Source organism: Salvia hispanica, chromosome 3 (assembly GCF_029641045.1).
Source record: "Salvia hispanica isolate PSC_SH4W2 chromosome 3, Shi_PSC_v1, whole genome shotgun sequence".
NCBI lineage: Eukaryota > Viridiplantae > Streptophyta > Magnoliopsida > Lamiales > Lamiaceae > Salvia > Salvia hispanica.
In genome coordinates this window covers 34,625,564-34,697,652 of record NC_142694.1, presented here as the reverse complement: position 1 = coordinate 34,697,652, position 72,089 = coordinate 34,625,564, and the positions used below count along the sequence as shown (strand labels likewise).

The window sequence follows — 72,089 nt, the reverse complement described above, 5'->3', positions numbered from 1 at the left end:
CTCTATGCTCCTTCTGGGCACTTTGCATCCCTTGCATTGTTTCATTACTGGACTGCAAGTTGCTTTTAATGCTCTGCTGCGAAGCAAGCATCTCTCCCATCATGTCCTCCATGGACCTTCTCAACCTGTTCGGGTGATGGAATTGGTTTGAGCCCTGGTGCTGGTAATGCTGGGGTGGTGGGTTTGACTGATAGCCCGAGAAATTTTGCTGGTTTTGGTTTTGTGGGTACTGGTTATACTGGGCAGGAGGGTTGTACTGGTCATGGTTGTGCTGGTACTGATTTTGGCTTTGGTTATGGCTGTTATGTTGGGGCCCTGGGTTAAATTGGTTCTGGTTTTGGTTCTGGTTTTGGTTCTTGTTGTTTCGCTGATGGGGTGGCACATAGGCAGGGTTCGGGTTCTGGTTTTGGGGGTTTTGGTTCTGAGGATGCTGGTTTCTTCCTACCCAGTTAGACTGGTAGTCAGGGTTCGTTGGGCCACGGTTGGAATTTTGGTTCGGGTGGGGGTTGGGTTGATTTTGAGCCTGATTTTGGTTCTGATTCTGATTTTCATCTCCCCATCGAATGTTTTGGTGGTCCCTTCACGGTGCATCCCCCTGCCTTCCCGGAATCCAATTGCCATTAGAATTGTAGTATCCTGCGGCATTTGCTTGCTCCACATCTGGCGAGTTGTCCGGTTGATCACTCCTTTCCTCCAGTCGGAGAAGGTGGTGGAGTGTTTTGCTTGATTGCAGTCAGTAATTCCTTCTTTATTTCCTCCATCTTCAAATCCATCATTTCCTCCTGGTCAGTAGCAGAAGCACTTGCTACCCTATCTCTGCTGTACCCATCCCTTGCATTGTCATACGTCTTCTTCGCATTCAACTGTTTGCGTAACACCTTCTTGGCTTCACTGACTCTCAACTGTGAGAAATCGCCTCTGGATGATGAATTCGCCAGATCCTTTGTTTCCTTGTTCATCCCCTCATAGAAGGTGTGGTACACCTCTATCTCCTTCATGCGATGGTTGGGGCATGACTCCAGAAGACTCATGTACTTCTCCCAGTACTCACTCAGGGTCTCATCGTATTCTTTCCTTATACACGATATTTTCCTCTTCAATGCACTTGTCTTTGAAGATGGGAAGAACTCAGCTAGGAAAACTGACTTGAAATCCGCCCATGTATTGATAGAGTCGGCTGGCAGGCGCATGAACCAGGTGTTGGCCTCTCCCTTTAGGACAAAAGGCAGGTCTGTAATCATCCTCGCTTGCTCCTGCTGGCCGCCTCTGCGCCTTACAGATTTTGCAGAACTCATTTAAGAATTCGTAGGGTCCCTCATAACTCTTCCCACAGTACGTCGGTAGGATTGCAATAACGTGGGATTTCACATCACAGGCGGTCTGGCCTGGGGTGACCACTATGGCTTGTGGGGGGATCTCCGTCAGCATGTGCAGTAAGTGTTGCGAGCTCGGGATCATCCTCACCTTGGTCAGCCATTCTCACTAGTGTTCTTACTGGTTGGAGTGGAAGCTCCGGGATTTGGTACTCTAGATCTTCTTTCTCCTCGTCGCTGCTCGTGCCTAGGTCGGACAGTGTTGTCGACAGGCCAGAACGAGTGGTAACGAGTATCGTTCCTCGGGGAAGTATCCTTGGTCTCCACTGGCCAGGAGCCGAGCCACTTCTCATAAACTGAAAATAAAAAGAAAAAAGAAAATTATAAACAGTATGTACACCAAAAAGATCACACACAATAATAGGTATGAACACCATCCATCCCAGGCAGCGGTGCCATTTTGAAAGGGTCAGGTTTTTCTCTCGGTCAGCGTATATTTTGAAAGTGTATCCAACTGATCAGGATGAGATTCCTGAACTAGCTGAGTCGTTGGCACGACAACCGGAACCTGATTTCAAACAAGTTTCCTCAACCCACTTCTACTGATTAGTATAGTGGAGGTAGGGGTCGAATCCCACAAGGATGGACACGTTCGGATAACTGTGGTGACTTTCCTGGGTGTTTTTGGTTAGCTACCACGCTCGGGTTGAGACTTTACCTAGGCCGGAAATAAAGATGGTACTCTACTGACTAGTAGGCATGAAAATAACAGGCATGTGGTTGTGTTCGTGAAAATAGGGGACAAGGTATCTCAGAGGTATATGAAAAGTAGACAGTTACTAAAAGGGGAAATTTAGACAACAAGGTATATCTGATGGCTAGTTGGATTTCTGACAGGTTTGGAAGGTACAACTGAAAAGTGGGGGACAAAAGCATAAGTAACTCAAAAAGTAAAAGTGGTCCAAGGCTAAAGTTTATTTTGACGTTTTCTTCTTCACCAAACACTAACAGAAATCATATGAACACAAACTCCATGGCTAAACTCTGATTCATAACTTCAAACTCAAGATCCATCGATTAAAATGTTTAACTAAAGATGAACAACTGAGATTTTAAACTGCCTCTACTGACTAACATGCAAGGTGGTGATCACAGCACAGAACAAGGACTTCATGCACGAAGATTAGAACTGAGACGTAACTACAATTTTCGATCAACAACGATAGATCTAGCCTACTCGAAGGAAAATACATGCACGCACTTAAAAGTTAAAGGCGATAACTAAATCTAACTTTCCTAGGCAGAATGAAGCAAACTCAAACCAAAGAGACATTCGGAATAGAAATTTCACACTTAAACGTTTGGATCTTCACCAAGTACTTCAAAAGGCAACAAAGATAAATGTTTGCAACAGATCCAACGAAGTAAAAAGGTAAAAATTAAACTAGAAAGGTAATAACGATTGTTTTGCCACTCCGGGCGGTGATACTGCTATACTACTATGGCAACTGGTTGGAACGGTAGATTGATGACTTCTTCGGCAGACTCTTGGACGTCAAGTGACCATAGTTGTGGCGAGGAACGAGAGTTTGGACAATGCTGAAGGATTGATCTTCTAGAGAGAATTCTACTAAGTGTGTATGAGAACCGAGCTTGCAAACTTCCCAAGAACTTTCTTTCTCTCTCCAAGTGGCTTCTTTTATAGGAAGGCTTGCCCTTGCTTTTAGGGTTGACTTCCTTCACGATTTGACTTTTCTGCCCTTGTTAATGATCATCCCAGCTATCCTTCTTCTCCATCTCGAGCCTTTTCTCTGGCATGCATCCTAGTCAGTATTGCACCCTTTTAGCGCTCTTTTCACTTGAGTCACCTGAATCGTCTCCTACTGACTTGGATCCCTTAATCCTGCACACTTGAGCAACTGTTTTGCAGATAATACATGCATTTCACGACATACTGACCAGTAACCAAGGCTTAGAATACGACTTATCAGGGTCACTTCGTCAAAATTTGGTTTCGAACACAACCAATGATAAAGCACTTCTTGCCACTTATTAAAGAAAACATCCATTAAGTTGATCGAGACTCTGATTGGCTGGATTCATTCGGAATTCATGCATGACAATGTGTTGAACCTCCAGCACTATCTTGTTGCACATCAACATTTTCATCGGAAATGATCCCATCTAGATCAAGTGACTCCACCTCAATTCTTGTAGAGTCTGTATTAGCAAGATTTCCAGTATTCTTAAATGGCATGTTCTTTTCATCAAAGATAACATATCTACTAATGATAATATGTTGCTTGTTTGGCTCAATGCACCATAGCTTGTAGCCCTTTACTCCATCCTTAAACCCCAGCATTATACACTTAAGGGCTCTATGTGAGCATAGGCTAAAGATGATGGACTCATGTTGATCAGACCCGCTGTTGCTGTCACAGCCTCACCCCAGAAGTGCTTAGGCATACCAGCAAATATAAGTATGCATCTCACCCTTTCCATTATGGTTCTATTCATGCGTTATGCCACCCCATTTTGCTGCGGATTATTTGGAACCATTCTATGCATTTTTATATCTTTCTTCCTGCAAAAATCTTGGAAATCATTTGACATTTCACGACTGCCTCCTTCTCCACCTCAATAGACTCGCACCAGATTTCAAACATTTTGAAGGCCCCTGACTTTTCCTTGAGTATAAATACTCATAAATTTTTAGAATAGTCATCAATGATAGACATGAAATGCTTTCCTCCCCAAAGTCACAGTTTGACATGGACCCCATAAGTCACTATGAGCATAGTCTAAAACTGAATTCAAAGTATGCATACCTTTTAAGAATGGTGCCTTTTGCTCTTCCCCAAAATCATTGTTCACAAACATCAGAACTTTCTGCTTCAGAGGGATTGATGAGTTTTTACTTTGCAAGTTCCAGCATTCCTTTTCTGCATATGCGACCCAATCTCTGGTGCCATAGCCCTGATGTCACGGCCCGAACCAAATGAGATTCACCATCAATAGTCTCTCCCATCAGATAATACAGATTTCCTTTTCTCACTGCCTCCATGATTACCTTTGAATCCTTGGTGACAGTCATATGGCCTGCTTTAGACATGAAGCAACATCTTTTCAATTCAAGCAACCCCAAGGAGATGAGGTTCCTTTTTATTTCTGGTATATACCTCACATCTGTAAGAATCTTGATCGAGCCATCATCCATCTTCAATCTGACAGTCCCTTTCCCTCTTATCTTACAGAAATGATAGTTACCAAGGAGAACGGTGCCTTCCCCTGGACCAATGTGCTCAAACCATTCCATGTTTGACCAAATTATAATTTCAACGAGACATTTAATTTTGTGAAATTAAATAATACAGCGTCGATCTACGTTCGGAGTAGATGACTGTGGTATATTCATTTTCTCACATCCGATTCCCGGTGAGTGAGAAATAATGGATTAAAGTTGTGCAAAATTGCAAACTTAATGAGCTATGAGAGAAGCTTAGGGAATAATAGAGATAATTATCCCACATTGGAAGTTACAACCTTATTAAACTAGTATTTAATAAGAAGAATTATTACATGTAATAATTATAGTGGACTAAGATGGGCTGTAAAAGCGCACACGCACGCCGCCCGCCCCGCCGCGAGCCCTTGGACTTGGCAATTGGTCTTTGGGCCTGGCCGTGGGCTTGGTGCTTGGGCTTGGCCCAAGGCTAGTGGGTCTAGTTCTTTTTAGACCACCACCGTTTCCACGCCAACGAGCCAAGCGGGATGACACCTCGTCAGTATGACGCGGTAAGCCAACGGTGCCACGTCATGATAGAATCTAGAAGCTCTAGATTCAGCCTCTCAGCTCTGTAACGCCTCGTAACCGACGACCGTTACGGTCTAGCATTGATGACAGCCATCAAGGCTGTGTTGACCCATGTAGTGGATTGAGCCTATAAATAGTCATTCTGGCATTCTACACACAGAAACTGGTTGATAGCGGTGCTGCTTCATCAAAGATGCAGTCGTTTTATCTTTGGGGACGAAACTAGCATATCTCATCTTGCAGAAAGAGGCCTCCTCGACTCGGCTATTTCCTGTTCTACGGTTTATAGTTTTGATTTCCGTTTGTAATTTTCGTTTCAGTTCATTTCTGTATTCCTTCTTTGGGTTGTATTGCCCGGTTATCTCTTGTAATTCCACAAAACCAACAATCGCAAGACGAGATACGACTTGCTTTTGAAGGGATTTGGACCTAAAACTGAAACTAAAACTTTCGATACTCTAATCACATTTGCTGGAGATGTCGACTGAATCCAATACCGCCACTGGCACCACTCTAGCCACCGCCGCCGCCATCATTTCCTCCACTATGGCATCCACCACGATGATGCCAACTCCCGGGCTCTATCCATCTTCATCAACAACCCCTTGGGTGTATACTAACACTCATGGGCTCATTGGTGGATCCACCTCGAGTGGGTCGGTTGGTTCCACTTTAGAGGTTCCTTCGGATCCTTTAACGGATCGAGTGTTTGGGCCTTCGGGTCTCACACGAATGCTGAGACTTTCGAGTCTCACGCGACTGCTGGGGCCTTCAGGTCTCATGCGAGTGTTGGAACCTTCGGGTTCAGCACGGGAATTGGCTCCTTCGGGACCAGTGCGACCATGACGGGCTCTATGCCCAACATGAATGGTGGGGGCCCTGTGCTCAACCATGTTGTTGGCTCCTTCGAGGGCAACATGAATGGTTCCTTCCAAGGACCAAGTGCGGCACCTTTGGCACCTAGAATGATGCCACCCGCTGAGAAGCCACCTAAGTTTAGAGGATCTGACTTCAAGAGATAGTACCAAAAGATGTTGTTCTATTTGACAACATTGGGGGTCGCCAACTTCCTCACGGAAAACGAGCCGCCCGCGCCAAGTGATCAAGAGACGAGGCTCGATATCTTGGCGGACTATGAAGCATGGCGCAAAGGAGATTATCTTTGTAAAAATTTTATTCTAAGTGCATTAGATGATAGTTTGTACAATGTATACTCCCTTGTAACCACATCCAATGAGATGTGGAAAAGCCTAGAGAAGAAGTACAGTATCGATAATGCTGCAGCAACTGAACATGTTGTAGTATCTAAATTTACGGACTACAAAATGGTCGACTCTAGACCAGTCATGGAACAAGTTCAAGAGTTCCAAATGATCATCCACGGACTCGTGGCTGAAGGGATGATTTTGCCCGATAACTTTGTGCGGTGCATACTCATCGAAAAGCTTCCTCCTAGCTGGAAGGACTTTAAGCACTATCTCAAGCACAAGCGAAAGAAGATGAGTCTTGAAGACTTGATCGTGAAGTTGCGCATTGAAGCGGATGTGCGCAAGATTGATCAAAAGGCTAAGGGCTTTAGCCTACTTGATGTCAAAGCCAACTTGTTGGAGCGGGGCCGTCCCTCCAACAAACGCCCTCGCCCAAATCAGAAGAACAAGGGGAAGGGAAAGCAGCCTGCAAAGAAATTTGAAGGCGAGTGCTACAAGTGTGGAAAAATTGGCCACTTTGCCAAAGACTGCCGCAGCAAGAAGAAGAAGCCGGCAGCCCACATCGTTGAGAAAGATTTCAAGGACTGGAATGAAGATGACCTCGTTGTCGTGGTCACTGAAGAAGTCAACATTGTTGACAATAAGGGCGGCTGGTACATTGACACCGGCGCTATGGCTCATGTCTGCTCAGATAGGAGCAAGTTTGCTTCCTACACTGCTGTTGAAGAGAGGAAGATCAACATGGGGAATCAAGCATCGTCCGAGGACATCCGCAAGAACCTAGTGTCAAGATCAATACTAGTTAATAAGGGGTTTAAACTTGTATTCGAGTCTGATAGGTTTGTTTTGTACAAGTTTGGAAAGTCCCTCGGAAAAGGTTATGTAACCAACGGACTTTTCAAGCTTAGTGTGGCTACGCACCTTGTTCCAAAGCCTTTGGCTAACAATAATAATAATAATGCATCTACTTCCTCTTATTTTACCGAGTCTTCAATTTTGTGACATTGTAGATTGGGACATGTAAATTCAAAAGCCGTGAAAAGATTAGTAAACTTAGATTTACTAAAGGCAATTAAAGTGGATAGCCAAGACAAATGTGAAATATGTCTTGAGGCTAAAATGACTAAGTTACCGTTTCACTCAGTTGAACGAAAAACAAAACCCCTTGAACTAATTCACACGGATGTATGTGATTTAAGGATGGTGCAAACTAGAGGTGGTAAAAAGTACTTTATCACTTTTATAGATGATTGCACAAGATATTGCTACAATTATCTTTTAAGAAGTAAAGATGAAGCAATTGAAGCGTTCAAAAATTATAAAAACGAGGTTGAGAATCAACTTGGTTGTAAAATCAAAGCGATTCGAAGTGATAGAGGAGGCGAGTATGTAGCCCCGTTTGAAGAGTTATGCAACGCAAGTGGTATAATTCATCAAACAACAGCTCCGTATTCACCACAATCTAACGGTGTAGCTGAACGTAAAAATCGAACTCTAAAAGAGATGATGAATGCGTTGCTACTGAGTTCAGGATTACCCCAGAACATGTGGGGGGGAGGCTATTCTGACAGCCAACTATATCCTAAATAAAATCACTCAAAGGAAAAGACATCACTCCTTATGAGTTGTGGAAAGGAAGGAAACCATCCTACAAATACCTCAAAGTGTGGGGGTGTTTGGCGAAGGTGATGATTCCCCCGCCCAAGGAAGTCACAATTGGACCTAAAACGGTTGATTTTATCTTCATTGGATATGCACTTAACAGTAGTGCATATAGATTTGTTGTTCACAAGTCTGAAATATCGACTATTATAGTAGGAACAACAATCGAGTCAAGGAAAACCGTATTTCTCGAAAATACGTTTCCTTGCAAGAACAAAGAAGAAGTCTCAATCAATTCTGAGACAAGAATTGAAGATGATACCACTAGTTCTAAAACAGTGGATGAAGCCACTAGTGAATAAAAGTAGCATTCGATGGCCCAGACGGGTTACATTGGAGAGAAACTGTTCCAAGCGAAATTGACTCAATTTTGCTAAACCACACTTGGGTGTTGGTTGATTTGCCCGAAGGTGCGAAAACTTTAGGGTGCAAATAGGTGCTTAAAAGAAAATTTAAGGCCGATGGAATAGTGGATAAGTATAAAGCCCGATTGGTTGTAAAGGGTTCTAAACAAAAGAAAGGACATGACTTCTTCGACACCTATTCACCTGTAACGAGGATTACATTTATCCGAGTGCTTCTCGCGATTGATGCATTGCACAATCTTGAGATTCATCAAATGGATGTTAAGACTGCGTTTCTAAATAGTGAATTAGAGGATGAAATCTATATGGAACAACCCGAAGGGTTTGTAGTACCTGGACAAGAGAAAAAGGTATGCAAACTCGTAAAGTCCCTATATGGATTGAAGCAAGCGCCGTTACAATGGCACTTGAAATTTGATAATGTAATGTTATCAAATGGGTTTAAAATCAACGAGTGTGACAAATGTGTCTATATTAAAAGCACTGATAACGGGTACGTTATAGTGTGTCTTTACGTTGATGACATGTTAATCATGGGTAGTAACACTTAAGTGATTAACGATACAAAGGTCATGTTAAAGAGAAACTTTGACATGAAAGACATGGGTCTAACCGATGTAATTCTTGGAATGAAAATTCTAAGAACATCCGATGGAATCATCTTAACCCAATCTCATTATGTTGAGAAGATATTGAAGATATTCAATGCCTACGATGGCGCGCCGGTTAAGAATCCAATTGAACTCGATGTTCACTTGAGCAAAAACAAGGTCGAACCCGTTGCACAAGAATAATATGCACGGGTCATTGGGTGCATTATGTACTTGACTAATTTATTGGAACTGGCAGCGGAAGCGGTGCGTTTAAAACAATAAATCAATCACATAATAATCAGATCTATTTAGCAGATTATTTAGACAAAACCTATTCGCGCAAATATCACATGTATCATGCTCATAACTTGAATCAATCATGCTTTAAGAATATTGAAACCTAAAACATGCTTTTCTACGGAGCAGAAAAATACCTAATTAATTCTCCAAAGAATTGAAGATGGCTAGCTTCTTCTCCACGTGATGCTTTGAGTACTAGACCACAAATCTTCTCTCTGGTTCCCGAACTGTATCCCAATATCAGTGTGGGTTGATCTTACTAGAATACTAGGACTTAAATAAAGAAGACAGAAGAAATCCCTTTTGGAATAGGAGAGGAATTCGAAAATTCCTACAGCTTGTGAGAGCTGATATTTTCGAAAATTTTAGCAAAATAAAATTGTGTTATTTCTGTCTCCTTTATTCTCCTATTTATATTAAGTTCCTTTTGGGCCCAGACAAGGATCTATGGAAGGTTTTGGATATGGGCTCATCCAATTTACTTTTTACTAATTAAATTGAACCCACAATTTAATATAAGTTATAATTGGAATATTACAAGCAGCCACTACAGAAGTAATATTGAACTCTCCCCATCCAAATCCGAAATTACAAGCAATCCGGGTTTCCGTTTAACTTACATTTCCCGCGCTTAAGATTAAAATGTCCATTAATTAATTATTGTCTGCTATTGACTTAATTAATTAACTTCTTATTAATTCCAAGAGTGGACTTAGCATGAAACGCTTATTTATTATTCATAGAGTAATCACACTCCAACTAGCTAGGTTCCGAATAATAAAACCTTGTTTCGCGCTCCTCTTGAGGACATTATCAAACGAGACTCAGCTCGCGCACGATTCAATATAATAGCAATCCTAGCACCGCTAGATGTTGATCACCACTATCCAATATATCAGGATAATTGGGTTACGATAAACCCGCACCATTTGATAAGTCAAAGTAGCGCATAATCAATACCGTATGCTCAATGCTAACCTACATTGATTAAGAAATAAATATTTATCAAGACCTCGCCTTTCAGTAGATAGCCTAAGGCAAGTCTTGCTGTTAGATTCGTTCAGTGCTATACCACACCAATGTCATCTTATTTCAGTAAGACTTAGAAATATGTGGACTGACATTGCAACCTTTCTCGATGGATAGTCAAATTCCATCTAGGTTGTGAAATACATCTTTTTCTTTGTTTAGAACTGGCCGTATTACCTTAAAGTGGACGACGCCCACAACCGGTCTACTAAAACAAAGACTTAGACTTTGTTAAGTTAACTTATACATTTAAACATGCATTGACATCCATTAAATGTAAAACATAACAACATTATGACAAAAATAATCTGTTTTATTTATTGGAAAATAAAATAAGAGTTTTACAGTATTCAATCACTCGAAACGTGATTTCTAGTATACAAACTCTAACATAATTGCACTCAACCGGACATTGCTTGTGCCGTGAACAAGTTGAGTCGATACACGAGTAATCCAAGCAAAGAGCATTGGAGAGCTCTTGTGAGGGTTTTGAGATATCTAAAACATACTCAAAATCATGGGCTACATTTTTCGAGAAACCCCCGGTACTTGAAGGGTACTGTGATGCGAATTGGATATTCGACAATAAAGACTCACTTTCAACAAGTGGATACGTCTTTACTATTGGGGGTGGTGCAGTCTCGTGGAAATCCACAAAACAGACATGTATAGCCCGTTCAACCATGGAATCAGAATTCATAGCTTTAGATAAAGCTGAGGAAGAAGCCGAATGGCTTAAGAACTTCCTTGAGGATATTCCAGGTTGGTGTAAGCCAGTGCCTCCAGTGTTGATTCACTGTGATAGCCAAGCCTCTATCGGGATGGCAAATAATGGCTTCTATAACAGTAAGTCTCGACATATTCGTCGACAACATAATACCGTAAGACATTTGATCACAACGGACGTGATTACAATTGACTATGTGAAGTCAATAGATAATCTAGCGGATCCGCTAACCAAAGGGTTAAACCGTGATCAAATGAATAAGTTGCTAGAAGGAATGGGTTTGAAATCCACAAACTATGATGACTGGAGATCCCAAGAACTTGGTTCAATGGGAAAACTAAGCTATGAGAGTTCGTGTGAAACACCCATCTACATCTATTCCCTAAAGAGCATTAGAGTGTTGAAAAACTTGCCTTGTGGTGAGGATAAGTTTATGACTTTTAATGATTCCTAAGGATCTCAAGGAGATTGAGTTCTCAAATAGACCGAGTAGGGCAAGATACTCGAGTAGGAATCACCTATGTAAGTGTGAAGTGTGGCCGCTACAAATTACACATTTATGAATCCGAAGTAGTGTCCGCAAAGGACACAAAACGTGAGAACGGATGAGGTTGAGGTGTTTAAGTGTTAACACCATTGTCTCGATGCACGCCGTGGGGGACTAGTTCAAAGCATCGCGCTACTAGGTCGTCTGTGTATCCGATGGCGTTGACTATGGAAGGTTCAAAGCTAAAGCTACCTAACCTTATGCTTATATACCTCTCAAGGGTTGAGCCTGTGTCTGCATGCATATGCATTTGACTATTTCCACTCATGTGGGGGATTATTGGAATCTATGCCGGTCAATGGACTTTGACCAAATTATAATTTCAACGAGACATTTAATTTTGTGAAATTAAATGATATAGCGTCGATCTACGTTCGGAGTAGATGAGCGTGGTATATTCATTTTCTTAAATCCGATTCCCGGTGAGTGAGAAATAATGGATTAAAGTTGTGCAAAATTGCAAACTTAATGAGCTATGAGAGAAGCTTAGGGAATAATTAAGAGATGTAATTATCCCATATTGGAAGTTACGACCTTATTAAACTAGTATTTAGTAAGAAGGATTATTACATGTAATAATTATAGTGGACTAAGATGGGCTGTAAGAGCCCACACGCGCGCCGCCCGCCCCGCCGCAAGCTGCGAGCCTCGAGCCCGAGCCCGAGCCCGTGCCCTTGGACTTGGCAATTGGTCTTTGGGCCTGGTCGTGGGCTTGGTGGTTGGGCTTGGCCCAAGGCTAGTGGGTCTAGTTCTTTTTAGACCACCACTGTTTCCACATCAGCGAGCCAAGCGGGATGACACCTCGTCAGTATGACGCGGTAAGCCAACGTGGCTGACACGTGACAGTCCACGTCATGATAGTATCTAGAAGCTTAACGCTTCGTAACCGACGACCGTGATGGTCTAGCATTGATGACAACCATAAAGGTTGTGTTGACCCCTGTAGTGGACTGAGCCTATAAATAGGATAGTCATTCTAGCATTCTACACACAGAAACTAGAATCCACACTCTGCATCATACACTCTCTCCTCCCTCTGCATTGTATTTCTGTCGAAGCTCTGCCCTCTCCTCCATCCAGTTCGCCGGAGCTCTGTTGATAGCGGTGCTTCATCAGAGACGCAGCCGTTTTATCTTTGGGGACGAAACGCCAATCTGAAGAGCACTACCGGCGCGTATCTCGTCTTGCTGAGAGAGGCCTCCTCGACTCTGCTATTTCCTGTTCTACGGTTTATAGTTTCGATTTCCGTTTGTAATTTTCGTTTCAGTTCATTTCTGTATTCCTTCTTTGAGTTGTATTATGCCCGATTATCTTTTGTAATTCAACAAAACCAACAAGTCCATGATCCATGCATCGTCAGTCGGTTTCTGGGTGACATTTCAGCATCTTCCACTACAGCAAGATTATTCTGATTCTCGCCATCTTGGGCCTGCTTTCTCTTCCAAGAGAAGCAATTTTTATTTAGATGTCCCGGTTTTTTGTAATAGTGGCAAGTCCTTGTTTCTTTTGCATCTTGATCCTTGGATTTAGAAGTCTGATACTTCCCATTTCCAGCCTTGAATTGCCCCTCTCTGCCGTTAATATCTTCGCATTTAACACCTCATTTGATGGCTCCTGGGAAGTGGTGGAATGGGCTGCAACTCCTTAATCGATGTTCTCATGATGGTCCACCATCTTATTGAATTGGTCCAGCTGCTCTGCCATCAATCGATCTTCTGTGAGTTTGTAGGAGTATAGCCTCTACTTCATGTACAATCGGTTTGCAAGAGATTTGGTCATATAGAGGCTCTTGAGCTTCAGCAAAACAACAGCTGCAGATTTCTCCTTGCACACCACTCTTAATTGTGAATGCTCTAATTGTGCCTCAGTTTCCTGATTCAGAAATCTAATTGTGCCTCAGTTTTTCCTCTGTAGATGTCTGTTCCTTATTGTTAAATTACACACAATGCTGAATTGTTCCAGAGAGTTTGATCACCTTTAATAAATTGAAATGCGACACACATATCGAACGCTAAGGAAGCCAATTCACACTATTACATCTGTCCCTTTTGCAACAAAAAATATTCACATTTCAATAATAAAAATATTTTTTAAAATTTTATTTTTTTCATAAGATTAATTATCCATTATAATTTATAACAACATTGATGATTTTTATCACATGATACTTTATAATAAAAATTTAACAAAAAAAAATAAAAGAAAGCATCCGTCCCATAAAAATAGAGATTCTTTCCATTTTGATTTGTTACGTACTAATAGTTCATCTAATGAGGTGGATTCCATTCTCGACTAACCTACTTCAATAACTTTTTCTTTTTATTTCACTTATACTTTAATAATTAGATATTAAAACTCGTGTAACTTCTTTTTTTCTAATGAGGTGGATTCCATTCTCGACTAACCTACTTCAATAACTTTTTCTTTTTATTTCACTTATACTTTAATAATTAGGTATTAAAACTCGTGTTGTCTCAAATATCTTTATTTTTATAGGACGCAGGGCGTATAATTTATTTTGACACACAATATTGGGAATAATATCCAAATTAAAGGAATTCTGGGATGTACTGAATTTCGGAATTTGGGGAAATCCGGGGGTTAATATCACAAATAATTTCAGGGTGGGGTGTTTCTGGAATTTTTGGAAACTTATGGACTCAATGTGAGATGAAGTCCGAGTTCAGAATATATATTGAAGTTTCTGGATGGTCGAGAAGGTTAGGGGTGTGTTTGACTTGGTGTATATATTTCATTTAGATAGGAGTACAGTCAATTTACAACAATGTTTTTCTTGGTTTAGTTATTGTATTTATGATGTTTGAATTAGTGTTATACTATTATTTATAGTCTTTAATAACATATGTTTAATTTACTGCATAATACTCTCTCCGTCCTGAATAATTCGAGTCACTTTGACCGGGCACGTGTTTTAAGAATTGTAATAAAAAGTGGGTTGAAAAAGGTAGCGGAATGTGGGTCCTACCTTTATATATTAGTTTTATAATAAAATGTGAGTAGGAATGAGTTAGTGGAATATTGGGTCCACTATCAAAAATGGTAAAAGTGAAATGGGACAAATTATGTGGGACGGACCGAAATGAAAGGAGACGAATTATCTGGGACGGGGGAGTAATACGTTATAGTGTGAAATTCCAAAACTACCCTTTCACATGTGTCCTAAGTGATAAAGTATGGTTTGTGCTTCCCCACGCACTTGTCTTTGAACAACACACTTGTCTTTACATAGATTGATGAGTCTTTCAAATAGTGAAATTTTTGCAACAAGGCACAGCCTCACAGGAAGTAAGAAAACAAATTGAAATCATTTCAATTCAATCCACCTTCATTGAATTGTACGAAAAGAAATTACAACAATGTTTGGTAATACTCCAATTTAGAATCAACTTGGTATTACAATGATCATCCCACACTCATGAGCCTATCCCATATCCAACCGAATACACGATTAAGCAACTCTTCAAGGTCCGGCATTAGTCTGCTGCAGTGTATGCACACGTATAAAAAGTGATCAGCAAGATAAACCAATACAAATTGAGCTACAATGTGTGCACAAAAAAACTGGCTAAAGCATAAATACATCTCGAATGAGCAGAAGAGCGATTGAAGCAAATGTAGAAACAGAAATCGCTATTGAAGAAAAATATCTCTAAGAAGCAGAATAGCGGTCAAGCATGAAACTGATTTCGCTATTGAAGAAAGATATATCGAAGGAGCAGAAAAGTGGTCAAGCAACTGCAAATAAGGTCCTCAACAAACAAGCCCACAACAACAGCGACTATATTAATAGAATTAGAGAATAAAATTAGAGGGTAAAATGTAATTAGCTTTTAGATTAGCATTTATTTCTCAGCCTATATAAGGCAATCTATTGTAAATTGTAGTCAACACTTTCCAAAATATAGTCAATAAACAAATTCCCCTTTTCTCTCCTCTCTCACAATGACGCTTTTCATCTTCCTCCTTCCATGGAGATTTCTCCATTTCTATACAATTCTCTATATTTTACATGGTATCAGTGACAAAAGCTTCCGCAATCTCTCTCCGATTTCTCTCATATCTCGATCTTCTCCTATCGTGATGAACAGCAATCGAGCCTTATCTCCCGATCTATTTCCTTTTTTTGTTCATGATGAACAATCGTGGTGATTTGTTGCCGGAGAGTTCTCCGATCGACTGACCGCCGGCGAAAAAGTGTTTGATCTCCTCTCAGTTTTCAGTTTTCTCTCTTCTCTCTCTGTTTTTCATTTCTTTTTTGAATCGGTTGATTTGAATCTCCGATCTGAATTTTTTTTTCTCATTAAAATTTCTCCGATTTCACCGATCTAAATCGATTTTCTCTTTTCTCACAGATTGAAATAGGATTCTATGAATCTGAAATATCAAATCTGTTTCTCAATTTTAATCTCCGATTGAATTTGGTTTTCTCTATTCTCAAAGATTGAAATAGGATTCTATGAATCTGAAATATCAATCTCAATCTCTGTTCTCTCATTGAATCTCTCCTTTTTCTTTCTCATTGGATTTGTATGATCCAGTCTCTGAATGATTCTCTGTTTTTTTTTTCTCTCTCTTATTTTTTGGTGTTATGAGAAACTTTCTATTCTCTGTTCTCAAGTTCAAGTCTATGTTCTCAAGTCTGTCGTGTGGCATTTGTTGGATTGTGCTTCTAAAAATATTCTGATTGGATTGTGTTGTTTGTTGTTGATAAGAAAAATTGGTTGTTTCCATCAGATTGGAAACCGAGCTCTTGTTTGAACTATGTTGGGAGGTGTGTTTTGACTATATGAGAAGCTTTCTCAATTAGTGTTTGGTTGAGCAGCCTATTGGGATGAGGATCAAGATGTTTTTCTCATTAGAGAATAAAATGTAATTAGGTTTTAGATTAGCATTTATTTTAATGCTTCTTTTGTAGTTTGATGTTCTTATCAAGATTCTAGCAATTGTTTGCTTCCATCTTGAGGGAGGCTATTAGAATTAGAGAATAAAATTAGAGAATAAAATGTAATTAATTTTTAGATTAGCATTTATTTCTGAGCCTATATAAGGCAATCTATTGTAAATTGTAGTCAATACTTTCCAAAATGTAGTCAATAAACAAATTCCCCTTTTCTCTCCTCTCTCACAATGACGCTTTTCATCTTCCTCCTTCCACGGAGGTTTCTCCATTCCTATACAATTCTCTATATTTTACATATATTGAAAACGATTTAAATTATGTGCAACACAGACAAGGCCACTTACCAATTCCCAAAAGAGAACCGTTTTATTGTCCTACAGCTACTACAATATGATATACTCATCCAAATTCACAATGCTATTCCAGATTTCCACCCATCCAAAATAAAGGATTCCACCAGAAATTTGAAGGATCATAAGGGAAGAAGAGCAATTGCACCGACCCAGAAATTACAGATCGATGCCAAAAACAAAACAAGAGCAGATAGACATCCCTAACCCGAGACATGCATTATTTTATATATTAGCATATTTTATTATCATTATAGAGATATTAAAAGTGTTATAAAGGATATATTAGTTGCTAAGATGATAGTCGAATATATAGATAGATTTGAATTACAGGCGATTTTAAAATAAATATAATAATGTTTTATGTGTGTAACATATATTCTGCCTTAGTATAATAAAGTTAAATATGCATGTTATTTACACGTGTGTGTGTGCGTGAGAAATTATATGTATGTGCATATTTGTATATAGGCATGTATGGAATTTAAGCAGTGTTTTAAAAACCGGTTTGGATCGGCCGGTAGGACCGGTTCGGCTGCGAATCGGTGACCTTTCCGGTCCGATTCACCATATAAAACCGGCGGAGGGTTGAGCCGTTTTGGACCGGGTGAACCGGCCGATTGGACCGGAAACCGAGAACCGGTTACCAAATTTTTTGATTTTAAAAAATGAATTAAAAATCAATTTAAAAAAAATTTACACTAAACTTTTATTTCATATTAACCCATACTTGTATTGGGCCTATGAATTTATAAAAACTAGCTTAAAAAATCATTTGTGTCTTTCTTTATAGAAGTATTCCACAAGATTGTTCTTTCATTTTTCAATGTGGGATGAAAAGTTTGTTTTATAGTCATCTTGTACAATCTTTTGCCTTTACTTTTTCAATGTGGGATAGTTTGTTTTGTTAATATGTACTACTCCATATTATATCAACTATCAACAATCAACTATATACTACCTGTATATATAATTAAAAGCTATATACATAATTTATATCATAACTAAAATTAATAAATCTTAATTAACTTTCAAATAAAGTTTTAATTACTAATGCTTAGATTGAAAATAAAATAACAAGTATAAATAATGGGAGAAGTGTTCATAACATGAAAATTAATACATAGTATAATAAACATATGATATGTATTTTTACATTATTGGTATTACTCGTTAATAATTGGTATATATATATGCTTTATCTATACTTATATATCTATATATTATTTGAAATTATATTATATATTGCATTAATACTTGTTAATTAACATGTTTTGAAATCAAATATTTTATAATAAATATGTATTTAATTATATACTCGTATATATATAAATGCTACAGTAAAACGGTTCGACCGATGGTTCGACCGGTTGGACCAGTTGAACCGTGAACCAGTAGCCTCGCCGGTTCGCTCGTCGGTCCGGTTTTTAAAACATTGAAATTAAGTGTAGTATATGTATGGGCAGAGCTACGCTGGGGCATGGGGGGCCCAAGGGCCCTCCAGCCATTCTACTTTTAAGTATATTATATGTATTCGGAAGCATTAATGGAATCACTTGGTAGTGCAGTTGGCAAGTCCGTCGGCTTCAGTTCTTAGTTGTGGAAGGTACTGAGTTCGAATCTCAGTTGCGCCTTTCCTTTTGAAATATTTGCCGAATGTGTTAGTAAGCCATTTCTTGTCAAATAAATTGCAATATTTACCTGATCATGAAAGATTATATTTATCTTATGCTATATTCTACTCCCTCCGTTCCATAGTAACAGAGTCATTTTGCTATTTTTGTACGTTCTATAGAAATAGAGTCATTTCCCTTTTTGGTAAAAGTCAACACATTTTTCCACACTTACTTTACTCTCTCTTACTTTTTTTCTCTCTTCATCTCTCTACATTTTTCATTTTCCACTTTAAATACCCTATACTTAACTCACCTAACACAATTTTTCTTAATCTCCATGCCGAAAAGAAATGCCACCATTACTATGGAACGGAGGAAGTATTTTTTTTGTCAAATTATATTTTAGAGATGTGATATATTTATTCAATAACTATTTCTGTCAATTCATTTTTTAAAGACGTGTTTAATTCATGACTTTTAAAGAGTATTTTGAAATGATATTATTTGTTCAATAACTTGTAAATATTGTAATATACATTTTAAAACTACTTTTTTTTTATTAGTATTGTAATATAATTAATAGTTTTATCAAAAAAATTTAATATGTGCACTTAAACAATTGGTTTACTTATGAAAAACTTAATTTTATTAGTAAGTAATTTTTTTAAGGTCATCACAAAATTCTTCTATCAATTATTTTTGATTTATTAAATTTTCTTGATATGCATTTATTTCTTGTGCACTAAATATCTGAAAACATCTCTTTATTTTTAAGATCTTCTAATTCTAAATGATGAAAAAAGGCAAACATAAAAGGGTCTTTCTACGACTAATTTCGATGACAAAATAATCGAGAGATACCTATATTTATTAACAGTATGCGCTAAAAATTTTCTTCTTCTTAGACCCTCACCACAAAATTTCTGGCTCCGCCACTGAGTATACGCGTACGTAACAAAAAAAGTTGATATGTACATATGTGATTTTTCATTCTAATAGATAACTTTTAAATATTATACAATATATGCATAGCCACATGTGTGCATATAGAATTATAAAAACTTCACAAGTGTAATGCTAAGAAATACGTGTCATGTATACAAATATCAATATTTTCGCTCAGTCAGATGTCGGTTTAATCTTAAAATCTCCACCGATATCCTATGACTATACGGGGCTTCTTGGTATAATGAAATGGAATGGTGGAATGGAATGTGATTTCTATTTTCATTCTATTTATTTGTTTGGTGTGATGGAATGAACGAGTGAATTGATGAAAATGCAAAGGAAATCAAAGGAAATTGACATTTCATTCCTATCTTCATTCCTATCTTCATTCCATTCCAACCTCAATTTCATTCCATCCTCATTCCATTCCATCATACTAAGTATGCCCTATCTACTTGTTGAGAAAAAATTCTCTAGTCTAGACATACCAAGGTGGAATGTTGATGTGGTGTGTCCTCTCTATAATATATTGACATATGGAAATTTGTTGGTTTCTGGATTACAAGAGATAAGAAGCCGGGCGTAATACAACCCAAAAGGAATACAAGAGAAATAACTGAAACTGAATTACAAGGAGATCGAAACTATAAACCGTAGGAAAAAAGGAAATAGCCGAGTCGAGGAGGCCTCTTTCCGCAAGATGAGATACGCCCCAGTAGTGCTCTTCGAATAGGCGTTTCGTCCCCAAAGATAAAACGGCTAGCGTCTCTGATGAAGCAGCACTGCAGTCAACAGAGCTCCGGCGAACTAGATGGAGGAGAGGGCAGAGCTTACGACAGAAAAACAATGCAGAGAAAGAAGAGAGTGTATGATGCAGATTCTAGTTTTCAGTGTATAGAATGCTAGAATGGCTAGCCTATTTATAGGCTCAGTCCACTGTAGGGGTCAACGCAGCCTTGCTGGGTGTCATCAATGCCAGACCGTAACGGTCGTCGGTTACGAGCTGTAACGTTCGGGCGTTACGAGCCGTTACAAGTTCAGAGCTAGAGAGGTTGAATCTAGACACTTCTAGATTCGGTCATGACGTGGATTGTCACGTGTCAGCCACGTTGGCTTACCGCGTCATACTGACGAGGTGTCATCCCTCTTGGCTCACTGACGTGGAAACGTTGGTGGTCTAAAAAGAACTAGACCCTAGACCCACTAGCCTTGGGCCAAGACCAAGCACCAAGCCCACGACCAGGCCCAAAGAATAGCCCAAAGACCACCCAAAGACCAATTGCCAAGATCCAAGTCCAAGGACAAGGGCAAGGGCAAGGGCAAGGGCAAGGGCACGGGCTAGGGCTAGGGCACGGGCACGAGAGCGGGCGCGGGCTCGAGGCTCGCGGCTCGCGGCGGGGCGGGCGGCGCGCGCGTGTGGGCTCTTACAGCCCATCTTAGTCCACTATAATTATTACATGTAATAATCCTTCTTATTAAATACTAGTTTAATAAGGTTGTAACTTCCAATGTGGGATAATTTGTTGGGGTTTAGTGCCCCTTGCACAGCGGAAGACTTGTACAAAACAAATAAATCAGACGTAGGATCTATTTGACCGATTATGCGATTAATCAATTCACATGTTAAACAGATAACGTGCTAGAACGCAAATAATTCATGCTCAAAGAGAGTAAATCCTAAAACATGAATTCTACGGTTTAGAGTTACCGATTTGATTCTCCAAAGAATCGTCGATTGCTCGTGCCTTCTCCACGATGATCTTCAATACTAGACCACGGATCTTCTCTCTGGTTCCCGAACTGTATCTCGATATCAGGGTGGGCTGATCTTATCAAAATACTAGGACTTGGATAAAGAAGACAGAAGAAATCCTTCTCCAATTAGGAGAGAAATTCGAACTCCTCTAGGTAGAGGGAGACGAAAAATATGAGTAATAATAATGAATGATTTATGTCTCCTTTATTCTCCTATTTATATTAAATTCCTTTTTGGGTCCAAACAGGGATCTATGGAAGGTTTTGGATATGGGCTCCCCCAATTAGCTTTTTACTAATTAAATTGAACCCACAATTTAATACAAGCTTATATTGGAATATTACGAGCAACCACTACAGAAGTAATATTGAACTCTCCCCATCCAAATCCGAAATTACAAGTAATCCGGGTTTCCACTTGGTTTATTATTTATTTCCCGCGCTTAAGATATAAATGTCCATTAATTAAGTAATTTCTGTTATGGACTTAATTAATTATCATCTTATTAATTCCAAGAGTGGACTTAGCAAGAAACATTTATTTATTATTCATAGAGTAATAAAACTCCAACTGGCCAGTTTTCTGAATAATAAAACCTTGTTCGAGCTCCTCTTGAGGACATTATCAAACGAGACTCACCTCGCGCACGTTTCAACATAATAGCAATCCTAGCACCGCTAGATATTAATCACCACTACCCAATATATTAGGATTATTGGGTTGCGAAAAACTCGCACCATTTGATAAGTCAAAGTAGTGCATAATCAATACCGTATGCTCAATGCTAACATGTGTAGATTAAGAAATAGTATTTTATCAAGACCTAGTCTTTCAGTAGATAGCATAAAGACACGTCTTGCTGTTAGATCCGTTCAATGCTATACCACACCAATGTCATCTTATTTCAGTAAGGCTTAGAAATATGCGGAATGACATTGCAACCTTTCACAATAGGTAGCCAAAGCCTATCTAGGTTGTGAAATTCTTTTTTTTCTTATGCAAAGCATTGCATAGATCTGACCGTGTTACCTTAAAGTGGACTACGCCCACAACTGGTCTACTAAGCAAAAGACTTAGACTTTGTTTACTTCTTATGAATTGAAATGTTTGTAAAACATCTTATAAATGCACAAGTAAACACAATGTAATAATAATAGTGATTCTATTCATGTGAGACTACTCGAGTAATACTGAATCGGGTTAAAAGTGGATTGTAGAGTTTTATATATACAAACAAGATTCTATTCGCGCGAAACTTGCTCGAAACATGCTTTTCAGTATACCAAACCTAACAATCTCCCACTTATACTCAAAACATGCTTTCGAGTATACCCACTGCCAAAAACTCTCCCACTTATACTCAAAGTAGGTCTTTGTACTAGATATGTGGAACTACCATTCATTTCACTAAGTGAAAGAAAAATCTGCTTGGTTGTTCTCTGATAATATCTTTTTTCATCATAATGTCTTTGCTGCGTATTTGATCTTTAATTAATTTCATCTTCATATGTGATTGCTTAGCTTAATAAACTCGTGTGTCCCTTGAGTTAGCCTTCATTAGAGTAATCAAAAAGTAATACTCATAGGCATACTCAAATTTACGATTAAAGCTATTAGGAAGATATTACTAAGGTAAACACATATTCAGAGGATGACTTACTCGATCACTGATTAGTCATAAAACTAAGACAGTGTAACCCCAAGGACATTGCATGAATGACTGGTAAACTAGAATATAGTTACTAGCCTTTCTCAAGTACTAGGGTATATTCTTTACCTCAATCAAAATCCTTTGCCATGGTTAATATGATATATACTTGCTATGCAAAAGCACAACTAATATCAAACTTAGTACACACTATAGCATACATGAGACATCTATCTCCTAAACTAGTCTCGTTATTCTTGATCTCACTAAGTGTCAAACGACACTCGACTAGGGACAAGACAATTCCATCTTGAAAGGTAAAACCTTTGCATGGAAATTCTAATGCCAAAACGTTCCAAGCAATGTATAGATATAGGATTCCTAAGAGAATCTCAACATTCTTTCTAGCAATATTAAAAGGACTTAGACGCTAAGAATGTAATTAGTTTCTCTTAAATCATTTATCTTAAACTGGGTAGACAACCAGTTTCCTACGCCAAATGTCAATCTTAGTTGTTTGCAACTTTTGTAGATTTCATCATCGTAAAGTACCAATAATACCATACGTAATGCACTTTCAACTTCCTTGTGCTTACAACACTGTTAAGGACACAAGTCAAATTCCAAATATTTGACAATTTTGATAAAACACATCTACTTTGATTTAGATGCTTGCCTAAGACCACGAAGGTCTATATAAGCTTCCAATCATGCGTTTCTTGCCCTTAATTACATATCCCATTAGAATGTTCTAGTAGATGATTTCCTCAAGACTTCTATTTATAGAAGACTGTCTTGACAATCATAATACATACATTCTAATTTATGTAAGTTCTAATAGACAATATGATCGAATAAATCTTGGCACAACGATAGCGAGAAGATAATTCTCTTTGGGCATAACCCATTGTCATTGTCTAACCATTTGAGATCCACATTTACACTTGCAAATATACTTGCTCCCACTGACTGACACAGCCTGTAGGTAGTATTGCAAGTCTTGTAAAATATGTTGTCTATCTTAGATTGTAATATGGAATCTATCACCTGTTCAAAGATGATTATCCAAATTAACCAATACTACATTGTAGTTAAAGGGATTATGTTCAAGTTAATCTAAGACTGAGTATTACGACACTCTTAGACCCAAGAACTTGTTACGTTCCAGTGGAACGCTTCCACTACGATATGGTTCTTACAATCTTAGGTACTGAAGTTGATTTTATTAGTGCAAAAGTTTCTAATGGTATGACTTCTTGGTAATGTGGAAAATCCGATATCTCTCTCTTTATTTTGAGAGTTATCACGCTGTTAGGCTTGTAGTTCATCTCTTGATCTTCATACAAGAATTATATCTTTGAAGATTGCAGAACTTATAACCTTACATCATTTGGGACAAACCTTAAAACATGCCTCAGTACTCAACTCCAATTTCTTGAACACTTTTCCAACACGTGTTGGAACAACATTACACCTTGAGATGTGCTAGACTAGAGACGCTCTAGTCCACAACTCGTGTTTTGTAGAAGGTACTGATGTTGGTAGTTTCTTTAATGTTTATCCCACCAATGATAAGATTTTAATGAGTACAACTCATCACATAGTCAAACTTGTTGTAGAAAGACTTTGATTCCTTCTTACATAACTATCACATTCATTAGATGAATGCTTGGATTCGTTAATGGAGATTAGACTCCCACTACTGATCATAACCCTTTGCTCGTCTCCTTATGGTGTAAACCATTTAGACTTGCTAGTCTTTCTAGTTGCACTTCTATAAGTATTCTGAATCTCTTGAAAAATCAAATGATTCTAACTCATAGTGCATCAAATAGACCGTCTCAACTCTCAACCTATTTAACGAAATGTTATAATCCTGATAGTCTAGATCAGTTCGAACAATTTCTAAGTATTTTCTTGGCCTTAAGGCTAAGAGCCATAAATACTTTATCATTCAATGATTAAGAAGTTGATGTATCGTTTAATACTCAACCTTGTCGCACTTATATTATTTTAATACTATGATGCCTTAAGCATCAACCATAAAACAATAGTTGAGCATTAATAGCTCCTACTGCAACAAAAACCTAACTGGATCAAGATCTCTTACTTAGAAGTTGCATTGTCATGTAAGTCATTGACCTTCTATAAAATAGATCAATCCAACTCACAAAGCATCTTTTCTCGCTTTAAACAAACTTTGATGACAATTCAGGCTCTCCCATTTCCACATCTAGTCTTTTGTTCAAATGAACTAGGACTTAAAAAATGCAGCCTTTATGAATTTTTCATTTATCATGTTACTTTGCACTAACGGTAACATAACGACTATTATTCTAGAGATTTTCTACTTTTCAGTTAAACCTTCTTGTAGTCATTTCTTGTTACTTTAGGCAATGACTTGTGTCAGAAACTATTTGAGAAATCAAAAGATCCTCAAAACATTCTGTCACTTTAGGATATTCCAATCGAATCATCTTGACAGATTCTATTGATGTTTGATAAGTCGTATTCTAAGCCTTGGTTACCGGTCAGTATGTCGTGAAATGCATGTATTATCTGCAAAACAGTTGCTCAAGTGTGCAAGATTAAGGGATTCAAGTCAGTAGGAGACGATTCAGGCGACGCAAGTGAAAAGAGCGCTAGAAGGGTGCAATACTGATCAGGATGCATGCCAGAGAAAAGGCTCGAGATGGAGAAGAAGGATAGCTGGGATGATCATTAACAAGGGCAGAAAAGTCAAATCGTGAAGGAAGTCTACCCTAAAAGCAAGGGCAAGCCTCCCTATAAAAGAAGCCACTTGGAGAGAGAAAAAGAGTTCAGTGGGGATTCTCAGTTCTCATACACACTTAGTAGAATTCTCTCTAGAAGATCAGTCCTTCAGCATTGTCCAATCTCTTGTTCCTCGCCACAGCTATGGTCACTTGACGTCCAAGAGTCTGCCGGAGAAGTCATCAATCTACCGTTCCAGCCAGTTTGTCGTAGTAGTATAGCTGTATCACCGCCTGGAGTGGCAAAACAATCGTTATTTGCTTTCTAGTTTAATTTTTACCTGCTTTCTAGTATAGCAGTATCACCAACCCTTACTTTGTTGGATCTGTTGCAAACATTTATCTTTGTTGCCTTTTGAAGTACATAGTGAAGATCCAAACGTTTAAGTTATGAAATTTCTATTCCGAATGTCTCTTTGGTTTGAATTCGCTTCATTCTGCCTAGGAAAGTTAGATTTAGTTATCGCCTTTAATTTCTAACTGCGTGCATGTATTTTCTTTCGAGTAGGCTAGATCTGTAGTTGTTGATCGAAATTTGTAGTTATGTCTCAGTTTGAGTTTTCGTGCATGAGTTTCCTGTTCTGCACTGTGATCACCACCTTACATGTTAGTCAGTAGAGGTAGTCTGTAATTTCAGCTGTTCATCTTAAGTAAAGCATTTTAATCAATGGATCTTGAGTTTGAAATTATGAATCTGAGTTTAGTCATGGAGTTTGTGTTCATATGATTTCTGTTAATGCTTGGTGAAGAAGAAAACGTCAAAATCAACTTTAGCCTTGGACCACTTTTACTTTTTAAGTTACTTTTGCTTTTGTCCCCCACTTTTTCAGTTGTACCTTCCAGACCTGTCAGAAAGCCGACCAGCCACCAGATATACCTTGTTGTCTAAATTTCATCTTTTAGTAACTGTCTACTTTTTGTATACCTCTGAGACACCTTGCCCCCTATTTTCACGAACACAACCACATGCCTGTTATTTTCACGTCTACTAGTCAGTAGAGTACCACCTTTATTTCTCGCCTAGGTAAAATCTCAACCCATGCGTGGTAGCTAACCAAAAACACACAGGAATGTCACCGCAGTATCCGAACGTGTCCATCCTTGTGGGATTCGACCCTTACCTCCATTATACTAATCAGTAAAAGTAGGTTGAGGAATAATTGTTTGATACCAGGTTCCGGTTATCGTGCCAACGACTCAGCTGGGTTGGGAATCTCATCCTGATCAGTTGAATACACTCTTGCAGTTACATACGTTGACCGAGAGAAAACCAGCACTTTCAAAATGGCGCCGTTGCCACGGATGGATGGCGTTCATACCTATTATTGTGTGTGATCTTTTTGGTGTACATACTGTTTATAATTTTCCTTTTCTTTTTATTTTCAGTTTATGAGAAGTAGCTCGGCTCCTGGCCAATGGAGACCAAGGATACTTCCCCGAGGAACAATACTCGTTACCACTTGTTCTGGCCTGTCGACAGTACTGTCTGACCTAGGCACGAGCAGCGACGAGGAAAAAGAAGATCTAGAGTACCAACTCCCGGAGCTTCCACTCCAACCAGTAAGAGCACTAAGGAGAATGGCTGACCAAGGTGAGGACGATCCCGAACTCGCAACACTTACTGCACATGCTGACGGAGATCCCCCACAAGCCATAGTGGTCACCCCAGGCCAGACTGCCTCTGATGTGAAACCCCACGTTATTGCAATCCTACCAACGTACTGTGGGAAGAGTTACGAGGGACCCAACGAATTCTTAAATGAGTTCTGCAAAATCTGTAAGGCGCAGAGGCGGCCAGCAGGAGCAAGCGAGGATGATTACAGACTGAAAGCCCTACCTTTTGTCCTAAAGGGAGAGGCCGACACCTGGTTCATGCGCCTGCCAGCCGACTCCATCAATACATAGGTCGATTTCAAGTCAGTTTTCCTAGCTGTGTTCTTCCCGTCTTCAAAGACAAGTGCGTTGAAGAGAAAAATATCGTGTATAAGGCAAGAAATACGATGAGACCCTGAGTGAGTACTGGGAGAAGTACATGAGCCTTCTGGAGTCATGCCCCAACCATCGCATGAAGGAGATAGAGGTGCACCACACCTTTTATGAGGGGATGAACAAAGAAACAAAGGATCTAGCGAATTCATCATCCGGAGGCGATTTCACACAGTTGAGAGTCAGTGAAGCCAAGATGGTTTTACGCAAGTTGTTGAATGCGAAAAAGATGTACGACAACGCAAGGGATGGGTACAGCAGAGAAAGGGTAGCAAGTGCTTCGGCTACTGACCAGGAGGAAAGGATGGATTTGAAAATGGAGGAACTAAAGAAGGAATTACTGACTGCAATCAAGCAGAACACTCCACCACCTTCTCCGACAGGAGAAAATCAGGCCCCAGAACTACCATATGATAAGCCGGACAACTCGCCAGATGTGGAGCAAGCAAATGCTGCAGGATACTACAATTATAATGGCAATTGGATTCCGGGAAGGCAGAGGGATGCACCATGGAGGGACCACCAAAACTTCCGATGGGGAGATGGAAATCAGAATCAGAACCAAAATCAGGCTCAGAATCAACCCAACCCCCACCCGAACCAAAATTTCAACCGTGGCCCAACGAACCCTGACTACCAGTCTAACTGGGCAGGAAGGAACCAGCAACCTCAGAACCAAAACCCTCACAACCAGAACCCGGACCCTGCCTATGTGTCACCCTATCAGCGAAACAACCAGAACCAAAACCAGAACCAATATAACCAGGGGCCTCAACATAATAGCCACAACCAAAACCAAAATCAGTACCAGCACAACCACGACCAGTACAACCCTCCTGCCCAGTATAACCAGTACCCACAAAACCAAAACCAGCAAAATTTCCCGGGCTATCAGTTAAACCCCCCACCCCAGCATTACCAGCACCAGGGCTCGAACCAATTCCATCACCCAAACAGGTCGAGGAGGTCCATGGAGGACATGATGGGAGAGATGCTTGGTTCACAGCAGAGCATTAAAAGCGACTTGCAGTCCAGTAATAAAACAATGCAAGGAATGCAAAGTGCTCAGAAGGAGCATAGGGCAAATATGGATATGATGAACAGGCAGTTGGCTCAGCTCGCTAACTCGGTGGGCGAAATGAAGGAGAACTCAGGGAAACTCCCATCTACAGTCCATGTACATGAAAAGGCGAATGTGAGTAAGATTACACTGCGGTCCGGAACAGACTATAATGGGCCTCAACTCAAGAGCCCTATTGGGGAATCTAGTAGAGCGAGGGTGTTGAGCGACACCGTCTCAGCGGAAGAGCTCAAGAAGCCTCAGCCTCAGATGGAGGATCCATTTTTCCTGAATGAGAAGCCTACTGACGAAGGAAAGGAGGGAGAAACTGTTGGGGTTTGTATACTAAAAGATGCTTCGAGCGTACATGCCATTGTACATTCAGCTTGTGCATGTATACGAGAAACGCCACGTCCACTTGTTTACCTAATTATGAGAATAAATAATATAATATTATGGTTTATTATTGAAATATAATAAACAAGTCTAAGGCTTTTTACTAAGAAGGTCGAGTAGGGAAATTCGATGAATCTCCTCATGAGTTTTCCAGTAGGGGACTTGGCCAGATCTAGTAAGAAGAAAAACGTATTCACAACCTAGATAGGCTTTGGCTACCTATTGGTACGGTTGCGGTGTTTGTGATAATTCCCTCTTACCTAAGATGAGATTAGTAACACTGGTGTGGTAAAGCACTGAAAGGATCTAATCTGAAATGTATTCTTTATTGCTATCTACTGAAAGAATATATTTTAGAAAGTTTAGTATTTCTAGTCTATGATATTAATATCAATATTGTTTATTCAATCAAACGCCACTTTGACTTATCAATGTGAGAGTTTGTACGTAACTCAAGTTCATGATATCTTGGGTGGTAGTAATTGAATAACATGAAGGTATTGGAATATTATTTCATAGAATTCGTGTGCCCAGTGTGGTATGATTAAATCCCTAAGGGGTGATCCCCAAGAGGTGTTTGAAAAAGGAATTTATTATTCAGAAAACTGCGCAGTTGGAATTTATTCCACGAATAATAAATAAAGTTTCAAACTAGAAAAACTCTTTGGAGAATTAATTTAATTCTAGTCACGTAGCACACAACAGAATTAAATTGACGGATCAAGATAATCTCAAACGCGGGAAATATTATAAAATAAAATGGACCCAAGTTATTTGTAATTTGTTGATTTAAGTGGGAGTGAAATATTATTCTTTAGTAGAACAAAATAATATTCCATTGATAATATATTAAATCATGGGTCATTTGATTTAATTAGTAATTTATCTAATGGGTGAGTCCAACACTTAAGTCATTCCATGGATCCCCATCCTAGCCCAACAAGTCCATTATAAATAGTGATGAGATGTAGAAACCCTAGCACACCATTCAACACAACACTCCTCCCCCTAAACCCTAGTAGCCGTCGCTGGCTCTCTCTCTCTCCTTGCCTCGATTTTCATGCCTTGGCACGTGGGAGAATTAGGGTTTTGTTTTTGTTCTTGTTCTATCCTAATTCATAGGATTAGATCAAGACAATATCGAGTTTGTGATTGGGTTTCCCTAGATCTCTTCAAGACTATTATTGATTATTCAAGATCCGCCCACACGGATGGATGATCAAGGACAAGGGAATAGGTTGGAAGATTCACGGTCGATAAACCAAGGATCTCCGGGTGGTGCAGCTAGCAACTTCGATCCTATGATGGATCAAGAAGAGGTAACAATCGAATTTACATCGAATATGCATGATTATGTGTTTATTTGATGTTATATCTATAGATCTATGTTTATTGCATGAATTTGGAGTCGAATGCATAATCACCTAAATAGATCCATCTAGGACCTGTTTGTTTTTCGTGTCTTCCGCTGCGGTAGTCCCAACAGAAACACAACATGGAAACGAGCAACCTGAAGGAGCAATACCCACATTGGGACCACAAACCCAGGAGGCACCAAAGGAAAGTCCACAAAGACTAACTGAAGAGGCTAAAGGGGAAAAAGCGTTTCCATATCGGTTTGTTACGAAGAGAAAGAAAGAAAACCCTGTGGATTTCATGTCGATCTTTGGAAAGCTGGATGTCACCATACCATTCCTCCAAGCCGTGAGACTGCCCCCTCTGGGGAAGTTTATAAAGGAGTTCATAGCCGGAAAGGCCCAGAAGGATGGAAAAATCATGGTAGAAGGGATAGCGTCAACTATTGTGCAGGAGAAACTACCACCTAAAAGAGCCGACCCAGGTATGTTTACTTTACCCATAACAATTGGAGATGTGAAAATTGTCACACCCCAACTCTTATGACTTATGCACTTACCAAAAATAAATTCAAAATTTAAACTAAATAATCCATTTGTCAAGTAAATAGAGGACACATATTATATCAATCCAAAAACCAACATTTATCAAGTACATATTTTATTCTAAACCGTAGTGGGACTCTTTCACCACTCTATATACTATACATTTATCTACATGCAAAAATGATGAGGAGGAGGAGGTTGCCAAAAATGCGCCAGCCGCCGACCCTGATAACATGTGGAGATCCTATGACTCACGTCAACCCAAAAAGTTCACTGCTATGTTATTCCTGAAAAATATTAGTGGTTTATATGAGCCACAACTCAGTGTATATAAATCTTACCTTTAATCCCACATCCCAGATATCAATATATTCTTTAACCAATATATATAACAATAACCAACAATTATTAGAAACAATTTCATGCACATATGCATATGCCACACTATTCAGTTTATTATTCTGTGACAAATCAAGTCTGGTATCTGCCCGGAATTCCATTGTATATGACCCGAAGGTCCCATTGCCTTTGTACATATATATATATATATATATATATATATATATATATATATATATATGACCCGAAGGTCCATTGCCATTGTATAATATGACCCGGAGGTCCCATTGCCATTGTATACATATATATATGACCCGAAGGTCCATTGCCATTGTATATATGACCCGTAGGTCCATTGCCATTGTATATGACTCGTAGGTCCATTGCCATTGATATCAGACCCAGGGCATGATTGTCACAGATCCTTTTTAATCCAATGATTCTAATAATTCCAACACCATACATCAAACATATCCATTGCACCAGTTACATATCCATATATTCCATCAATTAGCTCCAATACTACAGATAAATATATCCATTGCACAAATAACATATCCACGTCATATTGAACCATCAATATCAAATAACACATAACTATTTCAGGCTCACATCATATAATTCAAACATTCACTCTAATTTAACACATAACAATCAATCACATAAAATATGTAAAATTAGAAGTGTGATTTATACACATCTGATTATAGTAAGTAGTTTAACTGAACCCTTGATTCCACTGGCTGCCTCCTTGATCCTTTTAATTTCTTCCGCTATAATTTTGGCCGTAATATCTCTATGTATTTCTTCTGATTTCCTCTCTATTTCTCCCTTCCTACCACTAAACTTGTGTAGTATATTTGTATATAAATGAAGGCGGTGTAAAACTTCTTTATTGATAAATTAGTACTATTACATAAATAGCATTGGCACGCTTCTTTTGACAATTTTTCCATTCTTATCTTATACTCATTGAACTAGTTGTAACATATATTTATGCGATTTTGTCATGCAAATGTAACTATAATTTTTTTTCAAGTTTTATAAAATAAATAGAAATGTATTCTATATTGGAAATGTGTCGACAACTCATAATTTGGATAGACACGTGTTTCTACCAATACTTGTCAAATATGGGTAGTCACATAGCTATGTATTTTAATCCTTTTAGTTCATTTGTCTATTTTTTTTATTTATATAAATATAACTTTTTGAATTAGGAGGCTATCACCAATTTTATAAGTACATATATATACAAAGCCATGTAATACATTATATTATTTTAATTTTGAAGCTTAACTACATATATTACATACTTTACAGTTTTCATCTTATGTGGAAACTTATGTGTATGCACATATATATAGGTATAAAGGCAACATATATAGTTCGGACTAGGCACGCCCCCATAATTTATTAACTACCATCTTATTTATACTTACTCTTATAACAATATAAATACCTAAATAACATTAAAATATATGAATATGCAGAATAAAGCATAATTTGAATTAGAGATGTCACAATTCTTCCCTCCTTTAAGAATTTTGTCCGTAAAATTCATTATCCACTATGCTCATGTATCCAGATAAAGTTATTGACCCGCAAACACAAGCAAATAAGTTTTCTCGTATTTTCAATTAGCTTCTCTGCTTGCTTGATCATATACTTCTACATAATAAGTCTAACACTTTCACTACATATATCTATTTATTTTGAGCAGATGGTGTATATGGATTTTGTTTTATCACTAAGTCTCAGTTTAAGACTCATTGTTCTTGATTCATGACACGTTTTATGGAGAAGATTTTATACTTTTTCCAGATTACGAGGTAGTGATAATCTATAAACATCAAGAGTCACTTTAGCATTAGTATGATCATATGAGTATAATATTAGATTAACTATTAGATTTTATACTTTTTCCAGATTACGAGGTAGTGATAATCTATAAACATCAAGAGTCACTTTAGCATTAGTATGATCATATGAGTATAATATTAGATTAACTATTTTATTGTAATCTTATGATTCTTACTATCATCACATTCGTCATTGTACGAGCACAATTCATTTATAACTATGTCATTCTTTATAAGAACTTGATATATGTACATCTCTGTAATTCTATGTTAACTCCATCAATCAACCGTCTAATTCAGTTAACTTTACTTTCACATTCATAGATGCATGTATGTCTAATAACGATGGTTTCTAACTAACCTATTTTTATATTTAATTTATTAGTAACTCAATATTCGCTACATAAATGATATTATTGATATCAATTCTATTATACCTGCTGCATAAACTAATTTTTAATACATCTTTGAGTTGTCAACTTCTTGCATAGCTCTCACGCTATACAATCTATGTATATTTATGATTATTGATGATAAATTTATTTTTAGCAAGGATGTTATAGGTTTTCTAAACTCTGGATTTCATTTGGTACAACCTTTATACTTTCATTGATCCATATATATATAAAACTTAACCTCTCTCTTTCTGTATATAACTTCTAGATATTCCTTCTATCTCTTCTTAATCTCTTTTTCTTTTTCTTTTTTTTTTCTTTTTAATCATTTATATAATCAATTTTCTGTTTTGGTTCAAAGATGATCTTAAATTCTTATTATCCTTTCGGGCTTAACCTCAACATTTTACTTGTGCCTCGTGAGCTCTAAGGAATTACTATTCCATTAAGGTAGTTAGTATTTGAGCATCCGTTCAAGCCTTTACAAGAAATACTTATCATCTCTTATCGATTTATGCTCATATAATACATTCTCTTTCGATTGACATTATCAAGGAATACAATTCTACAAGATTCTAAGAATGGTATACTACTGTCTTTTCGTCTTATCTTTTATTTTATTTTTAAAACACACTCTATCGAATATATTACCATTTTCTTACTTTAAAAAAAATTATTATCATCATTCATACTATTATTTTCTTAGTAGTTCTATAAGATCCTTGCTCACTCTTTCTTTCAAAATCAAATCACAACTTCATAATAAGTTAATCCTTCCTTGAGATCTCCATTTTGTATTTATACCTATGACATATCTTAAGATACATTCTTCAAAGATTATAAGTTCATAATATATATTTTTTTCTAAGTAGTTACTCAATTCTTACATCATATATTTCATTCTGTTTTTACTCTAATGACTTCTAATTGACTCGTTCTTCTTTTTCTTTTCTTTTTTTTTTGTTGTCAATATTCGCTCTAAACGATTACGGCTAGATTTTGCAGTGATAGTTAGTACAAGACAATTTCCTAATCATCTTATTGTCATGTATTTTCTTTTTCATATATAATACATTTTATATAGCATGAAACAAACTTGACCCTATATTGTTGTTAGTTATTAATATTACATATAAATTATAACAATGAACTACTTCATATGTAACCTTGGGCATAGATATTGATCAAATTCTATAACTTATAATACTTCAAAAATTAATAAACTAGTCATTTTTGTGTAGAATATACTCAGTGATCAATTTTGTTATGTTTAATTATTACTCACCATAAGGTCATGTTTAACTTTTTTTTTCTTTTTTTTTTCTTCTGTGTTTTTATATAGTTAACACGTAATGTTTTATAAAGTTATTAATTACTGAGTGTATTCTTCTATGTCCAACTAATAGTTATAACTTTATGGTTCTTATTACTCGTTAGGAATATTCTGACTATTTTCTGAAAACTAAGATTATGTCATCTTAAATTTTTTTGTAATATAGTTATTCACCCAATACTAAGTCAAAGGGACACTTATGGATATACTTATTTGATTTCCAAAAAAAAATTTCTTGTATTAGTGTGATATCTCGAACTCTAATATATATGTGGTAAAGTAAACGCTATAATCTTCTTTCTTCTCATTCTCTATATAGTATAAATGTATTATTATCATTCTTTGTACCATAAAAAAATATTTCACAATCTTTCTCTAAATACCTTTTTTTTTTATCATATGGGTTTATGGTGCACTTTCAAACTATTTCGACTATTTATAAGTTTATGTTAATTCTTTTGCTAAAATGATGCCATCCTTTCTTTTCAAGGCTTTAAGAACTCAATAAAACTAATAATTATCTTTGTCCTCTAGATGTCAGAAGGACTTCTAAGTTCTAACTATTCAAAAACTTATGTTAGCATCTCAATTGATAATAATACAATAGTCTTTTTGCCAATACTTTTAAGAAATTTTTGACATCATTAGTTATTATCCTTTAAAGATTGAAAACTATGTTCACTATACTTATGCAGAATTTCCTATAGGTCTCTCCCTCTTAGATGAACAATATATTAAGATAATTTTGAGCTTCAATCCATAAAAAAAAAACAATTACTTTCTATTTAAACCCTATCAAAGTTCTTATCAATAATTTCACAAAATATTTACTTACTAATGTTCACAAGAAATCGTAAATTCCACTCTCAACTTGCATCTGTTATCATAAATTTCATATATAACATTGGTATATCTTAAAGCACACACAAGTCACATAATTAGCTTTTAAACATCTACTTTTACAACACCTTACGCTCCAATCTACTTCATTATTCTAAGTACTCATCTCTTCTTGTTGCAAATTATCTTCACCATTTTGTCATATCATAAATTAACTACCACAAAGACAGTAATCATTACTTCAAAATAAATCTATTTCAAACTATATACTACTTTTTTTTAAAAAAAAAAAATTATAATTGAGTTAAAAAGAATAAAATAACATAAGGTTAACTTAGCGAATCGACACTGCAAAATATCTCTTAGTCTTTATAAAAAAAAATTTGACTGAAAAACCAAAATTGTAACTTTGATGCAGTATTTGAAAAAATGGGTTTCCAACATTTAAATTCCCTTAGGGAAAAATTTTATTTGAGTTTTGGCTTATTAATGACGCTACAAAGATTTGGATTATGTGAAGTGGCCAGTCCCACACAGTCACCTTCTTTGTCACTTGGGAACTCTGTCCCATACTTCGACTATCTTTTGACTTTATAAAACCACAAACTTCTTGTCGTTCAATACACTTTGATTAACACGAGATCTCTCAAGACACCACATTTTCAAAAAATAACTTTCTCAACTTCAACCACAAGTACACACACTATATAAAAGTACAAATGATTCACATTTTAATCGTCAACTTAGGACTTAGGACTGATTACAAAACTATGAATTTAAACTTATGCTCTAGGAAAATCAATACTTATACTTTATGAATCTATATTCATACTTTTAATTGAATATATCTTTCGAGTTCCTTTAATATTATACGTGTATAGATTTTAACTCATCATGATATAATTTTGTCAATTGTTTACTTTACAAAAAGGTCTACACTCATTATTTGATTACTACTGTCTTGATAAAGAACATTCCCTTTGCATTTCCTATAAGTGTGGGTCTTATTGATAAGTTCAACTGATGTAATTAATAGTTTGACTTTTTCTATTTATTAGATAAATCTTTCCACTCAATAAAAGAGAAAGTAATATAATCCTATTATGGTTATGTTTGCTCATGGGAGCATTCAATTATAACTATGTTGGCTCAGGGGAGGATAAGTCAGTTAGATACTATAACACACATCACAGATTTATGTTCACAAAATCTGTTAACAATTGTACACTATCATATCATCAGTACATGTACTTTTTGTTCTACCAATCAATATATTCACTAATAATTTCCATGTGGTATATAAAATACTCATATAATTAAATAATGATGCAGGGCGGCTGATCCTTCTCTCCTCGGTGACACATGCTTAGTAATGTCCATATTTCGGACATGTCAAATACAAATGCAACGTATGACTAACATATTTCATATGACACATAAATGCAGACAATCCCAATGAGATCTATCCCTGCTCTGATACCACCTAAACTGTCACACCCCAACTCTTATGACTTATGCACTTACCAAAAATAAATTCAAAATTTAAACTAAATAATCCATTTGTCAAGTAAATAGAGGACACATATTATATCAATCCAAAAACCAACATTTATCAAGTACATATTTTATTCTAAACCGTAGTGGGACTCTTTCACCACTCTATATACTACACATTTATCTACATGCAAAAATGATGAGGAGGAGAAGGTTGCCAAAAATGCGCCAGCCGCCGACCCTGATAACATGTGGAGTTCCTATGACTCACGTCAACCCAAAAAGTCCACTGCTATCTTATTCCTGAAAAATATTAGTGGTTTATATGAGCCACAACTCAGTGTATATAAATCTTACCTTTAATCCCACATCCCAGATATCAATATATTCTTTAACCAATATATATAACAATAACCAACAATTATTAGAAACAATTTCATGCACATATGCATATGCCACACTATTCAGTTTATTATTCTGTGACAAATCAAGTCTGGTATCTGCCCGGAATTCCATTGTATATGACCCGAAGGTCCCATTGCCTTTGTACATATATATATATATATATATATATATATATATATATATATATATATATATATATATGACCCGAAGGTCCATTGCCATTGTATAACATGACCCGGAGGTCCCATTGCCATTGTATACATATATATATGACCCGAAGGTCCATTGCCATTGTATATATGACCCGTAGGTCCATTGCCATTGTATATGACTCGTAGGTCCATTGCCATTGATATCAGACCCAGGGCATGATTGTCACAGATCCTTTTTAATCCAATGATTCTAATAATTCCAACACCATACATCAAACATATCCATTGCACCAGTTACATATCCATATATTCCATCAATTAGCTCCAATACTACAGATAAATATATCCATTGCACAAATAACATATCCACGTCATATTGAACCATCAATATCAAATAACACATAACTATTTCAGGCTCACATCATATAATTCAAACATTCACTCTAATTTAACACATAACAATCAATCACATAAAATATGTAAAATTAAAAGTGTGATTTATACACACCTGATTATAGTAAGTAGTTTAACTAAACCCTTGATTCCACTGGCTGCCTCCTTGATCCTTTTATTTTCTTCCGCTATAATTTTGGCCGTAATATCTCTATGTATTTCTTCTGATTTCCTCTCTATTTCTCCCTTCCTACCACTAAACTTGTGTAGTATATTTGTATATAAATAAAGGCGGTGTAAAACTTTTTTATTGATCCTTTTATTTTCTTCCGCTATAATTTTGGCCGTAATATCTCTATGTATTTCTTCTGATTTCCTCTCTATTTCTCCCTTCCTACCACTAAACTTGTGTAGTATATTTGTATATAAATGAAGGCGGTGTAAAACTTCTTTATTGATAAATTAGTACTATTACATAAATAGCATTGGCACGCTTCTTTTGACAATTTTTCCATTCTTATCTTATACTCATTGAACTAGTTGTAACATATATTTATGCGATTTTGTCATGCAAATGTAACTATAATTATTTTTCAAGTTTTATAATATAAATAGAAATGTATTCTATATTGGAAATGTGTCGACAACTCATAATTTGGATAGACACGTGTTTCTACCAATACTTGTCAAATATGGGTAGTCACATAGCTATGTATTTTAATCCTTTTAGTTCATTTGTCTATTTTTTTTATTTATATAGATATAACTTTTTGAATTGGGAGGCTATCACCAATTTTATAAGTACATATATATACAAAGCCATGTAATACATTATATTAATTTAATTTTGAAGCTTAACTACATATATTACATACTTTACAGTTTTCATCTTATGTGGAAACTTATGTGTATGCACATATATATAGGTATAAAGGCAACATATATAGTTCGGACTAGGCACGCCCCCATAATTTATTAACTACCATCTTATTTAATACTTACTCTTATAACAATATAAATACCTAAATAACATTAAAATATATGAATATGCAGAATAAGACATAATTTGAATTAGAGATGTCACAAAAATCAAGCATGCAATGTGCGATTTAGGAGCATCTATCAATGTTATGCCGTTATCCATTTATAATTGGTTGAAGGGGGTAAAGTTGTCAAATACTAGGGTGTTGATCCAACTGGCTGATAGGTCATGTATAAATCTTGAGGGTGTGTTAGAAAATGTGTTGGTCAAGATACAAAACTTTACTTATCCCGCTGATTTTTATGTAATTAGAATGAGTGAACCAGAGGCTAGGGAGTCTAGCGGGATATTGTTAGGAAGACCATTTTTAAGAACGGCTAAGACAATTGTGGATATGGCTGAGGGGACAATCTGCATTGACTTTAATGGTGAAAAATTTGTTTTTGACATCAATGAAGCCATGAAAAAACCAATAGATTCCGAAAATCTATGCTATGTTGATGTCATTGACCCCTTAGTCCAAGAATTTCTTGAGACCGAATTATTGTAGAAAAAACTCTAAGCCTTGGATGTGTATGCCCAGGCTGATGTGGAAGCAGCTGCATGGTGTGATCTGATCAGTAGCCGAGAGTTAACCGACGAGGAGATCGAAGGAGCAATTACGGAATTCTGTTAGAAGTCGGAACTAGCAGGATCCGCCGGGGCTTAACTACCGGCCAGTATGGAGGAGATTTCAGATGGAGAATATGAGCAAGAGGAGGATTCTAAAAAGAACCCTCTACCTACAGACACATTACCCCCACAGGTGGAGTTGAAGAAGTTGCCAGGGAATCTTAAGTATGCCTACCTCGGGGAGGAAGACTCGTTCCCTGTAATCATCAATAGCGGGCTGACAGAAGAGCAAGAGGCAAGGCTACTAACTGTGCTGAGCAAAAACAAGAAGGCTATTGGATGGAGCCTTACGGACATGGTGGGGATAAGCCCAGATGTCTGCATGCACCACATTAGGCTGGAAAAGGGAGCCAAGGCACATAGAGATCCGCAAAGGAAGGTGAACCCAAACATGCGGGAAGAGATACTGAAGGAAATCTTGAAATTGCTCTCGCTGGGCATTATATACTCGGTACCCGATAGTGAATGGGTCAGTCCAATCCATATGGTCCTCAAGAAATCAGGGATCCATGTGGTTAAGAATGAGAGGAATGAGCTAGTGCCCACCAGACTAGTAACTGGATAGCGAATGTGTATAGATTACCGAAGGCTGAACACTGCAACCAGGAAGGACCATTTCCCCCTACCATTCATCGATCAAATGCTGGAGCGACTGGCTGGGAGGAAGTACTTCTGTTTTTTGGATGGGTACAGTGGCTACTTTCAAATCTATGTGAACCCGGAGGACCAGGATAAGACCATGTTTACCTGTCCGTTTGGAACCTATGCGTATAGGCATATGCCATTCGGCCTATGCAACGCCCCCGGTACTTTCCAACGGTGTATGATGAGCATATTCTCGGATTTGATTGAAGGCTGCATAGAGATCTTCATGGATGATTTCACTGTCTACGAAGACTCTTTCGACTCGTGCTTGCAACATTTGGATGTGGTGCTGGAAAGGTGCCAAGCGAAGAGTCTGGTTTTAAATTTTGAGAAATGCAACTTTATGGTTACAGAAGGAATCGTCTTAGGACACGTGGTGTCAGAAAAGGGAATCTAGGTGGATCAAGCCAAGGTGGATGTCATATCCAAACTACCCTTCCCTACTGATCAGAAGGGAATAAGAGGTTTTCTGGGCCATGCCGGATTTTATCGAAGATTTATCAAGGATTTCACCAAGATCGCCCAACCCCTTACCAGACTTCTCCAGAACGAGGTGGAGTTCGTTTTCGATGATCATTGCAAGGCTGCTTTCAACCTTCTTAAGGAAAAATTGATCTCTGCACCGATCATTCAAGCTCCTAACTGGGATCACCCCTTCGAGGTGATGTGCGATGCTAGTGACTATGCCGTGGGGGCCGTACTAGGTCAGAAGATTGATGGGAAGAGGTACGTGATATTCTATGCATCTAAGACCTTGAATCAAGCCCAACGGAACTATGACACCACCGAGAAGGAGATGTTGGTTGTTGTCTATTCATTCGAAAAAATCAGGCAGTACCTACTAGGATCCAAGGTCATTGTCTATACTGATCATGCGGCAATTAAGTATCTCATTACCAAGAAGGAGTCAAAACCCCGACTGATCAGATGGGTGCTGCTTTTACAAGAATTTGATTGGGAAGTAGAAGACAAAAAGGGGGTTGAAAACAAAGTAGCGGACCACTTGAGCAGAATAGTACAAGAAGGGAACAGTGAGGATGTGAGAGATCGATTCCCGGAAGAGCATTTGTGTGAAGTGATTTTCTCCGCAAGGAAGATCGACTAGGAAGAAGTAATGAGGCTCACTGGGCAGGACGCGACAACCAAGGGCAAGGAGAAAGTGGGACAGGAACCCTGGTATGTGGACTTGGCCAACTACCTAGTGACGGGAGAGCTACCAATGGTGCCAAACGTGACAAAGGCTCAGGGGATGAAGATCAAGAGTGAAGCAAAGTATTATTTCTGGGACGACCCATACTCGTGGAAGGCGGGAACCGATCAAGTTATAAGGAGATGTGTTCCTGACTGGGAGCAACGGGATGTGCTAATACATTGCCACTTCTTGGCATGTGGAGGACATTTCGGGCCAAGGAAGACTGCCAGAAAAGTGCTGGATAGCGGATTCTACTGGCCGACCCTGAACAGAGATGCATACGAGTTCTGTAAAGGCTGTGACTATTGCCAACTGACTGGTGGGATCTCAGCAAGGGATGAAATGCCACAAGTTCCAGTGATTGTTTGTGAAGTGTTCGACATCTGGGGCATGGACTTCATGGGTCATAGAAGCTAAGGCCACGAGCACTTGTGAATCTAAAGAAGTCACCAAATTCCTCAAGAGTCATATATTCAGCCGATTTGGGATACCGAGGGCAATCATCTCCGATCAAGGGACTCACTTCTTCAATCGAACGGTCGAAGCAGAGATCTCAAACAGGGAAATAAAGAGCATCTTAGAGAAGACAGTCAACCCCTCTAGAAAAGATTGGAGCACAAGGTTGGAGGATGCTCTGTGGGCGGATCGGACAGCCTACAAAACGCCTATCGGGATGCCCCCATATCGCACCGTCTTTGGGAAGATGTGCCACTTGCCGGTGGGAATTGAGCACCGAGCGTACTGGGCAGTTCAGCAAGTTAACATGGATGCCAGGGCCTGTGAAGAGGAAAGGAAGCTGCAGCTACAAGAGCTGGAAGAACTCAGATTGGAGTCGTTTGACTCAGCCATGTGGTACAAGGAGAAAACAAAGATGTGGCACGACAAAAATCTGAGAACCAAGAATCTCCAAGTGGTCAGAAAGTACTACTCCTCCAGTCGAGATTGAAGCTAATGCCTGGGAAACTCAAGTCAAAATGGGCAGGACCTTACATTATCACTGCACTACGTGCTAATGGAGCGGTCGAGATTTCAGGGAGTGTCCCTAACTCTGAACCTTTTCTCGTCAATGGGCATAGGTTAAAAATATATAGGGAAAATGAAGAGATGTGTGTAGTGGAAGAAATTCCACTACACTTTAATTGTCACGCCCGTATTTTCTAAGGATAGTAAACACGGTTGATCACGACTAGGGGATGATTAAAGAAGCGGGGAAGAAAGGGGAAACACACATCTTTGACCAAAATATTTAAATAATTGAAATAACGTAGGAAACAACATAGTATCATTTCAACAAGTACCAATTCTAAGAATTTAAAGACTAGAAAGTAGACAATTTTGAAAAGAGTTAGGTTCTCAATACTAAACAATTTTGAAGAAAAGACACCTAGCGGAAGCGTTCAAGACACGGAAAATGCCGAGTATGAAGACACGACACATCCAACAATATTAAGCCAAACATAAATAATCCATGAATTCTGCTCAACATCCTCCACGCCCGTCGTCGCTCAATCTGCACATTAAGAAAAACAAATATGCAGGGCTGAGTACTTGATGCACTCAGTGGACACATGCCAAATCAGTTTGTCAAGCCATAACGAGTGATCTTGGGGGTTTTAATTGAAAAGAACCCAAGTCACTAAAATCATCTTTACATAAAATTCGGTTGCAACCATTTTCCATCCACATCACCATCACCATATCTGAACATACATGACAAGGAACGTGGCCACGAACCAAGTCACTAGACCGGCCAACTCCAAAGAGATAGCGCACGATCTACTGGGTGTACACTAGTCCGAGCAGGGTTTGCGGCCCTACTGGGACCCGAATTCGATTAAACATACATGGCATAGCCACTTCAGATAGGTTCATTCAAACACAAAACATGGCAAGACAAACAATTTTCACCTCCTTTCACATAAAAATAGTATTTAGGACATAGTCCTTATTTAAAACGAAAGCCCACCTCACAAGCTTACTCCTCAATCACCTCTTATTCCAACCGCAACCAACGTGCACAAGCTCACCCTTTTTGAAATAACAAGATATGCAAAATTCAGACTTTGCAAAATAAATTAATTTAACAATGCATGCATCCTAAGTGTGTGTGGTCAAATTATTCATTCATCCTCTCCATCAAGAACTTTCATATAATCAATCAAACAAAACAACATCACTAAAATTATACTCTCATCCGTCGGCTTTAATCTCATGTACAAGGGACACTCACGAATTTAAATCACATAGCCCAAAATTAAACTCTTTCCTTAAGTAAAATCGTCGAGAACTAATCTGCCTAGAACAAAATCCATCTACTGCTTCAAGCATATAACTAAACTAAAGTAGTCCACTTAAACTTTAGTATTTAATTTAATAATAAAGTAGCAAATTAACTAAGGTAAAATAATATTTACATACTCCCTCATCCTTACACGTATCTGCTTCCCATTCCACCACATTGTAAAACAAAGTAAAGGAAATAAAATAGGTATTGTATGTATACTGCCCAGCCACCACGTATATATATAACAAGAAAGAACAATTTAAAATAATATACCAAAGTATACTCCCTAATCCAATACACGTGTGTATATATACATATATATATATACCCCCCTCAATACCACTTTGATTTAAAAATCACATATCCTCCCTCAAACAACTATATTCAATAAGAACAAAATTTAATACAGTACTATCTTACTCCCTGCCACCAACACGTATCATATCTCTCAACTCTATCTCTGTTTTAGCAAAAACTCAGATTCTCTCTGTAACTCACCACTCACAACAAGCTCATTCTCATATTCTCGTTCAAGCAGAACCTAAATCCTGATTCCTATCTCCAATTTTAAGTATCAAAACAAAGCTACAGATCCCAAATCAATGCACAATCTCATCCCCCTCTCTCACTAATCACTATTGTCGTTTCCGTTCGTCACTCCCGCCGCTGCCGTCCAGCCTCTCCGTCGCCGAGCAGCGCCAGATAAGTCCCATTCCTTTTTCTCATTCTAAACTTTTACATTAATTTTTCTCATTTGTTCAATTCAAAAATTATTGGGCAGGCAAGAAATTTTCAGAATTTGACATCGAAGAGAAACAAAAGGCAGCTTCTAAAGCTTTAAAGATCGAACCTTTCAAAAGGAGTATCATTCAACAAGTTGCAGACATTTTCAAAATAAATTATTCCAGATTCGGCCAGTGAACTAAAGTGTATGTATGAAAGTATGTCTTGGAATTGAATGCAGAGACTTTCAAAAATTGTGGATATACCTTCCCGAAGAAGCAAAATTTGCAGAAGAGAAGGTATTGAAGAAAATCACAACTCTCTTGCTTTCTCCTTCAACTTTGAAATGAGAAGAACAAATTGGGATTTGCAGGCTGCTCGATTTTGTTCTTCCTTTCAACTGTGACAAGGCATAAATGGTGCTATGGATTTAATATCCAGAAAGTTGTAAACACTGGATTGAAGGGAAAGATTATACCTTTGGAAAGAAGCAGAACTTGTAGCAATTGGGAGGAATTGAGATCACAGCACTCTAGATTTCAAGCTTTTTGATGGGAGGAAGAATATAACGGCAGATACAAAATGAAGCTGCGTTGGGGAGAAATTTATAAGGAGAAGAATGGATTTTGGTTGGAGATTTTCAAGGGAGGTGGAGATATGGAAGAAACCGTTGGGTGATGGAATTGGGAGAAATATTTTGACCAAAAATTTGACTGCGGAGTAGAATAATTAATTAGTATTCTACTACTACGGAGTAGAATAAAATGCTAGAATAAGAGAGATAAAAGTGATATGCCCAAATATTTGATTTAGAGAATATTAATTAAATTGTGGTGTTTTCTTTAAAGTACTTTAGTGTTATTCCAAGTACATAGACGGACGCACAATTTTCCACCGATGACTCTCACGTCACACTCATCGTTTATTTTCACCACATAATTAATCAATGACCAAAACAAGCATCCACTATTTCCATTCGCAACTAGTCAAAACAAAGACAGTATTTTAATCAAGGTCTATCACTCGCTCGTTCTCAAAACAAAATTCAACGTGAAAAGGTAATAAAAAGACGGGTGTTACAATCTACCCACCTTCACAAAAATTTCGTCCCGAAATTTGCTTAGATTATTCGAATAGTTCCGGATACTTCTCCTTCATCTTGTCTTCTAGCTCCCACGTAGCTTCCTCAATACCATGATTTCTCCACCGAACCTTCACCGAAGTAATAGACTTGTTTCTCAACTCTTGCACCTTCCGATCTAGAATAGCTTCAGGCTTCTCTTCATAACTCAAATTTGGATTCAAGATCATCATCTCCTCTTGATGAATTATGTGGCTAGGGTCGAACACATACTTCCTCAATTGTGACACATGGAAGACGTCGTGCACATTCCCAAAGCATGGTGGTAACGCCAATCTATACGCTACAGGACCTACCCTATCAAGAATCTCATATGGTCCAATAAATCGTGGTCTCAACTTGCCCTTCACACCGAACCGAGTTATCCCTTTAGACGGAGCTACCTTTAGAAAGACTTTATCGCCAGTTTCGAACTGTAGATCGGTTCTTCGAACATCAGCATACGATTTCTGTCGATCCTGAGCTTCCTTGATCCTCTCACGGATTTGTCGGACAATCTCTATCATTTCTTCCACAGAATCGGGTCCAAGGACTCTTCTCTCACCCACTTCATCCCAATAAAGTGGAGATCTACATTTCTTCCCATACAATGCTTCATACGGGGCCATGTTAATAGTCGCCTGATAACTATTGTTGTAAGCGAACTCTATTAGTGGCAATACTTCCTCCCAACCTACTCCTCGATCTAGCACTACAGCTCTCAACATGTCCTCCAAAGTCTGTATCGTCCTCTCTGTTTGTCCATCAGTCTGTGGGTGGAACGCAGTGCTGAAATTCAACTTGGTGCCTAACTCTCGTTGCAGGCTCATCCAAAATCTAGATGTAAACTTCGAATCACGATCACATGTAATAGTCACCGGTACTCCATGTAAGCGTAATATCTCTCGTACATACATCTTGGACAACTTATTAGCTCCATAAGTATCACGAACCGGCACAAAGTGGGAAGATTTGGTAAGACGATCAATAATCACCCAAATAACCGTGTTTCCTCGTTGAGATCTCGGTAATCCTGTCACGAAGTCCATTGCAATGTGCTCCCATTTCCATTCCGGAATCTCCAGTGGTTGCAGTCTTCCATAGGGTCGTTGATGTAGGGCTTTCACTTGTTGACATGCTAGACACCTCTCCACAAATGCCGCAACATGCTTTTTCATGCCATTCCACCAAAACTGTCTTTTCAAATCTTGATACATCTTGGTACTCCCCGGATGCGCAGTATATGGTGTTTCATGCGCTTCCCTCATGATTTCATTTCTAAGTCCTTCGTCTTTAGGCACACACAACCTTCCCTTGTAGGTGAGGGCATTATCCGCCTCCTCGTGAAAATTTCCTTGCTCTCCTGCCCTCGCTCCCGAACGGATTTTCTCTAGCAAAGTATCGCGTCTTTGAGCCTCGACAATTCTAGCTCTTAGGTCAGGTTCCATCACCAAGGTGGCGATCCTTCCTTGCACTGTTTCGGGCGCTCTCACGACTTCCAATCGCATCCTACTGAACTCTCGTATCAAGTGCTCTTCATTTGTGAGAAAAGTGGCTAATTGAGGTTGAGACTTTCTACTTAGAGCATCAGCCACTACGTTCGCCTTTCCTGGGTGGTAGTTTATGCTACAATCGTAATCCTTCACTAACTCGAGCCATCTACGTTGGCGCATGTTCAAATCCTTCTGTTCGAAGAAGTACTTGAGACTTTTGTGGTCCGTGTATATCTCGCAACGAACTCCATAAAGATGATGCCTCCAAATCTTCAAGGCATGTACAACTGCCGCCAACTCCAAGTCATGCGTGGGGTAGTTCAATTCATGTGGCCTCAACTGTCTTGATGCATATGCAATCACTTTCCCATTCTGCATAAGTACACACCCAAGTCCAACCTTCGATGCATCAGTATACACCACACAGTTAGTGTCGGGCTCTGGCACAGCGAGAATCGGTGCGGTGGTCAACTTCTTCTTCAACAACTGGAAACTCGCCTCACATTCCGGTGTCCAATTCACCTTGACTCCCTTCTTCAATTGTTGAGTCATTGGTCTTGCTATCTTTGAAAATCCTTCAATGAATCTCCGATAATATCCCGCCAGTCCTAAGAAACTTCGAATCTCATTTGGTGTAGTCGGTGACTTCCATTGTTGCACAGCTTCCACCTTTGTAGGATCCACTCGAATTCCATCCGCGGTCACTATGTGTCCAAGGAAATTTACTTCCTTAAGCTAAAACTCGCACTTGCTGAACTTAGCATAGAGTTTCTCAGCCCTTAGCGTCTCCAAGGTGGTCCTCAAATGTTCTTCATGTTCCTCCTCGTTCTTTGAGTAGATAAGTACATCATCTATGAAAACTAGGACGAACTTGTCCAAATATGGATGGAACACACGATTCATAAGGTCCATGAATACAGCCGGGGCATTTGTTAATCCGAAAGGCATCACTATAAACTCATAATGGCCGTATCTAGTTCGGAAAGCAGTCTTGGGTACGTCTTCTCGTCGGACTCTCAGTTGATGGTATCCCGATCTCAAATCCATTTTCGAGAACACTCCAGCTCCACGAAGTTGATCGAACAAATCGTCTATCCTCGGCAGCGGGTACTTATTCTTGAGTGTCAACTTGTTCAACTCTCGATAATCGATGCACATCCTCAATGTTCCGTCCTTCTTCTTCACGAACAACACTGGCGCTCCCCACGGCGACACACTGGGTCTAATGAAACCCAAGTCGAGCAACTCTTGCAGTTGTATCTTAAGCTCTTCCAATTCCTTAGGCGCCATCCGGTATGGTGCCTTAGATATCGGTGCTGATCCCGGCTCCAAATCAATTGTAAACTCCAACTGTCTATCGGGAGGTGGTCCTGGCAAAGCATTAGGGAAAACGTCTGGGAACTCTTTCAGTACCGCCACATCTTCTATGCTTCTTTCTTCCTTCTCCTCTCCATTAAGATAGACGAGATACGCTGGACATCCTTTCCTCATCATAGTAGTTGCTTGAAGCGCAGAAATTATGGACTTGCGTCGATTCATAGAAATCCCATAAAATATAGTAGGCTCCTTTCCCGGGGTTTGGAAAAAGATCTCTCTCTCGTTGCAGCGAATGGTAACATGATTCTCGGCTAACCAATCCATACCCAAAATTATATCTATACTCCCCATCGACATAACTTGCAAATTATGTGCAATTAACTTAAGTTCTCCCATAGTAAGTTCAACATTCGAGCAAGTTTGTGAAATATCTACAGTTCCTCCTACTGGTGAAGTCACACTCATTCTATGTTCAGTTTTATTGGTAGTCAGTTCTAATGTATCCACACATGACGCTGAAATAAAAGAATGCGATGCACCCGTATCGAGCAAAACAATAATAGGCATGTTGAGGAGTGTGCCCATACCTGCCAAGTTTCCTTGCTCCTTACTTCCTTGCCCAATCATCGGTTGTTTTCCCTTCAAAGCATATGCCCTTGCTTGAGTGGGAAGTCCTTGACGACGTTGTTGCTGCTGCTGCTGCGGGGCGGGTAAGTATCCTCTTGGCTCGACTTGTAGTGCCCTCTGTTGCGGACGGAACCCTTGATTATTATGCCTTGCTCCCATTCCCACGTTCCTATTCGGACATTCTCTAGAAAAATGACCATTTCCACCGCAAGTGTAGCATTTATTGCTCTTCTCTCTGCATACTCCAAAATGGTTCTTGAGACAACTAACACAGTGAGGGGCCCTAGGCCGAAAGTCACCCCTCTGATAGGGAGCATTCCTACTCCCATATTGTGGTGGGTTTCTCATATATTGTTGTCTCTTATTATCGTATGGAGCTCGATCTCCCTCCCACTTCCTCTTGTCTCTGAAATTTTGTTGATGAGGTGGTGGAGGTGACGTAGTTTTCACGATTGTCCTATCCTAGGGCAACGCCTCTTCCACGTCTAAGGCGCAACTCAAAACCTCCGAGTATGTGATTCCTCTACGGCTAGCCACAGCTGCTCTTATATCGTGTCTGAGCCCAACACGAAATTTTTCCGCCATCTTCGCATCCGTGTCTACTAACTCAGGCGCATATCGGGTCAATTCACAAAGGGCCCGGTCGTACTCTGTCACAGTCATGCGTCCTTGCTTGAGGGTATGAAATTCCTCTACTTTTGCTCGCCTATAACTCATGGGGACGTACTTATTGTTCAACTCCTCCTTGAATCCTTCCCATGTCAGCGCTTCACGGCGTGCAGGGTCCATGGTCCTTAGCTTGGTATCCCACCAATAATCGGCGGGCCCAGTTAGTTGAAATTTCACACAAGCGAGTCGTTCCTTATCGGTGCTCTCCATAAACTCGAATATACGCTCGAGAGCGCGTATCCAAGTCTCTACCGTTGATGGCTCTCCCAGTCCATCAAACTGTGGGGGTTTTTGGCTCATGAAAGTCTCGATGTATCGTTTTGGCTGAGGTGGGGGTGGTGGTGGTGGTGGTGGTGGCGGTGGTGGTGGTGGTGGCGGCGGTGGTGGTGGTGGGGGTTGGTCCCCAACACCCTCTTCGGTTTGTTCCCTCGCATTGCGCCTTGTTCGTGGACCACGTCTCGGCGGCATTCTGCTTCAAAACACATAATTATTACAATTCTTTTATCCATAAGTCACCACTTTCTCACAAATCTCTTCATGTATTTTCATGTATAACAGTTAAGTAGCACGTATAAGAGGTATCAAATTCTAACTTCTCATAACTAGGATCAAAGAATAAACAATTGTCTCACTGAGGACTTCGCATCAAAAACCAATAGGAATAAAGAAGATTACTACTAAGTTCGATAAAGAAAAAGATAACATTAAACTACTTAAAGGATCTAACGCAACTACTTAATCATCTTCCTCCATGGGTCCTTCCTCTGGTCTTCATCGGAATCTTCTATGGGGTTCCCTCCAAGGTCCTCCTCGGGTTCCTCTTCGGGGTCCTCTTCGTAGTCTTCCTCGTACCCCGGGACCATCCCTAATTCTCCTTCGTCTCTGTTCTCCGCTTCGGCCTCATGCACTATCATTTGCTTATCCTCAAATTCCTCATCCGCAGGCTGCGGGGGTAGATCATCTTCCGAATCAACTAAGGCGCAATATATTTCCTTTCGGAAGCCTTTCAAGTCTCCCTTTTTCCTAGCGGTCGCGTCCGGGTACCAAGTGTAACGCTTCGATGTCGTTGTGGCCCATTCCTTCCAACTATTGGGGAGCAGCTCAATCAACTTCTCAATCCCATCATGCTCCGTTACCCCAAACTCATGAGCAGCCTTCCAAAGAGTGTCGAAATGTGCGACAAACTCTAGCAATGGTACGTTGTCTTTCTTCCGATAGACTCGATATGCTTTAAGTTTTTGTTGTGCCTCCGGTGGGTCACTCCTTCGTGGGGTTCGAATCCTACGCGCCATCTATGCGAAGGGCAGGGTTTCTCAACGTAAATTCGAAGTGAGTACAAAAGTAAAAAGAAAACGGTATATATGCCCAGGTAACGCTAATTATCGTCACTCGACTTCCAATCACAATTTTCGAACATTTATATTTACTTTTCTATTTTTACTTTTATTTTTTTATTTTTTTTTTATTTTTATTTTTTTATATCCTTTGGTATTAGAGATTCACTGTGGTTCGATGTTCCACGTTCATTCATTTGCTCAAAAAAAGACGAAAAAAATTGAGTTATTACATACCACTAAAATCTATATCGTCATTCCCAACGTACATCTCAAAATAGTCCGCAATCACACACAAAGTTCACAATATTATCCTTCGATATCCACGAGTCATCACTCAAATTATTACATATAGACCATATAATCAAGCGTAAACAAATATTATCACTAGATATCTCAACATATAACAACATCATACTCCTCAAATCTCAAAAGAAAAAGAACTAGCATGCTTTCACTTAAAGTTCAAATATCTCCAAAATTTTCACCAATTTTTCCACAACATAAATATTTTTGCCAATCGAATCTCACCATGCACAACTAATCATTTCCATTTCCAAAACATTTACCTCATTTCAAGTTGAGCGGCGACGGTTGGATGTTGAGCCTTTGACACTTTTAAAATTTTTATTCAATTACCTATTTATTTATTTTGATCTAGGGATGCGAATCTAGATCAAGACAGAAAAAGACTCTTGGGTCCAGAGCGGAAAGAAAAATTGCTCTGATACCACTTTGTCACGCCCATATTTTCTAAGGATAGTAAACACGGTTGATCGCGACTAGGGGATGATTAAAGAAGCGGGGAAGAAAGGGGAAACACACATCTTTGACCAAAATATTTAAATAATTGAAATAACGTAGGAAACAACATAGTATCATTTCAACAAGTACCAATTCTAAGAATTTAAAGACTAGAAAGTGACAATTTTGAAAAGAGTTAGGTTCTCAATACTAAACAATTTTGAAGAAAAGACACCTAGCGGAAGCTTTCAAGACACGGAAAATGCCGAGTATGAAGACACGACACATCCAACAATATTAAGCCAAACATAAATAATCCATGAATTCTGCTCAACATCCTCCACGCCCGTCGTCGCTCAATCTGCACATTAAGAAAAACAAATATGCAGGGCTGAGTACTTGATGCACTCAGTGGACACATGCCAAATCAGTTTGTCAAGCCATAACGAGTGATCTTGGGGGTTTTAATTGAAAAGAACCCAAGTCACTAAAATCATCTTTACATAAAATTCGGTTGCAACCATTTTCCATCCACATCACCATCACCATATCTGAACATACATGACAAGGAACGTGGCCACGAACCAAGTCACTAGACCGGCCAACTCCAAAGAGATAGCGCACGATCTACTGGGTGTACACTAGTCCGAGCAGGGTTTGCGGCCCTACTGGGACCCGAATTCGATTAAACATACATGGCATAGCCACTTCAGATAGGTTCATTCAAACACAAAACATGGCAAGACAAACAATTTTCACCTCCTTTCACATAAAAATAGTATTTAGGACATAGTCCTTATTTAAAACGAAAGCCCACCTCACAAGCTTACTCCTCAATCACCTCTTATTCCAACCGCAACCAACGTGCACAAGCTCACCCTTTTTGAAATAACAAGATATGCAAAATTCAGACTTTGCAAAATAAATTAATTTAACAATGCATGCATCCTAAGTGTGTGTGGTCAAATTATTCATTCATCCTCTCCATCAAGAACTTTCATATAATCAATCAAACAAAACAACATCACTAAAATTATACTCTCATCCGTCGGCTTTAATCTCATGTACAAGGGACACTCACGAATTTAAATCACATAGCCCAAAATTAAACTCTTTCCTTAAGTAAAATCGTCGAGAACTAATCTGCCTAGAACAAAATCCATCTACTGCTTCAAGCATATAACTAAACTAAAGTAGTCCACTTAAACTTTAGTATTTAATTTAATAATAAAGTAGCAAATTAACTAAGGTAAAATAATATTTACATACTCCCTCATCCTTACACGTATCTGCTTCCCATTCCACCACATTGTAAAACAAAGTAAAGGAAATAAAATAGGTATTGTATGTATACTGCCCAGCCACCACGTATATATATAACAAGAAAGAACAATTTAAAATAATATACCAAAGTATACTCCCTAATCCAATACACGTGTGTATATATACATATATATATATACCCCCCTCAATACCACTTTGATTTAAAAATCACATATCCTCCCTCAAACAACTATATTCAATAAGAACAAAATTTAATACAGTACTATCTTACTCCCTGCCACCAACACGTATCATATCTCTCAACTCTATCTCTGTTTTAGCAAAAACTCAGATTCTCTCTGTAACTCACCACTCACAACAAGCTCATTCTCATATTCTCGTTCAAGCAGAACCTAAATCCTGATTCCTATCTCCAATTTTAAGTATCAAAACAAAGCTACAGATCCCAAATCAATGCACAATCTCATCCCCCTCTCTCACTAATCACTATTGTCGTTTCCGTTCGTCACTCCCGCCGCTGCCGTCCAGCCTCTCCGTCGCCGAGCAGCGCCAGATAAGTCCCATTCCTTTTTCTCATTCTAAACTTTTACATTAATTTTTCTCATTTGTTCAATTCAAAAATTATTGGGCAGGCAAGAAATTTTCAGAATTTGACATCGAAGAGAAACAAAAGGCAGCTTCTAAAGCTTTAAATATCGAACCTTTCAAAAGGAGTATCATTCAACAAGTTGCAGACATTTTCAAAATAAATTATTCCAGATTCGGCCAGTGAACTAAAGTGTATGTATGAAAGTATGTCTTGGAATTGAATGCAGAGACTTTCAAAAATTGTGGATATACCTTCCCGAAGAAGCAAAATTTGCAGAAGAGAAGGTATTGAAGAAAATCACAACTCTCTTGCTTTCTCCTTCAACTTTGAAATGAGAAGAACAAATTGGGATTTGCAGGCTGCTCGATTTTGTTCTTCCTTTCAACTGTGACAAGGCATAAATGGTGCTATGGATTTAATATCCAGAAAGTTGTAAACACTGGATTGAAGGGAAAGATTATACCTTTGGAAAGAAGCAGAACTTGTAGCAATTGCGAGGAATTGAGATCACATCACTCTAGATTTCAAGCTTTTTGATGGGAGGAAGAATATAACGGCAGATACAAAATGAAGCTGCGTTGTGGAGAAATTTATAAGGAGAAGAATGGATTTTGGTTGGAGATTTTCAAGGGAGGTGGAGATATGGAAGAAACCGTTGGGTGATGGAATTGGGAGAAATATTTTGACCAAAAATTTGACTGCGGAGTAGAATAATTAATTAGTATTCTACTACTACGGAGTAGAATAAAATGCTAGAATAAGAGAGATAAAAGTGATATGCCCAAATATTTGATTTAGAGAATATTAATTAAATTGTGGTGTTTTCTTTAAAGTACTTTAGTGTTATTCCAAGTACATAGACGGACGCACAATTTTCCACCGATGACTCTCACGTCACACTCATCGTTTATTTTCACCACATAATTAATCAATGACCAAAACAAGCATCCACTATTTCCATTCGCAACTAGTCAAAACAAAGACAGTATTTTAATCAAGGTCTATCACTCGCTCGTTCTCAAAACAAAATTCAACGTGAAAAGGTACTAAAAAGACGGGTGTTACATTAATAGCGTCTAAATGGCCAGTAGAAAAGGGGTTTGGGGTTCCACCTAGTCAACGTAATATGATTTGTGCTTATTGACCAGGTAAAACTTTAAATACCCTTATTAATGATGTGAATATTGTGAATATTTAGTAATTTAACTTAAGTTAAGCAGAAAAAAAATGCCAAAAAGATTTTCGGATCTTAAATATTAATTTGGAGTCTGTACTGACCACAAGGATACCACTTGGGTGAAACTCTGAATTATATTTAAGAGCCATTTATTTGCACTATTTCTATTTTTAGCTAGTTGAGAGGGAGGTATAGAGTGAAATTTGAATTTTGGTGCGTGGTGCAGCTTTGCATGCGAATGCAGTGACTAGGAAGGCGCGTGGAGCAGAGACGTGACAGGAGACGTCCAATCAGCTGCGAGAACGCTCAACCGCCTCCCACCCGAAGTGTCGCAACCTGGTAACCGCCTGCAACCGGTCAAAACCCTCAACTGCCCACCCCACTATAAAATCTCCCACTGCCTACTCCCCTTCACTTTACAAACCCTTACCTGCATTCTCTCACCCACAACCACCACCCCACTCCAAAAAAAAAAACCACCGTGAACCGATACAGGCCATGGCAAAGAGAAAAGCAACCGACAACCCAGCATCTACCATCGGCGAAGACCCCCCAGAAGTCCGAGCGACAGCCGAATCGCGGCCACCGAGTCCGCAACAATCACAGCCAACGCCAACGACACAAATTCCGGCAATGGTTCCTTTAGACGCACTGGCAGCGTATCTGAGGCAACAGGACCCGAACAAAGATTGGACAGCGACCCTGGCCGGATTTAGCCTGACCGGAGGGATGCCGGCGACACCAAACCCTACCCCAACTGCAACCACAGTAAACCCATCCATCACCACCCCAAAAACCTCAAACCGAACACCCGAAAAGACCTCCCCAATAGTAACTGCGCAGTCAGAACCCTCTAACCTTCCTCCCAAACAACAACAAACAGAGCCACTCGACGTTAGCCTACTTTCCGCCTATCAAGATCCCAACTGGGGAGAAACAGAGGAAAAGGAGAGCGGAGGGAGAATAAGCGAGAGCGAGAAGGATGAAGCAGAGGAGATGATGGCCACTGAACCCAGAGCCGAAGAAGCAGAGAGGGGGGAGATAGATCTGAACGAAATGGCCAAGAGGCAAGGGTTAATGACGGATGATGAGTTCCAATCGATTTTGAGCAAGGGAGATAGGATCGTGGTAAACCCTGAAGGGGTGGCTGAGGTACTGGACCTCGCATCCCAGGCAGTAGGGAGAGGGGAAACAACCATGGAAGCAGATGAGTCAGAGGGGGTAGTCCACCAATCCGTGGAGGAGATGACAGAAGTACAACCCGAGAAAGCTGAAAAACTTGAAGAGAGGCAGGAACCAGAAACACAACCAGAGGAAGCCTCAATAGTGTCTAAACCAAAGCCAATAAAGAGGAAGCTAGTGTTGAAGAACGACCCCAAGGCAGAAAGGCAGAAACCCCAAAGAGTGTCACAGAGATGCTTAGGAAAGTGGAAGTCCAACAAGGCCGGAGCAAACACAGCAGCAGATGCAGTGAAGGTCTCTAGCGAAGACGAGAAGACTACTCCTACAAAACCTAGGGAGGAGCCCTCAAAAGCTAGCCAGAAGGACACCCAAATGGCAACAGGGACAGTATCATCAACGCCGACTGACCAGAAGGAGAATGTGGACAAGGTGGCTGAGGGTCTGGACCTCGCATCAGAGTCAGTAGGTCGGGAGGAGGCGACAAGAAGTGATACTAGTACCCGCATGGTGACCGAGCCTACTACCCAGGAGGCCACTTCAACACAAGCCGGCGAAGAAGCAAAGGCAATGGAAATCGAAGAAAAGTACATCCAGGAAAGAAAGATAAAGGGGAAGGCCCCTGTCAAGACAAAGCAAGTCGTAAAGAAACAGCGCACAGCCAATGCCAGCATAGTGATCAGAGAGACAGAAGAAAGAAGGAGGTTAAGTGACAGCGACTACACTTCTAGCGAGGAGTCAGACTCAGAAAGCGATATCTCTCTAGAAGGGGAAGAGTACCATGAGCAGCAGTTCCCCGTAAACCACCAAGAACTAGTCCACCCTCCGGTAGAGAGGATTGTGTACCGATGGTGGAGGGTAGAGCTCACTGATGAGCTTATGGAGGACATGAAGCACTACAACACCAAAAAGCTTCAAGACGCATTTGATGACAAGGAAGATAGCAGCAAGCAAGTCAAATGAGGAAAGGTACTCCACATACCCTCTTTGGATGAGTTATTTGTTCGTGATTCCTTCCTAGCCAGTATGGAAGCATTGTGGTTTGAGTGGCTGTTAGAGAATAGGGACCCGGAGATATCTGTGAGATTAGCGAAGGATTTCTTCACCACGTTTAGGTTCCAAGTCACAACGGACCTAGACGAGGTGTCAATTTCCTTCAGGATATTCGGTGGAGAGCTGTCCATGAGTCTGATCGAGTGGACCGTGCGACTGGGAATATGTAGCCTCGAGGAGGCTATAGGACCAGAATGGAGAAGCCGAGAGAGGGGGTACCGAGGAGACACATAGACTTTGAGCCCCAGGAAGCCTGGGAGGAGCTAACCCACCCCGATGCTGGTCAGTTCGCCTCCACTACATCCAGATCCACCCATTTCAACAATTTCATGCTCAGACTAGTGCAACTCTACTTGGGCTACTGGGACAGAGTAATTCGGCTGCCAGAACATCTATGACTGAATTGTACATGGTGTGGTGCGCTAATCGCGATAGGAGGCTGCATTTGGGATTCTGGACAGCCTACCAATGCCACCTGATAGCAACCCACCCAGCTAGGAACTTGTCCCTCTGCCACATACTCGGAGCCTTCGTGCGCAACAACATCATCATAACAGAGGCAGAAGACCTATCTCCGATGTACATGGTCGACTCTCCTGGCCTGTTCGATATACCCTTCTTCGTCCGCACAAACTTGGTATACTATAGAGAAGGAGTGCCCTAATTCTACCCGACGGGAGAAGCCCCTGGTGGAAGGGCACAACAGGTCCAAGAGGGGCAAGCTAGGCAGATTGAACAAGCGCAAAGGTTGAGGCAAGAAAATCTGGAGAGGGCAGTCACTGAGCTAGCGGAAGAGAATAGACAATCACGGGCAGAAATGGCAAAGCTGACAACCCTGATGGAGAGCATACTGAAGGAATTAGCGAGAGGAAAGGAAAGCACTGGAGCTGGAACAAGTGGATATGGAGGTCAGAACGATGCACCCATCGAACCTGAGGAAGAAGAAGGTGATGAACAAGAGGAAGCAGATGACAACCAACCAGAATCCACTGAAGAGAAACCCAAGGAACCACCTGCACAGACCCCTGCGCCAAGGAAGAGCAGGAGGAACGTTTGATCGAACCACCCCCCAAACTGACCAGTTAGTTTTCTTTTTAATTTTTAGTTTTCTTTTATTTCTGTTTTCTTTTACTTTTGTTAAATAGGTAGAATTATGTGTATTTAAGGTGAGCAAACCCCATTCATAACACTTAGCCTATCTAATAGTCTAAGTGTGAGAAGTAAAGGGTTTGTTACTTAGGTGCATGTGTTTTGTTTATGTTTTTTTTGTGTTCTGTCATAAGCATGTTAACTCACACTTAGTCTACTGCGTAGTCTAAGTGTGAGGAGTTTATATGTATATAGCATGTTTTGTAAATATTCTGTTCTGTTTTGTTAATTCTATGTATATGTCTGAAACTCTCCCACTTAGCCTATTACATAGTCTAAGTGTGAGAAGTTTTTAGATATAGTATGTGTTGTTATAAATGTATGTCCGTCATACTAGTCATTCCCATTTTTCAGTTCACAGCCCGTATCTGGGGCAGACACTTGTGAAGAGAGAGGGGGGAGGAAATGGCCAGTATGACATGTATATATGTGTTACTTGAGTCAGTGCATGTTAGTGTTTTTAGGGTTTGTTTAGGTCTAGGAATTATGTTTTTTTTATTTTATTTTATGAATGGGCTTAAAACTCAACTGCCTCGAACTAACAGTGAGGGGAATTGAGGGAGATAAGGCATGCTGGAAGACAGAAACCACCCCCTCCAGTAACCCCTAGTCAGTATAGATGATGCAAGTATGAAGGAAAAAATCATCCCTTAGGTCAGACACGAAAGCCCTCTTAAAAGGTGAGTTAGAAGCCCAAAGTGGAACTGCTTTCCACTAAACACGGAAAGAAAAGAAGAGTGGCTATCACATGATGTTTAGGGCAATGTGACCGCGTGTAGCAAACCCTGAAGGCAGTAGGAAACCCCCACGAAAAAGAAAAAAAAAACCCTACCCTTAGAACCTCATTTTCTAACCTGATCTATACCCCGAAATAACCCATCAGCCACTGGAGCTGTGTGTGTGCAAGGCATAAGGCAAGGAAACAACTGCCGAGGAGGACATACAAAAGAAACCAGCTGAAGAAAAAAAAGCAAAGAAAAAAAGAGAAAATTAATCTGGAAAAAAATCCAGATCCAAAAAAAAATATAAGAAGGTATAAGGGTGGCAAAGCCACAAAAAAGAAAATCGAAGAAAATGGTCGCAGATACTTGACCGCAAAAAGAGAAAGGAGGAAGAAGGAATAAGGGTGGCGAAGCCACAAGGAAGCTACTGACCAGTTGGAAGCCAAAGTCTGAAATTGTCCAGCCAAGGAAGAAGCCCTAGCCAGAAGCCCAAATGCACACAGTTCTCCCACATCGAAATAAGTAGTTAGTTTTTGAACCTTAGAGCCTTAGGAACAACCACCCCAAACATTACAAACCAATAGCCCCGTTACAAGCCTTAAAGACCTTCAGGAGCTGCACGTGAGATCTGAGTCCGAAGCATCTGTGGTTTAGCATTGAGAGAAAACAGTCCTAATATCCCCTGTGAGGAATGAGTGACTAAGTGAACCCAGTGTTTGGCCTAGGATTGGGTGATCCTGACAAGCGGATATACTGACTGGGGAGGAAAAGGGGGACGGCGGAAGTTCAAGGCTGCCTAAGGCCGGATTGCACCTGATCTCGAGGGGAGGGATAGTTGAAAATATAGCATATTCTATGTGTTTAAGTTATTTATATGTGTCATGTGTTTGTGTCGTTGTTTGTTTTTTTCTTTGCGTCAGAGTCTTGAGTCTAGTTAGGTAGAGTCGGTCAGGGGGAGTAACCAGGCTCGAATTCGACTTATCTCTTTTTATTTGTCTTCACGCTTGAGGACAAGCATGTGGTAAGTGTGAGCAGTTTGATAAGTCGTATTCTAAGCCTTGGTTACTGGTCAGTATGTCGTGAAATGCATGTATTATCTGCAAAACAGTTGCTCAAGTGTGCAGGATTAAGGGATCCAAGTCAGTAGGAGACGATTCAGGTGACGCAAGTGAAAAGAGCGCTAGAAGGGTGCAATACTGACCAGGATGCATGCCAGAGAAAAGGCTCGAGATGGAGAAGAAGGATAGCTGGGATGATCATTAACAAGGGCAGAAAAGTCAAATCGTGAAGGAAGTCTACCCTAAAAGAAAGGGCAAGCCTCCCTATAAAAGAAGCCACTTGGAGAGAGAAGAAGAGTTCGGTGGGGAGTTCCAAAGTTCTCGGTTCTCATACACACTTAGTAGAATTCTCTCTAGAAGATCAGTCCTTCAGCATTGTCCAATCTCTCGTTCCTCGCCACAGCTATGGTCACTTGACGTCCAAGAGTCTGCCGGAGAAGTCATCAATCTACCGTTCCAGCCAGTTTGTCGTAGTAGTATAGCAGTATCACCGCCCGGAGTGGCAAAGCAATTGTTATTTGCTTTCTAATTTAATTTTTACCTGCTTACTTCGTTGGATCTGTTGCAAACATTTATCTTTGTTGCCTTTTGAAGTACATAGTGAAGATCCAAATGTTTAAGTTATGAAATTTCTATTCCGAATGTCTCTTTGGTTTGAGTTTGCTTCATTCTGCCTAGGAAAGTTAGATTTAGTTATCGCCTTTAATTTCTAAGTGCGTGCATGTATTTTCTTTCGAGTAGGCTAAATCTGTAGTTGTTGATCGAAATTTGTATTAATGTCTTAGTTTGAGTTTTCGTGCATGAGTTTCTTGTTCTGCACTGTGATCACCACCTTACATGTTAGTCAGTAGAGGTAGTCTGCAATTTCAGCTGTTCATCTTAAGTAAAGCATTTTAATCAATGGATCTTGAGTTTGAAATTATGAATCTGAGTTTAGTCATGGAGTTTGTGTTCATATGATTTCTGTTAATGCTTGGTGAAGAAGAAAACGTCAAAATCAACTTTAGCCTTGGACCACTTTTACTTTTTAAGTTACTTTTGCTTTTATCCCCCACTTTTTCAGTTATACCTTCCAGACCTGTCAGAAAGCCAACCAGCCACCAGATACACCTTGTTGTCTAAATTTCCTCTTTTAGTAACTGTCTACTTTTCGTATACCGCTGAGACACCTTATCCCTTATTTTCACGAACACAACCACATGCCTGTTATTTTCACGCCTACTAGTCAGTAGAGTACCACCTTTATTTCTCGACTAGGTAAAATCTCAACCCAAGCGTGGTAGCTAACCAAAAACACCCAGGAATGTCACCGCAGTATCCGAACGTTTCCATCCTTGTGGGATTCGACCCTTACCTCCATTATACTAATCAGTAGAAGTGGGTTGAGGAATAATTGTTTGATACCAGGTTCCGGTTATCGTGCCAATGACTCAGCTGGGTCAGAAATCTCATCCTGATCAGTTGAATACACTCTTGCAGTTACATACGTTGACCGAGAGAAAACCTGTACTTTCACCGCGCTTAAGATATAAATGTCCATTAATTAATTAATGTCTGCTATGGACTTAATTAATTAACATCTTATTAATTCCAAGAGTGGACTTAACAAGAAACATTTATTTATTATTCATAGAATAATAAAACTCCAACTGGCCAGTTTCCCGAATAATAAAACCTTGTTCGAGCTCCTCTTGAGGAAATTATCAAACGAGACTCACCTCACACACGTTTCAACATAATAGCAATCCTAGCACCTCTAGATATTAATCACCACTACCCAATATATCAGGATTATTGGGTTGCGAAAAACCTACACCATTTGATAAGTCAAAGTAGTGCATAATCAATACCGTATGCTCAATGCTAACATATGTAGATTAAGAAATAGTATTTTATCAAGACCTAGTCTTTCAGTAGAAAGCATAAAGACACGTCTTGCTGTTAGATCCGTTCAGTGCTATACCACACCAATGTCATCTTATTTCAGTAAGGCTTAGAAATATGCGGACTGACATTGCAACCTTTCACAATAGGTAGCCAAAGCCTATCTAGGTTGTGAAATTCTTCTTTTTCTTTTGCAAAGCATTGCATAGATCTGACCGTGTTACCTTAAAGTGGACGACGCCCACAACTGGTCTACTAAGCAAAAGACTTAGACTTTGTTTACTTCTTATGCATTGAAATGTTTGTAAAACATCTTATAAATGCACAAGCAAACACAATGTAATAATAATAGTAATTCTATTCGTGCGAGACTGCTCGAATAATACTGAATCGGGTTAAAAGTGGATTGTAGAGTTTTATGTATACAAGCAAGATTCTATTCGCGCGAAACTTGCTCGAAACATGTTTTTCAGTATACCAAACCTAACATAATTAACTCTCTTAATTATTCCATAAGCTTCTCTCATAGCTCATTAAGTTTACAATTTTGCACAACTTTAATCCATTATTTCTCACTCACCGGGAATCGGATTTGAGAAAATGAATATACCACGGTCATCTGCTCCGAACGTAGATCGACACTATAGCATTTAATTTCAAAAAATTAAATGCCTCATTAAAATTTATAATTGGTCAAAGTCCATTGACCGGTATAGATTCCAACAATCCCCCACATGAGTGGAAATAGCCAAATGCATATGCATGCAGACACAAGCTCAACCCCCGAGAGGTATATAAGCATAAGGATAGGTAGCTTTTAGCTTTGAACCTTCCATATTCAACGCCATCGGATACACAAGCGGCTTAGTAGCGCGATGCTTTGAACTAGTCCCCCACGGCGTGCACCGAGACAATGGTGTTAACACTTAAACACCTCAACCTCATCCGTTCTCACGTTTTGTGTCCTTTGCGGCCTTGGACACCACTTTGGATTCATAAGTGTGTAATTTGAAGCGGCCACACTTCACACATACATAGGTGATTCCTACTCGAGTATCTTCCCCTACTCGGTCTCTTTGAGAACTCAATCTCCTTGAGATCCTTAGGAATCATTAAAAGTCATAGACTTATCCTCACCAGTTTTCAACACTCTATTGCTCTTTATGGAATAGATATAGATGAGTGTTTCACACGAACTCTCATAGCTTAGTTTTCCCATTGAACCAAGTTCTTGGGATCTCCAGTCATCATGGTTGGGTTACCACTATGACAATTCTTTAGTTTGTGGATTTCAAACCCATTCCCTCTAACAACTTATTCATTTGATCAAGGTTTAACCCTTTGGTTAGCGGATCCGCTAGATTATCTATTGACTTCACATAGTCAATTGTAATCACGCCTGTTGTGATCAAATGTCTTACGGTATTATGTCGTCGATGAATATGTCGAGACTTACCGTTATAGAAGCCATTATTTGCCCTCCCGATAGCGGCCTGGCTATCACAGTGAATCAACACTGGAGGCACTAGCTTACACCAACCTGGAATATCCTCAAGGAAGTTCTTAAGCCATTCGGCTTCTTCCCCAGCTTTATCTAAAGCTATGAATTCTGATTCCATAGTTGAACGGGCTATACATGTCTGTTTCGTGGATTTCCACGAGACAGTGCCACCCCCAATAGTAAAGACGTATCCACTTGTTGAAAGTGAGTCTTTATTGTCGGATATCCAATTCGCATCACAGTACCCTTCAAGTACCGGGGGGTATCTCGAAAAATGTAGCCCATGATTTTGAGTATGCTTTAGATATCTCAAAACCCTTACAAGAGCTCTCCCATGCTCTTTGCTCGGATTACTCGTGTAACGACTCAACTTGTTCACGGCACAAGCAATGTCCGGCCGAGTGCAATTAGTCAAGTACATAATGCACCCAATGACCCTTGCATATTCTTCTTGTGTAATGGGTTCGCCCTTGTTTTTGCTCAAGTGAACATCGAGTTCAATTGGAGTCTTAACCAGCGCGCCATCGTAGGCATTGAATTTCTTCAATATCTTCTCAACATAATGAGATTGGGTTAAGATGATTTCATCGGATGTTCTTAGAATTTTCATTCCAAGAATTACATCGGCTAGACCCATGTCTTTCATGTCAAAGTTTCTCTTTAACATGGCTTTTGTCTCGTTAATCATTTGAGTGTTACTGCCCATGATTAACATGTCATCAACGTAAAGATACACTATAACGTACCCGTTATCAGTGCTTTTAATATAGACACATTTGTCACACTCGTTGATTTTAAACCCATTTGATAACATCACATTATCAAACTTCAAGTGTCATTGCAACGGCGCTTGTTTGAATCCATAGAGGGACTTAACCAGTTTGCATACCTTCTTCTCTTGTCCAGGTACTACAAACCCTTCGGGTTGTTCCATGTAGATTTCATCCTCTAGTTCACCATTTAGAAATGCAGTCTTAACATCCATTTGATGAATCTCAAGATTGTGCAATGCAGCAATCGCGAGAAGCACTCGGATAGATGTAATCCTCGTTACAGGTAAATAGGTATCGAAGAAGTCATGTCCTTCCTTTTGTTTAAAACACTTTACAACTAGTCGGCCTTTATACTTATCCACTGTTCCATCGGCCTTAAATTTTCTTTTAAGCACCCATTTGCACCCTAAAGGTTTTGCACCTTCGGGAAAATCAACCAACACCCAAGTGTGGTTTAGCAAAATTGAATCAATTTCGCTTTGAACAGCTTCTCTCCAATGTAACCCGTCTGGGCCATCGAAGGCTACTTTTATTGACGTTGGCTCTTCATCTAACATAAAAGCAATGTAGTCAGGACCAAACGTTTTTGGTGTTCTGACTCTACTACCACGTCTTAGTACTGCATCACTTAGATCAGGCCTCACTCGCTTGCGCGATTTAGGCTCCTCATCCGCGGATTTAGAACTAGTGGCCTCATCCTCAATTCTTGTCTCAGAATTGTTTGGGACTTCTTCTTTGTCCTTGCAAGGAAATGTATTTTCGAGAAATACGGCATTCCTTGACTCGATTGTTGTTCCTACTGTGATAGTCGATATTTCAGACTTGTGAACAACAAATCTTATGCACTACTATTAAGTGCATATCCAATGAAGATACAATCAACCATTTTAGGATTGTGACTTCTTTGGGGGGGGGGGGACCATCACCTTCGCCAAACACCCCCACACTTTGAGGTATTTGTATGATGGTTTCTTTCCTTTCCATAACTTATAAGGAGTGATGTATTTTCCTTTGAGTGGAATTTTGTTTCGGATATAGTTGGCTGTCAAAATAGCCTCCCCCCACATGTTTTGGGGTAATCCTGAACTCAGTAGCAACGCATTCATCATCTCTTTTAGAGTTTGATTTTTGCGTTCAGTTACACCGTTAGATTGTGGTGAATATGGAGCTGTTGTTTGATGAATTATACCACTTGCGTTGCATAACTCCTCAAACGGGGCTACATACTCGTCTCCTCTATCACTTAGAATCGCTTTGATTTTATAACCAAGTTGATTCTCAACTTCGTTCTTATAATTTTTGAACGCTTCTATTGCTTCATCTTTACTTCTTAAAAGATAAATGTAGCAATATCTTGTGCAATCATCTATGAAAGTGATAAAGTACTTTTTACCACCTCTAGTTTGCACCATCCTTAAATCACATACATCCATGTGAATTAATTCAAGGGGTTTCGTTTTCCGTTCAACTGAGTGAAACAGTAACTTAATCATTTTAGCCTCAAGACATATTTCACATTTGTCTTGGCTATCCACTTCAATTGCCTTTAGTAAATCTAAGTTTACTAATCTTTTCACGGCTTTTGAATTTACATGTCCCAATCTACAATGCCACAAATTTGAAGACTCGGTTAAATAAGAGGAAGTAGATGCTTTATTATTATTGTTAGCCTAAGGCTTTGGAACAAGGCGCGTAGCCACACTAAGCTTGAATAGTCCGTCGGTTACATAACCTTTTCCGATGGACTTCCCAAACTTGTACAAAGCAAACCTATCAGACTCGAATACAAGTTTAAACCCCTTATTAACTAGTATTGATCCTGACACTAGGTTCTTGCCGATGTCCGGGACATGCAGCACATCCTTTAAAGTGATAGTGACGCCAGAAGTCATCATGAGAATCACGTTGCCAATGCCGAGGACTTCAGACGATGCTTGATTCCCCATGTTGATCTTCCTCCCTTCAACAGTAGTGTAGGAGGCAAACTTGCTCCTATCTAAGCAGACATGAGCAGTAGCGCCGGTGTCGATGTACCAGCCGCCCTTGTTGTCAACAATGTTGACTTCTTCATTGACCACGGCAACGAGGTCATCTTCATTCCAGTCCTTGAACTCTTTCTCAACGACGTGGGCTGTCGGCTTCTTCTTCTTGCTGCGGCAGTCTTTGGCAAAGTGGCCAATTTTATCACACTTGTAGCACTCGCCTTCAAATTTCTTTGCGGGCTGCTTTCCCTTCCCCTTGTCCTTCTGATTTGAGCGAGGGCGTTTGTTGGAGGGACCGCCCCGCTCCAACAAGTTGGCTTTGGCATCAAGTGGGCTAAAGCCCTTAGCCTTTTGATCAATCTTGCGCACATCCGCTTCAATGCGCAGCTTCACGATCAAGTCTTCAAGACTCATCTTCTTTCGTTTGTGCTTGAGGTAGTGCTTGAAGTCCTTCCAACTAGGAGGAAGTTTCTCAATGAGTATGCACCGCACAAAGTTGTCGGGCAAATTCATCCCTTCAGCCACGAGTCCGTGGATGATCATTTGGATCTCTTGAACTTGTTCCATGACCGGTCTAGAGTCGACCATTTTGTAGTCCATGAATTTGGATACTACAACATGTTCCATACCGGCAGCATTGTCGATACTATACTTCTTTTCTAGGCTTTCCCACATTTCTTTGGATGTGGTTACAAGGGAGTATACATTGTACAAGCTATCATCTAAAGCACTTAGAATGAAATTTTTACAAAGATAATCTCCTTTGCGCCATGCTTCATAGTCCGCCGAGATCTCGAGCCTTGTTTCTTGACTCACCCAGCACACGATTTTCGAACACCTTTTGAGGATATTATCAAGCTGGACTCACCCAGCACACGATTCATTGCAATAACAATACTAGCACCTCTAGACATTGATCACCACTACCCAAGATATCAGGATTCTTGGATTGTGAAAAATCCGCACCATTTGATAAATCAAAGTAGTGCATAATCAATATCGTATGCTCAATGTTATGTCAACAATGATTAAGAAATAACAATCACCGAGACCTCGTCTTTCGGTAAATAGCAAGAAAGACTTATCCCAACTGTTAGATCCTTCAGTGCTATACCACACCAGTGTCGTTTATTTCCTAAGGTAAGGAAACATGCGGACGGACACTGCAATCTTTCACGATAGGTAGCCAAAGCCTATCTAGGTTGTGAAATTCTATTTCTCTTCTACAAAGAACCGACTGCGTCACCTTCTGTGAACGTCGTTCACGACCAGTCTACTATGTAGAAGAATTAGACTTATTTGCTTCTTATACATTTAAATGTTTGAGAAACATCTTATAAATGCACAAGCAAACATCAATGCGATAAAATTACTTCTTCTCGCCCTGGGTTAAAAGTGGATTGTAGAATTAATTGTATACAAGCAATTCTATCCGTGCGACATATGCTCGAAATATGCTTTTCAGTATACCAATCCTAACAATCTCCCACTTATACTCAAAATCATGCTTTCGAGTATACCCACTGCCAAAACTCTCCCACTTATACTCTAAGCAGGTCTCGGACCATGATACATCGAACTACCATATTTTTCACCTCATGTGTAAAACATGTTTCCATATAGGCATTTTGTGAAAAATTCTGTCAGGTTGTTCTCTGATGATATCTTGGTAACCATAATGTTTCACTGCGCACTTAATCCTTAATTAATTTCATACTTCCTCTCGATGTGATTGCTTAGCCTTATCAGATCGTGTTTCCCTTGAGTTAGACACATGACTAGAGTAACCATAATAAAATATAATACTCATAGACATACTCAAAATCACGGTCAAAGCTATTAGGAAGTTGTTGAGATGAACAACTACCTTAGTAGTTTCCAACGAAACCACACTTGTAATTTTCATTATGGAGTCTATGATTTGATCACACTCCTTCATGTCTCAGTATTAAACTCCTAAAGTGAACACATAGTCAGAGGGTAACTCGATCACCGATCAATAATAAAATCGAGTCGATGTAACCTAAAGGACATAACATAGATGTCTGGTAAACTAGAGCATACTGTTTAGCCTTCTTCAAGTACTATAGTATATTCTTTACCAATCCAATGTCCTTGGCCATGGTTAATATGATATCAAGCTTCTATGCCAACGGCAAAGCTAATATCTAACTTAATTCACATCATAGCATACATGAGACTTCCAATTACAAAACTTGTCTCATTCTTCTTGATCTCATTCAGTGTCGAAAAACACTTGACTAGAGACAAGATAATTCCATCCAGAGAAGTAAAAACTTTTCTTGGAATTTTCAATGCTAAAGTGTCTAAGTATGATGTAGATGTAGGATTCTTTAAGAAAACTTAACATTCTTTTTCTAGCAATCTAATGACTTAGATGCTTAGAATGTAACTAGTTTATCTTAAATCCATCATCATTAAACTGGGTAGACGACCAGTTTCCTACGCTAGATAACCCTTTGAGTTGTTTATCAACTTTTATAGATGCCATCATCGTAGAGTACCAAGAATACCATATATAGTGCACTTTCAACTTTCTTGTACTTGTAGCACATAACCATTAAGATGTTCCATGTAGATGATCTCCTCAAGACTTCTACTTAAAGAAAACTGTCTTGACAATCATAATACATACATCCTAATTTATGTAAGCTACAATAGACAATATGATATAGATCGACTTAGGCAGAATGGCAGACGAGAATATGATTCTCTCTAGGTGTAATCCTTTAGCCATTATTCTAGCCTTTTAAGATCTATGTTTACACTTGCAGATCCACTAGCTCCCACTAGCTAAAAAAGTCTATGGGTAGTATCGCAAGTCTTGCAAACATTCTTGTCTATCTTAGATTATTATTCAGAATCTATCAACTTATCAAGAATGATTATATGAATGAGTCAATGCGTCTTTGTAGTTACAGGGATTAGATTCAAGTCGATCTAAAACTGAGTCTAAAGACTCTCTTAGACCCATGAACTTGTTATGTTCGCAAGGAACGCTCCCACTACGACATGACTCTTATAATCTTAGGTACAAATGTTGATTTTCTAAGTGCATAAGTATCTAATGGTATGACTTCTTGGTTAAGATGAAAAATAGATATTCTCATTATCTTGAGAATTATCATGCTTGTTAGGCTTGTAGTTCTTCTCATAATCTTCATCAAAGAATCTAGTATTCGTGTAAACAAACACCTATCTTGCCGTGAAGATTATAGAACCTGTACCTTTTCTATCAATTTGGAAAATCTTAAAACATACCTCAGTACACAACTCCAATTTCTTGGATACCTTTTCCAAAACATGTGTTGGAATAACTCCACACCTTGAGATGTGCTGGACTAGACTTACCTCTAGTCCACAACTCGTGTGTTGTAGAAGGTACTGATGTTATGGTAGTTTCTTTAAGATATAACTCGTTGTTTCCAACGTATATCCCATCAATGATAAGGTGTTATTGAGTGAAACTGTTCCCATATCGAACTTGTCTTAGAGAGACTTCGATATCTTCTTATATGACTATCTCATTCTTTAGAAGAATGCTTGGAGTAGTCAATTAGGATTTAACTCCCACTACTGATCTTAACTCATTGCTCGTCTCCCATGGTGTAGAACATTGAGACTTGCTAGTCTTTCTATGTTGCATCTCTATAAGTATTCTGAGTCTCTTGAACCACCAAAGGATCCTTACTTATAGTGCATCAACCAGACTTACTTGACTTTCGAGCTATTTAACAAGCAAGTTGTTAAAATCTCGATAGTCACTTGGGTTAGACAAAATCAGTTTGAACAATTACTAAGTACTTTCTTGGCCTTATGTCTAAGTGCCATAAATACTTTATCATTCATTGTATAAGAAGTTGAACTGTTGTTCGAAACTCAATCTTGTTGCATTTATATTGTTTAGATACTATGATGTATAATTTGTTTTTCTATGGTACTATGATAGATATTCGAATCACATTTCTTAATAATGCACGCATTATAAAATGACATCGAATATCGTTTAATCATAAACAAGTTTAGAAACTGAAACTGAATTCTTTCTAAACTAAACTGTACCAATAAAACAAAACTCTAACATCAAAACAAACAATTAAGTGAGTATAAATAAATAGCTCCCACTACAACAACTACCCAACTGGATTAAGATCTCTCCTTTAGAAGTTGCATTGTTATCTAAGTCATTGTCCTTCTTTAGAAGAGGTCAATCCGACTTACAATGCATCTTCAATTTGCCTTTTCACCTAATTTATCTTGTCTTTCTTGCTTTCAGCAGGCATTGATGACAATTCAGCTCTTCCCTCTTTCCATTGCTAGTCTTCTGTTCGATTGAACTAAGACATAGGAAAGATGTAGCTTTAACGAATTTTTCATCTATCATGTTATCTTCCTCTATTAGTAATAAAGTGAATATCATGTAGAAGGCTTCCAACTTTTAAGTAACAACCTTCATACTATCACTTCCTATTACATTTGACGAAGAACTGAGTGTAGAAACTATTTGAGTAACTGAATCAGAAGATTCCTCAAAATATTCTCTCTCGTGGGTATTCCAATAGAATTAGGACATCGTCCTTATTGGATATTCCTCTTTCATCAATATAAACCAAGACGTGTCTTACTACTTAAAAGAAAGTAGTTTGACCTTCTATCTTAAAGAACTTGTCAAGTACATACATAAAATGCATTCTTGAACTTTCTTTATAGAATTTTGTCAAGGAAATAGAGGACATGAATTGGTGAATACAAACTTTAAGTTTTCAGCAATGAGAATCTTATCCATTTACATTTCCAGTCTACATAATTTTGGCCTTCGAGTTAGATTTCTTTAAGGTTCGCAGACATTATTAAGAATTTGGCTGAGAAGAAATAAAACTATTTATCACATACTATGCTTGATACATAATTGCAAACAACCACAAAATAATTTATGTATCTCGCAACTGCCAAAACCAAAATAAGTACGCCTCTAGGGAGGTCATACAAATTCGGATTCCAACAATTTCCTGGTCACAATACCGACGAATAGTCGAGAGACCACTAAGGTGGCATGGCCGCCAAATATTGCCTAAGCTTTTACCATAAATATTTGCATCTAGGAATTTCATTTCTGTTTTGATACTCCTTCTAGGGAAGGTCGTACGCCACTAACAAAATTCCATAGCTATCTCATAAATATGTTTAAACATACGAACTTGCAATTTCACAGGATTATGGCTCCCACTAGGGTGGGTCGCGATAATATTAGAAACATGCTTCTAGTTTAAACAATTTACTATTAAGAAGTCTAATCTTATGAACTTGCTATTTCGTAGGATTATTGCTCCCACTAAGGTGGGTCGCGATAATATTAAAAACTGCTTCATATATAGACCAATTTATGGAGACCATATACAACGCACTATTGTAATTATCGCTTAGTTATTTTGAACATGGTTTTTGCATAATTATCACATAAGCAGATAAGGCAGATTAATCCACTTATAATAGATAATCACCAAATAAATAGATAAATCCATTTACTTCATGGTAATTATCACACTGGATAATTATTGAAATTATTTAATAAATCTAGGGAGATTTACTTAAATAAGTAATCCTTTTTCTTATCCAAAATAGGAATTTCAGATTTGATAAGATCTTGGATAATGGTTATCCAAATTAATTAGGACTTATCTGGATAGAATAGAATCTACCTAAATCCTCTTAATATTATTCTAGATTTTATAGGAATAAAATCAAATCCTAAATTTCAAGATAAAACTGAACTTGGATTATCATTATCTAA

The 72,089-nt window shown here is 38.9% G+C and overlaps 2 long non-coding RNA genes and 1 pseudogene across 2 annotated transcripts; 1 reads left to right on the top strand and 2 right to left on the bottom strand.

The window, feature by feature from the left end:
- Positions 1-42,970: 42,970 nt before the first annotated feature.
- LOC148930622 (uncharacterized) lies at positions 42,971-45,187 on the bottom strand. The gene is made up of 4 exons (XR_016136152.1): positions 45,101-45,187; positions 44,889-45,022; positions 43,582-43,643; positions 42,971-43,125 (listed from the first exon to the last, which is right to left on the bottom strand). It is a non-coding gene; the product is annotated as an uncharacterized LOC148930622 (long non-coding RNA).
- A 7,011-nt stretch (positions 45,188-52,198) lies between these two features.
- On the bottom strand, positions 52,199-54,350 carry LOC125209075 (uncharacterized). Its single transcript, XR_007174297.2, has 4 exons — positions 54,263-54,350; positions 54,051-54,184; positions 52,744-52,805; positions 52,199-52,287 (listed from the first exon to the last, which is right to left on the bottom strand). It is a non-coding gene; the product is annotated as an uncharacterized LOC125209075 (long non-coding RNA).
- A 2,312-nt stretch (positions 54,351-56,662) lies between these two features.
- LOC148930621 (uncharacterized) lies at positions 56,663-57,442 on the top strand (annotated as a pseudogene).
- Positions 57,443-72,089: the final 14,647 nt, after the last annotated feature.